This window comes from Temnothorax nylanderi, unplaced genomic scaffold (assembly GCF_030848795.1).
Source record: "Temnothorax nylanderi isolate EJ_2023f unplaced genomic scaffold, tnyl_v1.0 TNYL_tig0220_pilon, whole genome shotgun sequence".
Classification (NCBI taxonomy): Eukaryota; Metazoa; Arthropoda; class Insecta; order Hymenoptera; family Formicidae; genus Temnothorax; species Temnothorax nylanderi.
The window spans coordinates 12,776-84,864 of NW_027249282.1; the positions used below are offsets into that span (position 1 = coordinate 12,776).

At 37.7% G+C, this 72,089-nt stretch overlaps 7 protein-coding genes and 1 long non-coding RNA gene across 11 annotated transcripts in view; 7 read left to right on the plus strand and 1 right to left on the minus strand.

Moving 5' to 3' along the window:
• LOC139779310 (DNA (cytosine-5)-methyltransferase 3C-like) overlaps positions 1 to 3,618 on the minus strand; it is a 6,984-nt gene extending 3,366 nt beyond the window's left edge. The window contains exons 1-12 of one of the 4 annotated variants that reach the window (XM_071717636.1): positions 3,544 to 3,618; positions 2,903 to 3,191; positions 2,119 to 2,335; positions 1,823 to 1,911; positions 1,624 to 1,740; positions 1,449 to 1,527; positions 1,268 to 1,375; positions 1,042 to 1,200; positions 856 to 947; positions 625 to 735; positions 203 to 422; positions 1 to 116 (exon numbers count right to left, since the gene is read on the minus strand). The exon at positions 1 to 116 is cut by the window's left edge and continues 12 nt beyond it. In XM_071717636.1, coding sequence (XP_071573737.1) covers positions 1 to 116; positions 203 to 422; positions 625 to 735; positions 856 to 947; positions 1,042 to 1,200; positions 1,268 to 1,375; positions 1,449 to 1,527; positions 1,624 to 1,740; positions 1,823 to 1,911; positions 2,119 to 2,335; positions 2,903 to 3,073 — 1,479 coding nt within the window. In that variant the 5' untranslated portion in view covers positions 3,074 to 3,191; positions 3,544 to 3,618. Of the gene's footprint in view, positions 117 to 202; positions 423 to 624; positions 736 to 855; positions 948 to 1,041; positions 1,201 to 1,267; positions 1,376 to 1,448; positions 1,528 to 1,623; positions 1,741 to 1,822; positions 1,912 to 2,118; positions 2,336 to 2,466; positions 2,697 to 2,902; positions 3,192 to 3,543 lie in introns of those variants that run through there. The other 3 variants (XM_071717640.1, XM_071717638.1, XM_071717639.1) reach the window with 3 other exon arrangements.
• A 691-nt stretch (positions 3,619 to 4,309) lies between these two features.
• LOC139779318 (protein phosphatase 1H) lies at positions 4,310 to 7,616 on the plus strand. Its single transcript, XM_071717648.1, has 7 exons — positions 4,310 to 4,443; positions 4,542 to 4,913; positions 5,035 to 5,292; positions 5,385 to 5,602; positions 5,693 to 5,978; positions 6,056 to 6,315; positions 6,394 to 7,616. The coding sequence occupies exons 2-7, from the start codon at positions 4,731 to 4,733 to the stop codon at positions 6,677 to 6,679; spliced, it is 1,491 nt and encodes a 496-aa protein (XP_071573749.1). The 5' UTR covers positions 4,310 to 4,443; positions 4,542 to 4,730; the 3' UTR covers positions 6,680 to 7,616.
• A 20,971-nt stretch (positions 7,617 to 28,587) lies between these two features.
• Positions 28,588 to 28,992, plus strand: LOC139779314 (probable salivary secreted peptide). Its single transcript, XM_071717644.1, has one exon. It carries the CDS (start codon positions 28,588 to 28,590, stop codon positions 28,990 to 28,992), a length of 405 nt encoding a protein of 134 aa, XP_071573745.1.
• A 4,305-nt stretch (positions 28,993 to 33,297) lies between these two features.
• Positions 33,298 to 33,681, plus strand: LOC139779315 (probable salivary secreted peptide). The gene has a single exon (XM_071717646.1). The coding sequence runs from the start codon at positions 33,298 to 33,300 to the stop codon at positions 33,679 to 33,681; it is 384 nt and encodes a 127-aa protein (XP_071573747.1).
• Positions 33,682 to 36,422: 2,741 nt separating this feature from the next.
• Positions 36,423 to 37,275, plus strand: LOC139779317 (uncharacterized). Its single transcript, XR_011719857.1, has 3 exons — positions 36,423 to 36,642; positions 36,745 to 36,927; positions 37,022 to 37,275. It is a non-coding gene; the product is annotated as an uncharacterized lncRNA (long non-coding RNA).
• Positions 37,276 to 38,343: 1,068 nt separating this feature from the next.
• Positions 38,344 to 39,106, plus strand: LOC139779316 (probable salivary secreted peptide). The gene has a single exon (XM_071717647.1). It carries the CDS (start codon positions 38,467 to 38,469, stop codon positions 38,866 to 38,868), a length of 402 nt encoding a protein of 133 aa, XP_071573748.1. The 5' UTR covers positions 38,344 to 38,466; the 3' UTR covers positions 38,869 to 39,106.
• A 2,770-nt stretch (positions 39,107 to 41,876) lies between these two features.
• On the plus strand, positions 41,877 to 42,593 carry LOC139779320 (probable salivary secreted peptide). The gene has a single exon (XM_071717650.1). The coding sequence runs from the start codon at positions 41,951 to 41,953 to the stop codon at positions 42,353 to 42,355; it is 405 nt and encodes a 134-aa protein (XP_071573751.1). The 5' UTR covers positions 41,877 to 41,950; the 3' UTR covers positions 42,356 to 42,593.
• A 3,591-nt stretch (positions 42,594 to 46,184) lies between these two features.
• On the plus strand, positions 46,185 to 46,903 carry LOC139779321 (probable salivary secreted peptide). Its single transcript, XM_071717651.1, has one exon. The coding sequence runs from the start codon at positions 46,264 to 46,266 to the stop codon at positions 46,663 to 46,665; it is 402 nt and encodes a 133-aa protein (XP_071573752.1). The 5' UTR covers positions 46,185 to 46,263; the 3' UTR covers positions 46,666 to 46,903.
• Positions 46,904 to 72,089: the final 25,186 nt, after the last annotated feature.

The following is a 72,089-nucleotide window of genomic DNA, read 5'->3' on the forward strand; positions in this document are numbered from 1 at the left end:
ACATAAGGCTCCTGTAAAGAATGGATGTTCCTCCTTTTTACCTTTAGGAATCGTCAAACATTTCAAACATAATTTTTCTATGTCGCATTCTCCTGACATTGCGCGGCGAAAATCATCTGCGGTTGATGAAAAAATCATATATAAAAAAATTAAAGAGCTTTAATTGATGATTTATACGCACAATTTGTACAATCTAACTTACCGCTCGCTTTTATATCACGCTTCCGTTCAGCATCTACATCTGACTTGAACTTAAATTCGTTAATTTTTTTTATCATTATATCGGAATACTTATCATATACCCTGTTAGAGTCTGAAACTTGCAATTGGTTATTTGGTATGTGAATATTATTTGAAAAATATTCAAAAACATTATCTAAAGTCCAGTTATCCGTGTTGCATCCTAAACGTGAGCAATAATCCTAAAAAGTCAGATTCGTGAAGTCGTGAAGGTTTTTGGAAATTTTTTCAAGAAAATATTCATCATACGTGTAACACAACACGTCGTACATTCAAATAAATTATTTATAATATTAATGATTATATAAAAATATAATATTATTGTATAAAAATATTATATAAATATATAATATGATTAGATAAATAATTCCTTAAATATTTTACCTTAGAAGCTTGAAGTACGCCTTCAAGATACGGCTGCCTACTCGTATTTTGAATGTACTCGCGCATTTTTTCTATTCCTTTGTGAAATTTCAAAAATTCGAGATAACGTACCTAGTAATTATAAAAATACATAATGATAATTTTGTTATATAAAACAGAATATAAAACAGAAAAAGAAACGTATGCAAATGTTTTCTTTTTAATTCGAGTGTTGATATTAAACATAATCACCTCTGAAACTTGATAATCTCCATACCACATAACCCATTGACATCTAAAACTCGGTTCTTTCAAGCAACAATCGCGATAATCAATAATCATCGCTGAAAAAAATGTAAAAAATTCTTCATACTTATGAGGAAGGATTAAGCAAAGGTTAGTTAAAAAAAAAAGGCAAAAGAACAAATGCGCTTATACCGGGCCACCAACAGTGTCCAAAGATTTTCGCCCAAGCTATTACACCAGGCTGTTGGTTTTGCAGACCTAAACGCTCATCATCGATCTGTTCCCAACTTGTAGTTGTATCTTTATTTTTTTCCACATTCTGCTTTTTCGTCGGTGGTACTTCCGGTGAACCTGTAGAGGGTATTAATTTAACATTTCAAGCAGTACGCGAATATTACAGACATAAAAAAAGACATACTTCTCTGACTCAATATAAATTTTTTAGTAGCTTTTTTGTTCCTTTCCCTCAATTCATCCAATTTTGCTTGTATGTCTTCCGGATATGGATAAAATGATAGGTCGTCCACTGCCATACCAAATAATTTTTGCATTTATTTGCAACGGTTACGAAAGATAATTCGTAGGTTTTTATGACTTACATGTCTCCATATCTATGTTCCGTCGTATCCAAAAATAATAAGGCTCTGTCAGATTGTCGTTGTAACGTTGGTGAAGCATCTAAAATAATCGTAACGGCACATCGCATTTTTAGAAGTAATTCCTTATGTAATTCTTATTGTCTTTTATTTTATTCTCGTAGAAATATCAAACAACCTTTATAGTCGTGTCAATGGCGTGCACACGAACATTTTTACGTGACGGTTTGTCTATCAGTGACAATCGCTTCTTCAAACACCTCGAGAACGGTTGTATCTGTGTTTCTTCTCTGAGCTGAAATCACGTCAATTACGTCTCATTGTTTTTTTGATGAACAAGCTTCCTATATATCGCTCGGAACACCCTACTAATTTACCAACGATATTTGCGATTCTCCGATCCAGAAGACCCACAACTTGCCGGGCGCAGGAGCCATTCCTACATGTTTGGCGTCAACTATCAGTGCTGCAATATCACGTTTTCAATTTTAAAAAAACACACTTTCTTTAAGAGAAAATTAAGTACTCAAAATCAGATGAGTTATTTAATATCTAAGAGGTAATTACGAGTACAACGAAAACGATATATCTAATTAACCAGAAACATCAATCACAACGTTAATTCCCAACTTTACACAGTAAAATCCGTAATATATATCTTTAATATATTTACCTGGCCACCATTCTTCAAAGAATCCCCACACTAGCTTCCCGACATGATTTACTTTACTTTGGTTTTTGGTCTTTACCAGATGAGCCCTGGTCACTCTGCGCGGACCACTTTCCTTTTTATCACCATCATCCAAATTGTTACCCTTGACACGCGGGAATTGTTGCATTACATTTATTTTGCTATTAAGTTTTGGGTTTTTGGTACCTCTACCTTGGACCTATTAACATTACATTCAAACATATATCGTGTATTATTACATTTACATATATTAATTATAAATTTTATGCTTTTGTATAATTTATGGATGCTCTTGTATAATTTTTTTTAATACACATTGCTTGCATTTACTTTTTCTAAATTAGATAGACGGTGACTCACAGAATTAATCGAGTCTTTCAAAAATTTCCAAAGATTACTTCGACAAATAAATCATTTCAAAACTATATTGTTATACATAAAAGTCCTTTTTTTTATATGCTCACTCTCTCTATCCTTCTTATATTGAAAAAAACTTTATACAATTTTTAAGACAAATTTGACGTGTCAATCTCACAAGCAACCCAGATAGCACAGCTGATCTTTCCCAAGTAGCAAAGTGACGTCAGAAGACGTCTTATTGACGTCATAGACGTCATTAAGACGTTATTAAGACGTCATTTGACGTCACTTTGCTACTTGGGTTATGAATTCATAAAGATCAGATTCAGATCTTTTTGAATTCATAAAGATCAGCTGTGCTATCTGGGAACTCTGTTAATGAATATGTAAGTAAAAATTCGCTCACCTTGACATTATCGTCTTCATCCTTAATGCTGTAGTCCATCGATGCCGATCTCCTAATTGTTCTATTTTTATTTCTATATGTGATTATATCGTCAGATTGATTTGGGAATTCTATATCCTCGTCCGAATCGTGAAGAGAACTGTTTTTGGCCACTGTAAAAGTATCTGACATTTCGTGATACTTGTAACATGCGTTATTCAACGTCTCGTGCTCGTCATCACATTGGCCGCGTTCAGCAGCTACGACTATTGAGTTTGTCTTATCAACACTCTGCGTTGATTGGTTGGTTCTAAAAGTAAGAGCCAATCACGTTCGACTGCTACTCAGCGGCTTGGTCTACTGAACGCGCCCATTTTTCGTCTTTTGTCGAATCGTCGCTAACGATCTTCCGAGCGGCGCGCTGCGCGCCATCAACTTCGTTACCGCATTCTTCAATTGAGGATTCTAAGGCCCAGTTTCACAGTGGCCAGTTAGCTTAACTAGTAGTTAATTCTCACTCTCCGTCTCTTTCTAACCTTTGAGGTTAGAAAGAGACATAGAGTGAGAGTTAACTACTAGTTAAGCTAACTGGCCACTGTGAAACTGGGCCTAAGGGCCGATATCACAGTCTCCGATTAACGTGATCCTCCGATTAAACTCACTCTGCATCTCTTTCTAACTGTCTTTTCGTCTCTTTCTAGGGGGACAGTTAGAAAGAGATGGAGAGTGAGTTTAATCAGAGAATCACGTTAATCGGAGACTGTGATATCGGCCCTAAGTTCTAAGGTCGATCGGCGCCAGAACGAGTGAATCTCGTTGTCGTTGTCGCTGCTGTCCTCCACTGCCAATTTCCAGCTCTCCTCCATGTTTATTTTCAAGGAAGGCGTCGATCGCGGATGCGCTGTTTTTTGAAAGAAATAAAGAAATCCGGAGTTAGGATGTTCGTATGTGTCATCGAAATCAAACGTTTTCTGTGTAAATTACTTCGCTCACAGTCATTTACAACGATGAATCTATAGGTCATTTATACGCAATTATTGTAACTATCGAAGGTTAATACAGCGACATAACGATATCTATAATGACGATCGATAACAGCTATAATATGATATCGTTATCAACCGCCGCGTTCAGCAGACACAACTGTTGAGTTCGTCTTATCAACACTCTACGTTGATTGGTTGGTTCTAAAAGTAAGAGCCAATCACGTTCGACTGCTACTGAGCGGCTTGGTCTGCTGAACGCGCCCATTGGTCACGTTCAGCAGACCAAGCCGCTCAGTAGCAGTCGAACGTGATTGGCTCTTACTTTTAGAACCACAGATTATCTGTGGCGATAATAGGTCTGTTCTTTGCAGCTGAACTGGCTGTACTAGTTCAGAGTTATCTTTTTTACACCACATTGGAAGGAAAAGGATGAACTCTGAACTAGTGCAGCCAGTTCAGCTGTAAAGAACAGACCTAATATAATGCAATATAACCTGTACTGTGTTGACAGTTGTTGACAATTGTGTTTGTCAACAAGATGACATTAATCAAATATAATTGCTGAATGCGATCGCAGTAAGTACTATTGTATTAGAGAAATGAAAGTGTTCACGATAAAGACCGATATTATCTTAAACGGATTCTCTCTTAATGTAAGCATTTGTCTTTGACAGGCATTTTGACATATAAGTACCAAGTTTTTATAGATTAATCAGCTTTGACACTTATCACATATCGTTACTTCAAGAAACAAATATCTATAAATTTGGTAGTATGCTGATTGAACAAAGTATATGATACTATTTATCAAGTTTAGTATCAATCAAATCTTTGCCTAGCGCTGCATAAGTCAAGAAAGAAAAATGTTCAACCGCTTTAAGTCAGTATTAATGAGTGCTGTGGGCGCAAGCGAGCTTGGCCTGCAGTACCCTAATGATTCGGATAATGATATGACAGACTATATTAACTCTAATTACGTGGTAGAAGTGGAAAATAAACCTTACAGCCGTCCAAATTTTCTAGGATTGACAGCTGAAGAGACACAGGTATTTCTTATATGAATTATATAGCAAATTGATTTATATATTTTTCAAACACCGATAATTTGATTGTAATGGTATTTGATATTTGTCTAAATTATACATATTGAATGACTGTATTAAATAGGTGAGTGCAGATCATAGAGTAAGGCCTATAATAGTTCCGAGAGATCTTAGCCGTTTGCCGTGGTGTGCTGGCTATGCAGAATGTATAAATGCTGGCAAAAGTACATGGAATGAAGATCAAGCCTCAGCAACACGTGGAGACTTGAAATTGTCGGACATTAATGTTACACTGCCTTATGTCATGTTTTCAATGTTCGATGGACACGCAGGGTACCAAGTGGCTCTTACAGCACGATTACATCTACACAGGATAATTCTTGTATGCGCTATTTTTGACAAAATTGTCAAAGATAATTCAATATATATATGTATTATGTGAAATACTTATATTAATGATCTATTTGAAAACAGGAAAGGTTACTGGCTATACCAGGCAATATGTTATTGAATGAAGATGAAAATGAACTAATTAAGGGAAGAGATCTAGTTACAGGTGCTATAGAATTAGCATATAGACAAATGGATCAAATGGTGGAGATGCAAGCTCAAAATGGTGGTGGTGGTTGTACGGCTATTACAATATTATTTCTTAATGGAAGGCTTTATGCAGCAGGAGCTGGTGACTCTAGGTTATATTATAATTTATATACATACATATTTATATATTTGCTATATATGGAATATTATTGAATTAAATATAATTGTTCTTATACGACCAGGACTGTATTAGTTTTGGGAGAGGAACAACGTGCTCTTACTAGAGATCATACTCCAGATTCTGAATCAAATCGTGTTAGAGCTTTAGGTTTTTTAAGAAGCAACGAGTTGCTCAAAGGTCATTTCACTCCGTTGGAATTTAGAAAAAGACCGTTGCAGAAGGAACTGGGGTCTATGGTTTTGTACAGAGAACCTTTTATGACAGGTTGGGCGTATAAAACTTTAACGCATTCTGATTTAAAACTACCGCTTATTTCGGGACACGGAAAAAGGGTACATTTTCGTGCAGTTGAGCAATAATTTATAATTTCAAATTAAAGTAATCTTGTTTATAGTATTAAGTAAGTTTGTTTTATGACGTTTAGAGCAGAGTAATGGGAACGATAGGCGTGACCAGAGGGTTTGGAGATCACGGTTTGAAAGCAGCAAATACCGGTGTTAATATCAAACCGTTCCTATCATCGCAACCTGAAGTACAATCTTTGGACTTGGACAGTTGCAATCTTACCGAACGAGATTGCATTATTGTTGCCACGGACGGACTTTGGGATGTAGTAACGGACAAAACAGCGGCAGCTATACTTAGAAAAACTCTTGCACCTGATACTCCATCATTAGAATATAGGTATTATTGCGAAGTATATACACAAAAATTAACAACAATGTAACTGAAATAAGGTACAATATACATTCTTTGGTTTAGACTGACAATGGGTGCTCAAGAATTGGTGCAAGCGGCAAGAGGTCGATTAATCGGTAGAGTATGGATGGGAAAACCGGAGAATCCCAACGAGACAGATGAAAAGTCCTCGCCTATAGCATCGGTGGACGATATTAGCGTATTAGTGGTACCTTTATATCCTTATTTATGTGAGCATAAGCAGTGGCTGAAAACGACACAACAAGAACGAAAGTATGCTGCAGATTCCCTAGCAACAATGTGCTTCGATTATCCTATTTCTAATAGATCCACTGATAATCCTGCATAATAATATCGTTACGATTCTTCGATAAAGTGCTCTACGTGAAATAGTAACAATGTTACTCAATACCGCAGCTAACGAATTACATTTATCTGCATTACTACAATGACTCATCGTATATCCGCGATGATTTTTATTTTGTTATAGAATAATTAGCGATATCTAAGTGCACGGTTGCCGTATATTCTCTATGATTCTCTTCGCAAAATATTAAATTATTATATACTGCCACATGTACATTTTAACTACAAAAGGCTATGTTCTTATTATTTAAGTAAACATTCCACTGTGACATTATTTTATGTGTAACATGAAATATCTACAATATTCCAAATATTTGATACGTGTGATCGTATATAAATATCTCGTGTATAAGCACTAATTTTTTGATTGTTACAATTATGTAACTAGTATATATAGACTGTACACAATGTAGTACATATGTAGACTGTACACAATATAATATCAAAAGATATCAATATTTTTATATTGCTTTTGAGGCAAGCATATGTTACCATTCAATGTTTGAGCGTATTATGATGTTTCATCGTTATAGCTTTATGTTGAAAAGATTAACTCTATGACTACGAACATATATATGTGTGTATATGTATATGTATAATTAAGATTGAGAATGCTATATTAAGAAATGAGCAAGATTTTAAGTAAATAATTAAAACTCTTCAATTAACTTTATTGATTTATTCGATCTATCTATAACGATATTCCTTTCATTCAGAAATGTTAGGATGTTTTGCATGTTGTAGTCAAAGAGTTAAATTGGATGAAATTGTAAGTATGATATGAATGATCTATGTGTGTGTAAAAAATTTGTATATAAATAGAAAAACATTGCTATCTCTTTTGCTGTAACCACGATAATAATTAGATCATGTCTTATAACTGTAGCTATATTATATAAAATAAATATTATACGAAAATATTTCTTTTGTGTACACATTTACTTTAATTTCAGTAATCTTTCAGTAAAATTTCAATGAAGAAATTGTTTGATTAATTGCGAATTCAATTACTTGGCATTCTAACGATTGATATTTCCATTAATGCATTTTCAATCAAATGTATAGACGCGTTTCTAACATCTTGGTATTGTAAGGGACTCAAAATAAAAAATTGTATCTATATACAAGTTTTAAAATCCATTACCGATTGTGCACAATATGACGATTGTCACAATATTCGTTATTTTGTTTTAACTCCCAATAGTATTATGCTTATTTTTATATCATCTCAATATATAATTTGCAATTGTAATTTGATATAAAAAATTATCTTTATAACCGCAGCGACCACAGCATAATTTACACAATGCAGATTTCAATTAATTCATGCACTTATTGTTGTAAATGTAGCAATCGCAACATTAACTACAACAAATTAAAATTTAATAAAATTTAACTAATTTAATAACATTTCCAATATACATATTTCAATTAATTCATGCTCATTCAATATAAAATACATTGTGATACTATAAAAAACATTGTGAAAATAATACTACGATCGCACGGAATTCACTTGACAAAAACATTCGAGATATGGTATATCCTACAATAATATTATTAATTAGGACTTCTTTGACGAAACTGTCGCGCGTTCACATTCTATATATATGACATATTATATTCTGTTATATTACTCTTAGAAGTTTACTTGAAGAAACTGTCGTATTTACGTGCTCTAACGACGTAATATCCAATGGCAAATTTTCTATTAAATGTATAGGGGGCACACACTATAACCACGATGATTTCAATTTCAGATCTTACTTGATCTGATATACGCCCACTTTCCTTGCCACTTTCAATTTCTTTTGCACGAACATAAGAGCCATTTTCGCATGCTTGTAACATTGAAATTTGTACTCATCGGAGCCTGTAGTGCAATTCTGTAACTCGTTATGCCGTCGTTATGAGCTATAACGACAATTGCGCAGCTTTTTTACCATATAAAATATCTGCGCAACGATAGTCGATACCTCATAACGAGTTACAGAATCGCACTACTGGATCGGCTTCGAGCCACGGAACTGCGTCGACTGCAATCGATGAAACGGCGTTGCTTATGAAGATCTCCAACGACTGATACGTTCCGGTGATCACCCGTCACTACAACCGTCACTCCCGACGAAAACGACTCGCGTTATTCACTCTGAACGGATAAAATTCGCGATCAACTACCGAGCGACCGCGCTCCGCGTTCCGAACCGTTTGCGCGACGCGCTGCCGAAACTGTCATGGCGGTCGAAGCGACGCCGCGCCGGCGACGCGTCCATGAGCGCTTGCGCGGTGTCTCGACGGTTGCCGGCCATGTCGATGACTGAAGAGACGAGCAATACGACAAGATAGGGCCTGAGCAGAATAGCTGACTTATAATTTTAAGACAGTGTTTTATGCTTTAAATCTTTGTTTTTAGCAACGCACAATACTGTCTTGTGTCTCAAGTCTTACAATGTTGACACTTTGTACACTCGTTTAAGACTTGAGACACAAGATGACAGTATTGTGCGTTGCTAAAAACAAAGATTTAAAGCATAAAACACTGTCTTGAAATTATAAGTCAGCTATTCTGCTCAGACACATACTCTGAAACATGAAATGATTAGAATTAGCGACGAGGATTAAATACTTTCTACCTTCGTTTTATAGCAAACTATATGAGAATAATATTATCCAATTTTAGCTAGAAATGTTCCATTATAGGCGCAGTAGGTGCGCGTAATACAATCACAATTTAAACTTAATTACAATATATTATATCTAATAAAGAGTATGCGCTTTGAATCTCCCGAAAGAAGACAAGGCTTACATCTGCACATCGATCGGAATCTATATATTCACCGTAACTGGATCAGCTTCGAACCTGCATTGCGTCGATCGCGGTCGATGAAACGGCATTGCTCTCAAACGCTCGCGACTGATACGTTCCGACGATCGCCCATTACTTTACTTACTTTAACCTGCACTCCCGATAAAAACCTGCGCTCGTTATACACTCTGAACGGGTAAAATTCGCAATTAACTACGGAGCGATCACGTTCCGAATCTGTCGTTTGCGCTACCGCATCTGTCATGGCGGCGCGGCGGCGGTGCGGCGGCCGAGAAAATGCGCGCGACGTCGGGTGTTTCAATATCGAGATAATTTGAAATGCAAAAGATTAGAATTCGGGAATACAGTATCACAATTTCGAATCAATCTGCATCTATGAGCCTCGATCTCGGCCTCGATTGTACCAAAATTCACCGGCATAGGGTTAAAATTAATCTATATATACTTTGATACTTGTTAAAAGATTTGGTGAAAAGTTGTTTCATCACGAATTAAATTAAGAGACGTGTGTATTTTGTACCTTGGTTATGAGATGGCGTTATGGGTATAAAACTGCGGTTTGCGACAATGCCGATTAGTTTTCCTAAGTTCGCCAAGAGATTACGCCACCAACATGAAATTGATGTTTGCTGTGACAAAATTAGATGCTAAACTTCACCAAGAGATGACGCTGCAGGTATTAAATGAGAATTTGCAGACTTTGCAGTATGCCGATTATATATATTCTGAGCTTATCAAAAGATGACGCTACAGATGTTAAGAATATTTGCAAATGCAACAGCAATGTTCATTACATGTCACCACAATAGTGATTGTTAAGATACATCAATTAGATAACGCATAATATGATCTTCTTCGTAATTTAATTTAAGAAAATTAAAAAGAATTAGAGCTACATGAAACATGCTAGATGCATTTATTCTATTAGCATGCCTGCTTATCTTGAACATAATATTTCAGACTTCTATTTAATTTACACAAACTATTGAAGTAAAAATAACATAATCTTGAGTTACGAAATAATCAACCGCGTCAGAAATTTTTAAAAATAAATCACGAAATCAAATAAATTTTTATACGACACATCATCAAATATGACAAAATCGATACGAGCTATTATACAGTAAAGAGTAAAACTTACGAAATGTACGAATTACGAACGTATTTCTACCATGTCCTATTATAATTGTCGGAAGTCTCGTAATAGACAAATATTGCAATTCTTAACGTTCAACTTTCGCGAAATTTTTGTTAAGTTTCGAAAAAGTTAGTCACGCATTGCGACTCGAAAAGAACAATAAGAATGTTTCATTAAAAAATGATGTACAATATAGCGTACAATCATATAACCGGGCTATTTATAATCTCTTGTGCTCTTACACGCCTATATATTTTCTCGGTATCTTTCGAACAGCATTTCTAAAGCAAGCATTTCGTCAAATCCAGTACCGTGCTGTTACGTTCGCAAAGTTGCGTGTAGATAAACGATCTTGACATGCCGCACTCGCGGTAGGAAATCCTACATTTGTTTACTTTGTATATATAATTGCAGCGTATTCGACGTAACGTAGCCGAACGTTTGCTTAACTCTTTCATATTAATGAGGTCATGTTGCACCATCCCAGATAGACAGATCTATCAAGAATAGATTTTGAAACGTCTGCTGTAAATTTTGTCGATAGAATGTCAGCAGAAATATAACAGAATTTGCTAACAGAATATAATGGAAGATTAACTGCAGAAACTGAACAGACTCTGCCAGTTCCCGATGATGTATTTTATTTAAATGTTTACGAAATGACATCAGATTTCATTCGGTTTATGGTTTATGCTGACAATCTGCTGTCAGATTATATCGGCAGGCTCTGCCAGCAAAACATGAGACATACAACATAGATATGATACTGGATCCGTTGCAATATCTGAGTAAATCTACCGCCAATCTGTTGTCATCCTGCCGACTTGCTTACTGAGATTTTATATCTTGGATTTCGATTGACTAAATCCTGCCAATTTTCAGTTTTGTTAAACAAAAAAAAACAAATAATTCAATGTTTCTCACAGTCGTATGGAAGTTACGGAACGATCATGGAAATTGGGTGATTTAAGAATCGAGATGGCGATCAGCCAGCGCGAATTAATTCGTTGTTACGAGGCAATTCGCTCGATTTACAAGCCTCTCGCGAGAAATAATGCACCCGCGGATAAGCTCGGAAATATTCGGAGAGGTGTAAGCCTCGGGAGAGGGAAGAATATAAAACGCATCGATCATGCCGAAAGCGGACTCGCGCACTGAGGCCTGAGCGTTGTCGTGCTTCGGTATAAGCGGGTTTGCCCGTTTGCCCGATGTTAAATAGCGAACTTTTCGGACGAGCGTGCGGGCACGCACGTGGACACGTTTTATACGTTTATGTGTACGGGAACAAGAGTGCATTTCCTCGTCGCATGGCTGGGGCACAGTCCGAAACAGTTAACTCTCATAAATTTAATTACGAAACGGCAACGCGACCGAAATGGAAGACTCTCTTTCCGCCGGGTAAAATCGTGGATTAATCTCGGCGCGGTAATTTTCTCGAAACTACATCATTTATCGATGAAATCTATGATAACTATAAATTATCAACGCGATGTTATCGCTGAAGACCTCTATCTAAAAAGCTTCTCTATATTGATCTACATATAAGTAGATCAATAAATAATCGATCGACGATATCGATGACACGTATCTATTCTAAAACATTTGAGAGTATGAGGATAAATACTTCTTTAATCTTTCCGCAATAAAACAGAAAGATTGTTTATTAGCGTTAAAGAAATTTTTCTATAAAAGTTCAGAAAAATTAAAATTTACGAAATAAACAGTTAATTTTTAATACCTTAACTGCTCAATGTCAATTAAGTTTATCGCTTCACTGTAAGAAAAATAATTAAGAAAATGCTGGTATGTACATCACGCTTCATTAACGTGGAAGGACGAGTGAAATATGAGCAGAATACCTGGTGGCGTGATGTTTTGTTCCATTACGGATTAAACGGTCGGGCAGCTGAAAGACGTTACGCAGCAAATTCCTGTCGACCGACGGCAATGAAGTCGGAGATGAATTGTAATGTACCATACATTTCCGCCAACTAAGAGCGACAGCGTAAAAGGACGCCGAGATAGAGTGTCGCAAATCACCGTACGAAAGTGCTCTTCCACAAAAGTATAGACGAACGTTGTGAAAACTAAATCTAGCCTGACAGCTCCCCGTTGACCCTCCATCGCACAATTTTGTAAAAAAATTGCCGTGCACTGGGAACGCGGATCTCAACTCTCCCATGTAATGCATCACCTTTTTCAAACCACTCCAGTTCAAATCGACGTACGCGATTATGTTAATTTGTAGCTATAGCATTATAATATATTATAATGAGATTTAATTTAATTACACAAATTCGTGAAATACGCCCAAGAGAGTATCAGAAAATTTCTCAAATCGATATCTTATCCTACAGTAAGATACATATTTTTTCTTATATATTATATATATTATATACCTTATCGCACAAAAACAACTTTTACTTATCTGTTTTAATATTAAAAAGATGTTAATTTTTTTGTATTTATATCTTAACAAAGGGAACCTGATCAATCACACACGCACACACATACACACACATACGCACATGATAGCTTTATCATGAAGATCATGTTATCTCAGGAACGTAATATGAGCCAGACATTTGGTCGAAAAATGGGACGCACTACTTTTGAACGGCCATTCGATCGGCTATATGTTTTTCATAGTGCTGGATTATGACGGGCGATCTGTCACGGTCACCGTAACAGTAACTCCAAGGGGTTGGAAAGGGCTTAATGCCTCTCCTGGATAGCGCAAGAAAGAGTTGCGCGTGTGGAGGATGGGAAAGGAGTACCGTTACACCATATCAAAATGGCCACAACTTAGGGGTCCTGTGCTACCCCGATATATCATCGTTAGAGAACTTTGGACGGCTTCCTGGTTCCAGCATTGATGGCTTCCTCCGATACGACATGATGTATCTGTTCCTCATTGCTACGGCGTGAAAATGAGAATCGGATGCAATTTGAAAGTAAAAATATCACCTTATAAAGCGATAACAAAACATTCCCCCCATTATTTACATATTCGTCTTCTGATTCGCACTTCGATAGGAATTGTATATTAATTAAAAAGGGGTGAATTATAATCTTTCTGTTTATACAGTAGTCGATCAAGTCGATCTTTTTAGAAAGAGCCCTATGGTCTATCCAGAATAATTTTTATCGATATATATGCTGATATCACTTTGTAAATGCAATTAAGTCGCAAATTGAAAATAATTGCTACTCATAATAACGAGTTTTGAAGTTTTTTAACTTTTAATCTAAATATACATCGCTGTTATTGACATTTAATAACTTAGTCTTTTACTTATCGCATGTTAAAATTTCAAGTTTATTGTATGTTACAAATTTGCGCGAAAATTGTAACATTAAGATCAGCCAATGCTTTGCACGTCTCTCTTGAAATTCACATCGTAAACTGTACGACTCCACACTGTAAATATGTCGCTGTTGATTTAGATTGTTGCGTGCTTCTTGTAGACTCTCCTAGCTTGCATGAACCTAATGTCCGCCGGCTGGAAGCTAACGCCTGGCTGCCGAACGTAATGCAACGGATAATGCGGCAAGTTTGCTAGTGAGGAATTACGTGACCAGCCCCTAGTTTCAGCTACCAGCCGTATTGCAGCTAAGTGACGCGCCATACTTCTCAGGTATTCAGGCAACGGGACTGAGCAGCTAATGTAAGCTTACGCGGTGCTAAGAAATTTCAATTTGGTATTTAAAGCAATTTGCTGGTTACGAGGGAGCTCGCTCGTGTCTCATCTTTGACAAAACAACGTACGCTATATTGCAAACAAATATGAGAGATCAAATATGCTTCGACATTACTTTCCGTCGTACAATTTAAGTAAGTTTTTTTTACTATTATTAACTATTAATTTCAGATAAGAATTAAACATTAAAGTTTTGTAAGGTTCTTATCAGTTAGATCATAAGATTTGATATCAATCCAGCTGAAGAGCAATTTTCCAGGAAAAAATCAGTTATTATTGAAAAGAAGAACGAATCGAGCGATCAATCTCGAATTTCGTATTCGCTATCGGAGACACAGCTCGGACGAGAATATCCAATTTCATTTAATCATATTCGGGGAAACAAAAACGCCAGATTGAACTCGATCGATTAAAAGTTAGGGACTACAGAAAATAATAAGACGCGACGGAAATAAAGCAAAAACATTTCTCCTGTCTCGTCTGATTCGTGAGAGTTTTCTTGCCATCATTAGGTATTTTTTTAAACTCGGGATAATAGTGACAGACCATAAGGTTTGCAAATTATGAAACGAATCGGTTGACTGACGGGGATTTCCTCAGAAATTTGTATTAACCGCGAAACGGACAGATAGAATGATTACCTGCACATCGGTGCGCACACGTTCGTTCGCATATTCACGTGCTGACAAAGACTATACTGACAATGAGCTAAATTAAGTTTTTCTCTACGAGTCCTTTATGCAATGTCACGCAGATAATCGCAATCTCTTTGAAAACTACATTCCCGCGTGACACTGACGTTGAACTTAAAATGAACCTTCCGGAAAAGGGAAATAAACCAATTACGGATAATAATTGTAAAATACTTATAAAATTAAGTATCGACGAGTTTTTTTCCTGTTCCTAACAGGTATCTCGAGTATAATCGGGATCGCCGAAGCTGCCAACTGGAAATAATAACGGAGATGGTGCCGTCACTCAGTCCGTAATTATCGTCCGTATATTTCAGTCGCTCCCGGCGCGATATCAACTTTTCCTAAATACATTATCTAGATTTCGCATCGGCGTTAATCTGCCCCGCAGTAAGTAATTAAATTTCCGCGAATGCCATTCCGCGGGGAGTTTATCTAGAGCGGCTATAAAAAATTCTGACTTTTAGTCGCCAGCTTTTATCGGTGAGAGGGACGACGACGAGTCGGCAGATAAATCCGGCCGAGCATTTCCCATCCGCGCGCGCGTCCTTTTCGCGGGTTAATGCGCTTTCCGCTGGACGTGCAACCAGACTCGACGTGCGTGTGCCTTCAGAGGCCCATGTCGGTCGTGCCGACGACAGGAACGGTTATCCGATATCAAATTACCGTACGTCGAGCCAAGTTCCTCCGCGATTCAGGGGCTCCGAGTCCGTACGCCAATAACTTAATTCCGGCACTGACACAGCTCGTGATGGTATAATCTACCCTGGTCACCGCTGCGATTGGTCGTCTCGATGTCTCTGATTCTTATATATCGCGAAAAACCACGCGGATTGATCGTTAAGATAATTCTGTACGCAACAATATAATACTAATGAAATAATTAAAATATTACATTTAATACAGTTAAAAATTTAATTTATAATAAAATATTCTTTGGCAATACGTAAAACACAAAAAAATTATTGTATATAGTTTTTATTGTAGAAATGTAGAAGCTGATTATTGTAACTGAGATTGTATGGTACAACAGAAGTGAACAGTTTTTGAATATTCGAGAAAACCACAATATATTTCTCGATTATTTAAATTAGTTCGCAAGATTATTCAAACACCTATGATTGACTATCGTCCGCAGACATCATGCAGATTAAATCTTGCACAACCAGACCCTCAGTAATCCTCAAGCAACCTATCGCGAAAGTTTTTCGTCGATCTTCAAGCAGAGTTTCGTGGAGACAGAATTCTTGTTCGTTTATAGGGTCGAATTACCATGCATCATGTACATTTTGAAATAAAAACATCAATCTACCATTAAGAACTATGAGATATCGCTTCCTCCATCCTGGAATAATCACGTAATCTTAACTACAATAATCGGTGGACATGCAAAGTCCCGAAAAAAAATGTACCGAAATTTGAAAACTCGTATATTGTCCAGAAAAATCAAAATCACAGAAATTGAAAACTATGACAATGTGCCGAAATGTCATAATCGATTCTTTTGGCCAGCTCGCGCTTTATTGCTTTAATAAACGAAAGTACATATATATATATATATATAATTGCGAGTAATACAATTGAGTAATACCAATAGGGCAAAGTACCAAGTACAAAGTCTTTTTTTAATCATATTTCTATCATTTACGGTTGCCGAGATATAAGCGTTTTATGAAAGTCAGAAATTATTTGGCGCCCAATCTTTACGGCACGCGCGCGCTTTATCATGTTAAATAAACGGAAGGACGTAATTGTTAGTAACAAAATCGAGATATTCCAATAGCGCAGAGTATAAACTAAACAGTCCTTTTTGAATCATCCCTATATCTTCGGTGGTTGCCCAGATATTTGCGATAAACGATAGGGAAAAGACTTTCTCGCGCCAAGCCAGCGACACATGGCCTTGACCTACTTATTGAGCGGCGGGCCGCGGGCGGCGGGACACTTGTCAGCTGTACATTGACCTACTTTCTAAATTGACCTTGACCTAGATCGCCGAGTCCAGGAATGCCGGCGCGCGCCGCGGCGTGCACGGCAACGTCTATCGTAAATATTTTGGTGTTTTGGCTAACTGATTTTTAAAGGATTATTTTAAGTATAATAGCGAGTGACCTGCTTTCAAAGCAGCGTCGTCACGCTGTCACAGCTTTCTCCCTAATGTGAGATGTAGATATTATTAATGATATTGCAATCACATTAGCGCTAATTACAATATTTTATGTCGTTTTTGAATGATGTTTATATCTGCGGTGGTTGCTGATATATATAAGAATTTATTAATCGTTGGCTATATGCATTATGCAAAAGCATTTTATAACTTTTTATCGTTCAAAGCTTGTTCGAGAAAGCATGCCTCACGTTAAAGGACACATAACAATGATAAGATGAACGTATTTCTTGAGATTAGTCCCGTGTCGTTCGTCGCATTTCGGACCGTCTTCCTGCCGAGCACGACTAGCACGAGCGACGGCATTCGTAATTCGTAGTTTTCTTTTTCTCGTTGGCTAGCATTATGCAATAAAAATGAAGTTATATTAACCTTGTTATGTGCCCTTTAATGTAAGGCATGCTTTCTCGAACAGAATTAAACGATAAAAAGTTTTAGAATATTGCCAGTCACGGTCGATTTAAAAATTACTTTAATTTTTAGAATATTGTTGCATAATGCTAAGCAACGAGAAAAATGAGCTATGTCCAGGAATGCCGTTGCTGTTCGCTCGGCGAGAAAATCGGAACGTCGAAATGTGACAAACGACATTAAATAAATCTCGAGAAATACATTCTTATGTATCCTTTAATGCAAAGTATGCTCTCACGAACAACAAACGATAAAAAGTTTCGGAATATTGTTGCATAATGCTAGGCAACGAGAAAGAGGTAGCGGCGAGTGCCGTCGGGCGGCGTTCTGAAAGAAGCTCCGAAATGTGACGAACAACACTGGACTAATCTCAAGAAATACGCTTATCTTATCATTGCCATGTGTTCTTTAATGCGAAACATACTGTATCAAACATGATTAAATGATAAAAGGTTTTAGAATGTTGTTGCATATATAATGCAAGCTAGCGAGGAAAAGGAGCTACGAATGCCGTTGTAGTTCACTCGACAAGAAAGATAGAACGTCGAAAATGCGACAAACGACACTAAACAAATCTCGAGAAATATATTCATCTTATCATTGTTATATGTGTCCTTTAATGCGAAGTATATTATCTCGAACAAGATTAGACGATAAAGAGTTATAGAATGCTGTTGCATAATGCTAGCCAACGAGAAAAAGGAAACTACGAATTACGAATGCCGTCGCTCGTGCTAGTCGTACTCGGCAGGAAGACGATCCGAAATGCGACGAACGACACGGGACTAATCTCAAGAAATACGTTTATCTTATCACTGTTATGTGTCCTTTAACGTGAGGCATGCTCTCTCGAACAAGATTAAACGATAAAAAGTTATAAAATGCTTTTGCATAATGCATATAGCCAACGATTAATAAATTCTTATATATATCAGCAACCACCGCAGATATAAACATCATTCAAAAACGACATAAAATATTGTAATTAGCGCTAATGTGATTGCAATATCATTAATAATATCTACATCTCACATTAGGGAGAAAGCTGTGACAGCGTGACGACGCTGCTTTGAAAGCAGGTCACTCGCTATTATACTTAAAATAATCCTTTAAAAATCAGTTAGCCAAAACACCAAAATATTTACGATAGACGTTGCCGTGCACGCCGCGGCGCGCGCCGGCATTCCTGGACTCGGCGATCTAGGTCAAGGTCAATTTAGAAAGTAGGTCAATGTACAGCTGACAAGTGTCCCGCCGCCCGCGGCCCGCCGCTCAATAAGTAGGTCAAGGCCATGTGTCGCTGGCTTGGCGCGAGAAAGTCTTTTCCCTATCGTTTATCGCAAATATCTGGGCAACCGCCGAAGATATAGAGATGATTCAAAAAGGACTGTTTAGTTTATACTCTGCGCTATTGGAATATCTCGATTTTGTTACTAACAATTACGTCCTTCCGTTTATTTAACATGATAAAGCGCGCGCGTGCCGTAAAGATTGGGCGCCAAATAATTTCTGACTTTCATAAAACGCTTATATCTCGGCAACCGTAAATGATAGAAATATGATTAAAAAAAGACTTTGTACTTGGTACTTTGCCCTATTGGTATTACTCAATTGTATTACTCGCAATTATATATATATATATATATGTACTTTCGTTTATTAAAGCAATAAAGCGCGAGCTAGCCAAAAAAATCACGCGCCTCGCCGCATTCATCATTTTCATTAAACGTTTATATCTCGGCAATCGTAAAAGACAGAAAGATGATTCAAAAAGAACTTTTTCGATCGCGCTCTATTCTATTAGAATTGCTCACTTTTATTATTGGCAATTATTTATTTCCGTTTATTAAGACGAGAAAGCGCGCAAAATCTTAAAGATTCGGGCGCCAAACGATTTTTTATTTTCATTAAACGCTTATATCTCGGCAACCGCAAACGATAGAAAGACGATTCAACAAGCACTCGTTAGTTTGAAATCTGCCCTATTGGAATTAGTCATTATTAATACTGGCAATTTTACAGTTTCGATTTACTAAGACGAGAAAGCGCGCAAGATCTTAACGAAACGTGCGCCGAGCGACTTTTTATCTTCATTAAACACTTACTTATTCGCGTATATATTTCGGCAGTCATAAATGATATAGGTATAGAAAAATGATAGAAAAACGCTACAAAATGGTTTTAGCCTTTTTTTCTTGTTTATATAATGTTTTTTTTTAAAGCTGATTTCATAGATTTTTGTTAAGTATTTTTGTTGCGCGCCGACTCCGGAACTATGTCAAAATCCGAGTCATTTTTGGCTAAAATTATATGGAATAAATATGTTCTCGTCAAGATATAAGGTAAATTTATATTATTTGTTCACTGTCGTCAAAATCGCCAATGTACTACTTAATATTGTCAATTTATATAGTGTCGATCGTGAAACTATATGCTTTTTATCGTTACGGTTAATTTAACAGCAGTCAAAGTATATATATATTACGATTGAACGGTATAACTTTTCGGAACATTGTCTCATTTCTAAGATTTCGGGATTATGACATTTCGGCACATTGTCACGTTTCTAAGATTTCGAGATTATGCCCTTTCGGCACATTGCGCATAGTTTTCAATTTTTGTGATTTTGATTTTTCGGGACATTGCATGTCCACCCAATAATCTAGATTATCTAGAATATTAAATTATATAGATCAGTTCTCTATATGTGCGATTACGGTCCACGATTACGGTGCGATCGATTTTCACGATAATGTTCGCGAGATACGATTTAAATCATCCATTCACAGTAATGGTAAATTGTGTAATGTCTTAATAATAATAATGAACAATGGAATGTCTTGTCAGTGAATCGAATCGTTACATGGCATTATCGATTATTCTCTTCTTATTAAGCAGCGTTTCTGCATCCCTTATCGTGCGTCATAAACCATCTGTAAATTCACCGCATGACCGAACAGTCGTCACTCGACCGTCTAGTGACAGATAGTTAGGCGTTACCCAAGCTGGTTACTGATCCTTCAACAAACACAGGCGGACAAACGCTTCCTAATTGTACTGGGAATTGTTTACGCTTACCTCGAGTATCTTCTCACCTTCCTCCGTTCACGGCTATTCCGTGTTTACTATCGTCGTTTCTTGCGCATATCTGCTGTCTCTTCCGGAAGAATGAAACGACAAAGATTAGGTAGGAGCACTGATGTCCGTGGCGCTTAATTAAGCGACTGGCGACGAGCTTTCGTTAGGAGATCCCGTTTTTTTTTTTCATAGCTTTGAGCCCATTTCTTGATGTTACGCTCGCCTCATCGAGGATTACTCTCTCGCCAACACGGGAAACAATGAATCCGCGTAGCGCAATGAGTCATGTACATATATCTCGTGACATATCGGATTAATTTCTAACCGTGCTACAGCGACGGTATTTTTCGACATTTTTCGCGATAAAAAAAAGTACAGTTATTCATGCATTTCCATGTTCCATTAGGCGCATCACGTGCTACAACATCCGATTCCGGCAACGAAGTTGTTACTTTCCCGTCGTTATATTTAACAAAAAATTATGAATATAAAAATATTTCGATAAATGTCGAAAAAATGATTTTAATTCAGTTCGTTGTATATAATTCTGTTTTTACTTACAATATTATCTCTAATTCAGTAATTTTAGTTTATTATGACTACATTATTTTTACTTTCTGTAAAATTTTAGCCTAAATTTAAAAAAATATTAATTTAATTAACTCAAGATGAGATATTTTATCATACGAACGAGCGTTAGCGCAATCGATCCGAGAAAAAAAAGTTGAAAAATTTGAATCTTTGTTCTCGCATTTACGTCTCATTCTCTCCTATCAAATGCTGGATACGTGCCTGGATTTCAATGACGTTATCTTTGGGCAATTGGCGGATTGTACAAATAAAAAGAATTCCCCGGGCGGAATCGTTTTGTCAAAGAGCCAAACGCAGCCGCAGAGTGTTATACCAACGATGCAACGTGTCTGAGTAAATACACGAGCGCTGTTAAATATTTGAACATCCACCATGCGAATGTAAACGGGCTCCTCTGTTATGATATGTATCATTAACTCTCTCCGTATATGTATGTACGTACGGAAATCTGTCGCCGTAAACTAGACGTTTGTATAAAGAGCCGCGTCCACGTCGCAGATATTTTGCAATCAAGATCCCGAGTGTGATGTCAGGTGCACACGGTAATGTTCTCAAGTCTTCCGCTGAACAACACTTGCGCACCGGAAAAGACACATTGGAGATAAGCGTCGCGTTGAACACGATATTCGGACGTCGCGACGCGTCCATGCTCTAGCTCATCCTCTTGTACGCCTTGGGTGTCGTTCTCGCAACGATACATCGATTTACTGCGGTTTTACTACTGCCGCGCAGCGGCTATTCGTTTTAACGGTGTATAAAAGCAGCGGCGTATAAAGCATATAAAGAAAATATCAGCATTGACCTGCAATACGTGCGCGGGATGGCGATATAGTTCTTGCTTATACTGAAATCAAGTTGCATCGACACGAATCACTCTGGAAACGTTACCGCCTCTGGATTATGATAAATCGTACGAGAGAGAAGAAGCGATGAAGTTTGGAGAAAAGTGCCAAATTATATTAAAGAGCAATTAAATAAAGTCCATAATATATTATCAAGAATGTCAATATTAATTTATGATCTTTCATATCTCGCATATGCGACAGCGACATAACCGTTTCGTATTAATGTGACGTTAATAATTTGCGACGATCTTTATATCGTTTCGAGCACACGATTTCTGCATTTGCAGGATTAAGCCGGGAATGGAAAGGAAGCCACACTAAACTGGCACAAAACTCCTCTCGCTAGATAGATCGCAGGACAGGTGCAGCGGCGACCGATGCTGGTATTTCCGGAGAAAAAATATCGCTCGTTTAACACCCCCGGGTACAGCCCCACGAGGCCGATACGAGACGAATTATTGTGCCGCGCCAATCTACGAGGATTACTCGCGCCCACGAAGGGCCACCGGGACATCGTTCGACGACTTTACGGCGGCGCACGTGCAGTGCACCGCTCTGAAAGGGCATCGACGTCGTTGCACCTTGAGCTTTCCTGGTGGATTAGTCGGACAGTTGCCAAGGTGCTATCAAGAATTTCAACTTTAAAAGCTCTTCTCGCCGTAATTCACGCTTTTGATGCTGAAAATCGAATTTTCGAGTTTTAATTCTTTACTGTCCATTAAAAACGTTAAATCGAATTTAACAGTTTCTGTCGGATAATTTTAGCGTCAGAGTGAGAGGATATCGATGCGGGGTTAGGTAGATTTCAATTTTTAAGACAGGAAATATCATACCGCCAGCTTATTAATCGCCAATTTAATTGGGAAATTGACGTTAATGCGTAACGTTTTAAGAATTTAAAATAACGGGCTTGGAATCTTTATTTTTATTTAATGTATTTTCTTGATTTTTTTGATGTATCGGATATTAAATGCTCTTCCATACACTCTTACGAATTTATTGTATCTAAAATAAATATAATAGATATAAAGTTGTTACGTCATATTGAAATAAAATGTTTTTTTTTCTAATGCATTATTCAGACTTTGTCTGATCTTAATATTATTATAATCTAAACCTTCAGAAATTTCAAATTTTCGATTAAATTGGGAGCTTCTTAAAACTTCACAACGCCTTAAAAACGGAGAGAAAAATTGCGTCTTTCCTACTTGATTGGCACGGAATTTGAGCAGTTACCGAAGGTTTGACAAAACGTTTCACGTGCCACTCGAATGCCTCTCAAATCTTCCTCTCTGCCTCGTTTAATTCTCGTTAAAAAAGCAGAAGTTGAAGGAAAATTTCATTCCTTGGACCACGAACAAAGACAAAGAAAGAAAACCTAATGGCACATGCTCGTGAACGACGATGGACTATCAGACAGAAGCGAGTTTAGTAACTGCGAATCGACGATAGGCTCGATGTGCAGAAGTTCTGGTTTGTAATCGGCTCAACCGATTATTTAACTTTATTGCGCGCGGCGACGAACACAAATCCCGTATAGGTAGGTAGGTATACATTGTAACTGCTACTCGCAGGAGCGCGATCAGAATTCCATATAAACCAAAACTATCGCGAGCCGATGTCCGATTTCTCTTCGTAACGTATCCTCGACGAATAATGGATTTATGACGCGCTCGTGTTAGGCTTCAAATACACGCATAACGGATTAAGGTCGTTGCCATGAAACTACGCGTCTAATGCACTCGGGCTCTTTATAATCTGTCGATTCATTGATATATGTAATGGATTGTCATAAATCCATTGTGATTTTAATCGGATTTATCACTTCAAACATGTCCCGTTGCGTTTATATGTAAAATAATTAGAATCGCAACGTACGAAGACAGAAAATAAAAGTTTATTAGTTAAATAAACTTATCGATCGATATGAAGGATTATATAACAGATGAGACTCGACGCGAACGACCTAAACACTGTGATATAATTCGACGTATTTTCTTCTTTTTTGTGCGTCGATGATATTAATGACAGATCAACGTTATCCATTAATTAACGTTCAACAGAAAAAGATAATAATTTGTTGTCTCTCATTTTACTAAGAACTCTCATTTCTTATCACTGAGTAGATTAGGTTTTTGAAAAATGCGAATTCGCACTTCTTTATCTAAACTGATTCGAAGTACTTTATTATCAAGTGGTTACATACTGGTCTGATAGCGTGATGATATCAGCTTTTATCGCGCGGATTTTTCAGAAATAAATATAAAATTCAGGCCCCGAGCGAGATGCGTATATGCTAATTCGCAGGAATTAGCGAACGGCATTGAGTAATGGAGAAAACTAGTAACTGTCACTCCGTTTCATGTAACAATGGCCAATAAAGTACACGGTTGCAATGGAACTTTTCTGTTCGTCTAAATTGTCCTAACGACTGACCTTCCTCCCATTCACACTCCCTTATCTCCCTTCTGCGCCATACCAGAAGGTTTGCCCCCTGTCTGCTTTTAAATAACATTTGATATTAATATACATATTAAGACTATTGTTTTAAATAAATACATGTATAAACTTTATAGGTTACAATAAACACGATATTTATAAATATCGTTTGGCGACGAAAATATAAAATCATATTGTATTTTCGCCATTCATTAAATCTATATATATATATATATATATATATATATATATATATATATATATATATAAACAAATGTCCTGACTGACTGACTGACTCATCAACGCCCAGCCCGAACCTCTAAACCTAGGAACATGAAATTTGGAAAGTATATTCCTTCTATGACGTAAGCACCCACTAAAAAGAGATTTTTAGGAATTTGATCCCTAACGGGATGAAAAGGGGTAAAATGTGTTTTCACAAATTCCTCGACGGACAACGCCGGACAGCTTAAGCTAGTATCAAATAAAGCTAATTCATTTTCAATTTATAATTTTCAATATTTATGATAGAAAATTACGTATCTTTGAACATTTTAAATATATTTAATATTTTGAAAATATCTATCTTTAAGAATATTCTTCAAGATTTAATTCGGCAAAGATTAAAATTTATTTAATTTTAAATTCAATGTATAAGCGAATTATATATAATTAAACATGTTTTATAATCAAATTTTTTAAGAGAAACATTTCCTTAAATTAATCGTCCAAACGATACAAAATCTGTTCCAATCCGTATCTTTAATGCTAGTTAGAGAGTTTAATACTGCACCGTTAGCATCGATTCCCGATCGGCGGAGCCGTTCTGCGGCTCGTTAAGACGACCGAAGTCGGCTTTTGCCTCGGATCTCCGAAGCATATACCCAGATAATTAATGGCATCGTGCAGCGGTGATAGGCGGACTACGCGAGCGGACTGCGTCTCGCGCCTGCCACGGTCAAGACAGGTGCCACGGGGATCGGGCCGGTTCCGCGATCGCAGGGTTTGTACGTCGAATGAATAATGCGAGTGCACTTGCATCCCGGCGTCCGATCGTACCTACGTAGAAAGGAAGGTGAAGTCACCAGGGCGCACCTCGCGCACCGCCTCGGTATTAACCGCTTATATCGTTCGCCTGTGCTAGTGCACAAGTATGCATGACGCGATAGGTACGCACATGCACACGCTCTCGCGTGTCGAGGATTAAGGAAGAACGAGAGCTGCGTGCAGAGACAAAAAAAAAAGAAAAAGAAGAGAGAGAGAGAGAGAGAGAGAGAGAGAGAGAGAGAGAGAGAGAGAGAGAGAGAGAGAGCCTCTCGTGGGTATAAACTTCAATATGCCGAAACGCAGAGAGCGAGGAAAAGCTCGCATTCATTGCCCATCGGACTGCTTCCTAACATCCCCGGTCTCATTCACGAGCAGCAGAACGTGGTTTGCAGTAAATTAACATTAGACGGAGACGGGAGGTACCTGTATATATTCGCGGGACATATGTGAAACATGTATTTGCGAGCAGACATTCATTCGAAAGTCGGTTAGCGAAATCTGGATAAGAATGATCAGATAAAACACGTTATTTTCGAAATGATCTGGTTATTGATATATATATATATATATATACACACAACCATACAAAGTCAATAACTATACAAACCATCTGCAGTCGTTAATCAAGACGTTTTGAACCACTTCAATTCAGGCTGCCGCCTGTAAATCATACAAGTTTTAAAAGTTTATCGGAGTATCGCAAATTTCTTTTGACTGTGTATTTACTCCGAATAAGCAGCTCTCTCGAGATATCCGCAAAAAATTCGATGCCAATTATGCGGATTTACCAATAATTGATATTATTTTGATATAAACTCGTCTTTTTAATAACAGGAGTATAAATTAACAAAATGCAAGTATCTTTGTACACAAACATTTTTGAATATTTACTTGAAATCTAATTGATTGTTCTCGATATTCTATTTTTAAATTATTATTAATTTGAAAGCAATAAATTCCTTTATCGAATATAATAGCTATGTAAAAAATATAACAAGCAACAATATCCTTTTCACGATAGATAAATGATTTCATGCATGTTATTTGCATATATGTATGTTATACTTTTAATGAATGTCAAATAAGAGCGAATTTGAAACGATTGCAGCTGTTATGACAAATATTCTGTCACCGTGTATCCACCAATTGACTTAATGATCCAAGTGAATCTATTCTCGATGCAGGACCTAAGTGCACACACGAGATAACATATTGGATGTTCACACGGTTAACAAGCATCTGAGCAAACAGCCTCCAACACAGCCTTGACAAAGCAACTGTGACCCTTGCAACTGGGCAACTTCACTATTTGGAAAATTTATCGTGAAAGATCAAAATACTATTAACTTCTCTGTATCGTTTTTTTCTCGCATAAAATAATAAAATAATAAAACATAAAATATACATTCGGTAAAAAGAGATTATCAACATCAGCGCGAAGCGTCACAACTCATAATGCGTGTAAATAATTCATATAAATATCTATTTTTTAACTATTGTAAAAAACAAAGATCGAATAGTTATCCTGTTATTGCGATCTTTATATAGAAATCTATTTGTATTTGTATTTTTAACTTTAAAACATATTTGATAAATATATTTTAATAAACTAAGTATAGGCTCTCCTGAATAAAACAATATTTATATGTATAAAATATATTTTGTAACAACAATATATGTATATACGTGGCAATGCTTAACAATGTCTATTAAATGTATAAGGCCCAGTTTCACAAGTGTCGGTTAACTTTTAATCTTAGATTAACTCACTCTTCGTCTCCTTCTAACGTCCCCCTTAGAAAGAGACGAAGAGTGAGTTAATCTAAGGTTAAAAGTTAACCGACACTTGTGAAACTGAGCCTAAGTATTATTGATGTTTACTGTCGAAGATACATTGAATCTCGAATGCATATATGCGTACAATGTTTATATAGTTTACAGGTAGATCATTAGAATATACAATTGCCCTTCATTATAGTTTCTCTTATCCCTATCAGTATCAAGTATCTTATATGACGATTTATTATTAATAACAATTAGAAAGATATCGATCTTATTAAGAAATCTTTGTTTTGTGAATTATATCAATTCTAAAGATAGTTTGAGACAATTGAGATATGACTCTCTTGGAGGTTTCACATAATATTTGGACGATAAAAATATTGATTTAGTATATCGATAACACTTGTGTCTATACTCGATAGATCATACCTCAGAATAGAAACGTATATATACGTGAATATGTGAATAATAATGATTGAAATATCACCAACGCGTCTAATTAAAGATTTAATTAAAATAATTATCGATTACACACTGTACAGGGATTATCAGTCAATTTGCTCATGTGCTATCATATATTTCTAGTCGCTTTAAATTTAATTTATGATAATAAATTAATTTACTTTTTATTATTAAATATTAATATTTTCTTCGTCAGTAAAATAATATAAAATTACTCGTAATGAAATTGTAAAGTAATTAAGAAAAAAATATGATAATTTCGCGATAATTTCATTAGTGCGTTTTGTATGAATTTCATCAGAAACTGTGTTGCTCGTTTTTTATTCTAATAATTAAAGATAATAAGAAAGGTTTGTCTGAACGTGTTGTGACGAAGTAGTATTGATCGGAATGATTTTCGCGGAACGTATCTTTCCAGTGGGCCTATTCTGTAACTCTTAACGACAGTTTCGTTATCGTTATATTGTCATTGCGCAGCTTCTTTACCATGTATAATATCTGCGCAACGCAAATATAACGATAACGAAACTGTCGTTAAGAGTTACAGAATAGGCCCACAGAACAAGGTACACCAGAGATGTAATCATAATAAGCCGAGCGATATACGATTATTGCGTCTATTTAAGCGCCGATCACTTGTTTTACCGGCATACCTCGAGTTACCTTTCTACTAGCGATACAGAGCGATTTTCGAGTGCGAAATAAGCCAAAATGTCGGCGTACAAATACATAGCCGGTTTGGTCTTTCTGGTCACCGTTCTGTTAACCATCAACACCGTACCCGCTAATGGATCTATCGATTCATATGCTCCCGCCAACCAAGCATCACATCATCTGATTGTCGGCTACAGGATACCCGGCGACAGACGCGTCCTCAAACAGAGCATCATCAAGAATTCTAGCTGGATGAAAGTCCAGGTTATTCAGAAGACCTTCAATGTTTCGAGGGGGGAACGTATCACTATGGTTAAAGCATTGGACCAGAAGACGAATGGAAACGGTGCGTACGCTAGTATTCTACGAGGTGGACCCGGACACAACTACGTCACCATAAAGTTCCAGAGTCAGAAGGGTCACAGCATTAACTTCGTTCTTCAGCTTTATGCACGGACTTAATTAACCACAGTGGAAGCAGTTCTTACGACTGGTATGATGATTTCTGGATGCAATTAGGATGAAGAAGTAAAATAATTTTAAAAGCTACATCAACCTAGTACACTGAGAGAACAGTATATTAATAGTTAATATACATGCTTTGTCGTTAATGTAAGAATTTTTTATGTCCGTCCCTAATAAATATTTCTTCATAATTAATATATGCTATATTGCGTATCACTGAATATAACTACATTTATCAGTATAAAAATAATATTACTGCATACCGACAACAACAGTGACTACTGCATTGATTACTGCAACATTGACTTTCTTTGTCATAAATAAATGTATGTTTGCGTAAAATATTTTATCAATTTCGACAAATAAAATAATTTATTTGAGATTATTGATTATACTTATATTAATAATTAATATAAATTTGTTAATTACAAAGACATTACATTTAATATACATACAATTTCATATAAATTGATGGTATTTTTACTATACAGTTACGTATATTATTATTAAATATTACGAATTTACATTGACATTTGTATATTTCTGACAAAGATATCAAGTCTAAACTCATGGTATATTAATAATTAAAAAAGTATTTCTCTCAGTGTACGTTCTGATCTATTTATTATTGCAACAATTGTCACCATAGCTGCTAAAAGAAGACATGTCACTGAATATTCCTGTTATTCACCTTAATTGTTTGATATCTTGCATATATATCCAATAAATCAACGTAATTGATGTAATTGTGTTTTTCTTAAAAATTTTCAAGTACATATACTTATAAGCTCGCAATATAGAACATAAACTATTTATAATAAATTTTAATAACGCGTGCAGTGTATCAAACTAATAACATTCTATAAAATGTACAACTTATCATGTTCCTCTATTTATGAGTCAAATAAATACGCCCCTTTCACGCATTTAATTATATCTTTTAATTGTATTCTTTAATTTAGTATTATTAAGTATTATTATAACAACTAATTACTAATTAAATAATTAATTGCTAATTATTTTGCTAATTATATTCCTGTCGTCTTCAACTCGAATATTGCAATACGAGGTAAGAGGAATAAGTGTGACGGTACACATCAAGATCAATTGTAAAGATTGCAACACTACGTATATTGGGCAAACAAAAAGACATTCACACACATATAGGGTTATATATACTTTCATATGAATTTTATATGGATCCATATATGAGTGCATATATGATCTATAGTTATATTTGGAATTATATATATCCATATATAATCATATATGGACCCATATATAATCATATATATTTATATATAATTATATATAATTATATATAATCTTTTTTTCCCGGGAAGCGAATAAGCATTCTGTAGTGAGTGAGCATCGAACATCCTTTGGGGATGATTGTGATTGGGAAAAGCCAAAAATAATACATAAAGAGAGACAGATTAGAAAGAGGGAATTAGCGGAGACGTTTTTTATTAAGAAATTTGATGACACCATTAACTTACAAAAAGACACGGAGAATCTTAACGCTCTCTACAAACATATTATAAAAGAAACATAATTTCCTTTCCTTCTTCTCTGTTTCCCTCTCTACGCCCTAGCTTTTATTATTGACGACACTGGTTTGTTTTTATTGCTCTCTCTCTCTCTCTCTCTCTCTCTCTCTCTCTCTCTCTCTCTCTCTCTCTCCTCTCTCTCTCTCTCTCTCCTCTCTCTCTCTCTCTCTCTCTCTCTCTCTCTCTCTCTCTCTTCTCTCTCTCTCTCTCTCCTCTCTCTCTCTCCTCTCTCTCTCTTGTCCGGTTTATCAGTTTAAATTTTACCACCGCACGGCTCTGACATGTCCTTCAAAAATTGAAGCACGCAATAATAAGTATAAATCTATAAATAAGTATATAAATCAAAAGCTTACATATTTGTGCGTTAAAATTACAGAGGTAAAATACATGTTAAACGGCATCTTCGTTAAAACATATTTGATAAATATATTTTAATAAACTAAGTATTGGCTCTCCTGAATAAAACAAATAGGGAATAGTGAGAGAGGCATTCGGAGCCACGCGCGGTAATTATTGCGCAATCAATATATAGTCAATAAGATAAAATATATTAGTCAATACATATTCGTACGAATTTTATCTTATTGACTATATATTGATTGCGCGATAATTATTGCGCGTGGCTCCGATTGCCTCTCTCACTATTCTCTATTCTATTAAATATATTTTATATGTGTAAAATATATTTTGTAACAACAATATTTGTATATACGTGGAAATGCTTAACAGTGGCTATTAAATGTATAAATATTATTGATGTTTATTGTCGAAGATACATTGAATCTCGAATGCATATGTACGTACAATGTTTATATAGTTTACAGGTAGATCATATTAGAATATACAATTGCTCTTCATTATAGTTTCTCTTATCGCTATTATGAAATCAGTATCAAGTATCTTATATGACAATTTATTATTAATAACAATTATCAATAACATTTAGAAAGATATCGATCTTATTAAGAAATCTTTGTTTTGTGAATTATATCAATTCCAAAGATAGTTTGAGACAATTGAGATATGACTCTCTTGGAGGTTTCATAATATTTGGACGATAAAAATATTGATTTAGTATATCGATAACACTTGTGTCTATACTCAATAAATCATACCTCAGAATAGAAACGTACATACTTATACGTGAATATGTGAATAATAATGATTGCAATATCTCCAACGCGTCAAATTAAAGATTTAATTAAAATAATTATCGATTATACAATGTACAGGGAATACCGGTCAATTTGCGCATGTGCTATCATATATTTCTAGTCGCTTTAAATTTAATTTATGATAATAAATTAATTTACTTTTTATTATTAAATATTAATATTTTCTTCATCAGTATTACAAAGCGCAATAATGAAATTATCGCGAAATTATCATATTTTTTTCTTAATTACTTTACAATTTCATTACGAGTAAATTTATAAAATGATATAAAATTATTCGTAATGAAATTGTAAAGCAATTAAGGAGGTTCAATCGTTACTTGTGAGTCAAAAATGCGACTGAAATAAATGTCATTACAGCGATCCCGAATTATATGCAATATTAGTATAATGAATTGTGGATGCTACTTACGTGCTATATTCTTCGTCAATTATTAGTGTATAGAATATTAACAAACATATACTGGGGTATGAGAGCGTCAACGACTCGGGAATCGCTCATTCTACGCTGGGACCTGACTTTGTGACGATAAAGCCTTCAATCCACACGGTAAAGTCCGATTTTTAAAGTCTTTACACAATCCTTGATGTTTCATCTATCAAATGCTCATATAAAAAATAAGGCTCTACGATGGCTTTCGAGTATAGAAAGCTTATTGACACAAAGTGACAGGTTCTAACCTATAATGTTGGCCAAATAAGCAATTCCCGAGTCGTTGACGCTCTCATACCCCGACATATATTTATTACATACCGACATACATAAACACTTTACGCAAATAATCGCAAAACTTGAGCAATATTGACCGTATAGTTTTTTTGTAATATTATTCAGAAGTTGATCACTTTTAGCCTATACCCTTATGGAGAAAGTCTCTCCGAGGTAGATTATCACTGGTTTAGTACACACTTAGTTATCTTAGGACTTTGAAAAACTAGCATTTGATAGATGAAACATCAAGGATTGTGTAAAGACTTTAAAAATCGGACTTTACCGTGTGGATTGAAGGCTTTATCGTCACAAAGTTCAGGTCGCAGCGTAGAATAAGCGATTCCCGAGTCGTTGACGCTCTCATACCCCAGTATATGTTTGTTAATATTCTATACACTAATAATTGACGAAGAATATAGCACGTAAGTAGCATCCACAATTCATTATACTAATATTGCATATAATTCGGGATCGCTGTAATGACATTTATTTCAGTCGCATTTTTTACTCACAAGTAACGATCGAACCTCCTTAAGAAAAAAATATGAGCGATAATTTCATTAGCGCGCTTTGTATGAATTTCATCAGAAATTGTGTTGCTCGTTTTTTATTCTAATAATTAGAGATAATAAGAAAGGTTTGTCTGAACGTGTTGTGACGAAGTCGTATTGATCGGAACGTTCCTTTCGCGAAACTTTCCAGACCAAGGTGGCATAGAGATGTAATCATGATAAGCCGAGCGATAAGCGATTATTGCGTGTTAAATATAGTGTATTTAAGTGCCGATCACTCGTTATACCGGCACATCTCGAGTTACCTTTTTACTAGCAATACAGCGCGGTTTTCGAGTGCGAAATAAGCCAAAATGTCGGCGTACAAGTACATAGTCGGTTTGGCTTTTCTGGTCACCGTTCTGTTGACCATCAACACCGTACCCGCTAATGGATCTATCGATTCCAAATCAAATCATCTGATTGTCGGCTCCAGGGTGCCCGGCGACAGACTCGCCCTCCTGCAGAGAATCGAAAAAAATCGTAGCTGGGGAGAGGTTCAGGTTATTCAGAAGACCTTCAATGTCTCGAGGTGGGGACGTATCACTATGATTGAAGCACTGGACCAGACGCCGTATGGCGCGTACGTTAGTATTCTGAGCGGTGGACTTGGACACAACTACGTCACCCTGAAGTTCCAGAGTCAGAGGGGTCAAAGCATTAAGTACCTCCTTCAGCTTTTTGCACGGTCTTATTAACCATAGTGGAAGCAATTCTTACGACTAGTATGATGATTCCTAGATGCAATTAGGATGAAGAAGTAAAATAATTTGAAAAGCTACATCAACCTAGTATGTTCTGACTTATTTATTATTGCAACAACTGTCATCATTGCTGCTAAAAGAAGACATGTCACTGAATATTCTTGTTACTCACTTTAATTGTTTGATATCTTGTATATATCACCAATAAATCAACGTAATTGATGTAATTGTGTGTTTTTTTTTAAATTCTCAAGTACATATACTTATAAACTCGCAATATAGAACATAAACTATTTGTAATAAATTTTAATAACGCGTGCAGGGTATCAAACTAATAACATTCTATAAAATGTACAACTTATCGTTCATGTTCCTCTATTTATGAGTCAAATAAATACACCCTTTTCAGGCATTTAATTATATCTTCTAATTGTATTCTCTAATTTCTAACTATTATTATAACAACTAATTACTAATTAAATAATTAATTGCTAATTATTTTGCTAATTATATTCCTGTCGTCTTCAACTCGAATATTGCAATACGAGGTAAGAGGAATAAGTGTGACGGTACACAAGATCAATTGTAAAGATTGCAATGCTACGTATATTGGGCAGACAAAAAAACATTTGTGCACACGTCTCAAAGAACACCAGAGCGATATCAGAAAACAGGCGAATAAGCATTCTGTAGTGAGTGAGCATCGAACATTCTTTGGGGATGATTTTGATTGGGAAAAGCCAGAAATAATACATAAAGCGAGACAGATTAGAAAGAGGGAATTAGCGGAGACATTTATTATTAAGAAATTTGATGACACCATTAACTTACAAAAAAACACGAAGAATCTTAACGCTCTCTACGAACATATTATAAAAGAAACATAATTTCCTTTCCTTCTTCTCTGTTTCCCTCTCTACGCCCTAGCTTGACACGTCCTTCGACATAAACGACTAACGAAAATGCCGTTAAACATGTATTTTACCTCTCTGATTTTAACGCACAAATATGTAAGCTTTTGATTTATATACTTATTTATGGATTTATACTTATTGTTGCGTGCTTCAATTTTTGATGTTTAGTTTTTAGATTCGGCGTAGTTTGGGCATTATGTCTAATTGATTAATATTTGTGAGTTGTTCTATACGCTTGAAAAGGACCGAAATGTGCGGTCGAAACGTAGCGTTTTGTGATTAATAAAATTTGCCAGTTGGGTCGATCATAATACCTTTGCAAATTGTTAATTATTCACTGGCGATTCAAGTTCTCTGTTTTTGTATTTAAAATACTATTAACTTCTCTGTATCTTTTTTTCTCGCATAGAATAATAAAACATAAAATATACATTCGTTAGAAAAAGATTATCATCAGCGCGAAGCGTCACAACTCATAATGCGTGTAAATAATTCATATAAATATCTATTTTTTAACTGTTGTAAAAAATAAAAATCGAATAGTTAACAATTATTGCGATCTTTATATAGAAATCTAGTTGTATTTGTATTTTTAACTTTAAAACATATTTGATAAATATATTTTAATAAACTAAGTATAGGCTCTCCTGAATAAAACAAATAGGGAATAGTGAGAGAGGCAATCGGAGCCACGCACGGTAATTATTGCGCAATCAATATATAGTCAATAAGATAAAATATATTAGTCAATACATATTCGTACGAATTTTATCTTATTGACTATATATTGATTGCGCAATAATTACCGCGCGTGGCTCCGATTGCCTATCTCACTATTCTCTTTTAAATATATTTTATATGTGCAATAATCTATGTAACAACAATATATGTATATACGTGGCAATGCTTAACAATGGCTATTAAATGTATAAGTATTATTGATGTTTACTGTCGAAGATACATTTAATCTCGAATGCATGTATGCATTCGCATGCTGCATGTACAATTTTTATATAGTTTACAGGTAAATCATTAGAATATATATATATATATATATATATATATATATATATATGCCCTTTATTATAGTTTCTCTTATCCCTATTATGAAATCAATATCAAGTATCTTATATGACGATTTATTATTAATAACAATTATCAATAACATTTAGAAAGATATCGATCTTATTAAGAAATCTTTGTTTTGTGAATTATATCAAATCTAAACATAGTTTGAGACAATTGAGATATGACTCTCTTGGAGGTTTCATAATATTTGGACGATAAAAATATTGATTTAGTATATCGATAACACTTGTGTCTATACTCAATAAATCATACCTCAGAATATAAACGTATATATACGTGAATATGTGAATAATAATGATTGCAATATCTCCAACGCGTCTAATTAAAGATTTAATTAAAATAATTATCGATTACACACTGTACAGGGAATACCGGTCAATTTGCGCATGTGGCATCATATATTTCTAGTCGCTTTAAATTTAATTTATGATAATAAATTAATTTACTTTTTATTATTAAATATTAATATTTTCTTCATCAGTATTACAAAGCGCACTAATGAAATTATCGCGAAATTATCATATTTTTTTCTTAATTACTTTACAATTTCATTACGAGTAATTTTATATCGTTTTATAAAATATATAAAATTACTCGTAAGGAAATTGTAAAGGAATTAAGAGAAAAATATGAGCGATAATTTCATTAGTGCGCTTTGTATGAATTTTATCAGAAATTGTGTTGCTCGTTTTTTATTCTAATAATTAGAGATAATAAGAAAGGTTTGTCTGAACGTGTTGTGACGAAGTCGTATTGATCGGAATGACTCTTTCGCGAAACTTTCCAGAACAAGGTGGCACAGAGATGTAATCATGATAAGTCGAGCGATAAGCGTTTATTGCGTGTTAAATATAGTGTATTTAAGTGCCGATCACTCGTTATACCGGCACATCTCGAGTTACCTTTCTACTAGCGATACAGCGCGGTTTTCGAGTGCGAAATAAGTCAAAATGTCGGCATACAAGTACATAGCCGGTTTGGCCTTTCTGGTCACCGTTCTGTTGACCATCAATACCGTACCCGCTAATGGATCTATCGATTCCTATGCCAACAGGTCATACAGATCACATAGTCTGATTGTCGGCTCCAGGGTGCCCGGCGACAGACTCGTCCTCCTGGAGAGAATCGTCGAAGATTCTAGCTCGGGAAAGGTTCAGGTTATTGAGAAGACCTTCAATGTCTCAAGGTGGGAACGTATCACTATGATTGAAGCATTGGACCAGACGACGAATGGCGCGTACGTTAGTATTCTGAGAGGTGGACTCGAACACAACTACGTCACCATACAGTTCAAGAGTCAGAGGAATCATAGCATTAAGTTCCTCTTTCAGCTTTTTGCACGGCCCTATTAACTACAGTGGAAGCAGTTCTTATGACAGGTATGATGATTCCTGGATGCAATTAGGATAAAGAAGTAAAATAATTTTAAAAGCTACATCAACCTAGTATGTTCTGACTTATTTATTATTGCAACAACTGTTATCATTGCTGCTAAAAGAAGACACGTCACTGAATATTCCTGTTATTCACTTTAATTGTTTGATATCTTGTATATATCACCAATAAATCAACGTAATTTATGTAATTGTGTGTTTTTCTTAAAAATTCTCAAGTACATATACTTATAAACTCGCAATATAGAACATAAACTATTTATAATAAATTTTAATAACGCGTGCAGTGTATCAAACTATTAACATTCTATAATATGTACAACTTATCGTTCATGTTCCTCCATTTATGAGTCAAATAAATACGTATTTGTAACAACAATATACGTATATACGTGGAAATGCTTAACAATGGCTATTAAATGTATAAATATTATTGATGTTTACTGTCGAAGATACATTGAATCTCGAATGCATGTATGCGTACAATGTTTATATAGTTTACAGGTAGATCATTAGAATATATAAATGCCCTTCATTATAGTTTCTCTTATCCCTATTATGAAATCAGTATCAAGTATCTTATATGACGATTCATTATTAATAACAATTATCAATAACATTTAGAAAGATATTGATCTTATTAAGAAATCTTGTTCTGTGAATTATATCAATTCCAAAGATAGCCTGAGACAATTGAGATATGACTCTCTTGGAGGTTTTATAATATTTGGACGATAAAAATATTGATTTAGTATATCATCGATAACACTTGTGTCTACTCGATGAATCATACCTCAGAATAAAAAAGGATATATACGTGAATTTGTGAATAATAATGATTGCAATATCTCCAACGCGTCTAATTAAAGATTTAATTAAAATAATTATCGATTACACAGGGAATACCGGTCAATTTGCGCATGTTGCATCATATATTTCTAGTCGCTTTGAATTTAATTTATGATAATAAATTTATTTTTTATTATTAAATATTAATATTGTCTCTATCAGTAAAATGATATAAAATTACTCGTAATGAAATTGTGAAGTAATTAAGAAAAAAATATGAGTGATAATTTCATTAGTGCGCTTTGTATGAATTTCATCAGAAATTGTGTTGCTCGTTTTTTATTTTAATAATTAGAGATAATAAGAAAGGTTTGTCTGAACTTGTTGTGACGAAGTCGTATTGATCGGAATGACTCTTTCGCGGAACGTATCTTTCCAGAACAAGGTAGCACACCAGAGATGTAATCATGATAAGCCGAGCGATAAGCGATTATTGCGTGTATTTAAGCGCCGATCACTCGTTATACCGGCACACCTCGAGTTACCTTTCTACTAGCGATACAGCGCGGTTTTCGAGTGCGAAATAAGCCAAAATGTCGGCGTACAAGTACATAGCCGGTTTGGCTTTTCTGGTCACCGTTCTGTTGACCATCAACACCGTACCCGCTAATGGATCTATCGATTCCTATGCTCCCGCCAACAAGTCACATCATCTGATTGTCGGCTACAGGATGCCCGGCGACAGACTCGTCCTCAAGGAGAGAATCATCAAAAATTCTAGCTGGATGAAGGTTGTGGTTGTTGAAAAGACCTTCAATGTCTCGAGGTGGGAACGCATCACTATGGTTGAAGCATTGGACCAGAAGACGAATGGAAACGGCGCGTACGCTACTGTTCTGAGAGGTGGACCCGGACACAACAACGTCACCATGAAGTTCAAGAGTCAGAGAGGTCACAGCATTAACTTCGTCCTTCAGCTTTATTCACGGCCTTAATTAACCACACTGGAAGCAGTTCTTACGACTGGTATGATGATTCCTGGATGCAATTAGGACGAAGAAGTAAAATAATTTTAAAAGCTACATCAACCTAGTATGTTCTGACCTATTTATTAATGCAACAACTGTCACCATTACTGCTAACAGAAGACATGTCACTGAATATTCCTGTTATTCACTTTAATTGTTTGATATTTTGTATATATCACCAATAAATCAACGTAATTGATGTAAATGTGTGTTTTTCTTATACATATACTTATAAATTCGCAATATAGAACATAAACTATTTATAATAAATTTTAATAACGTATGTAGTATATATCAAACTAATAACATTCTATAAAATGTACAACTTATCGTTCATGTTCCTCTATTTATGAGTCAAATAAATACGCCCCTTTCACGCATTTAATTATATCTTCTAATTGTATTCTTTAATTTCTAACTATTATTATAACAACTAATTACTAATTAAATAATTAATTGCTAATTATTTTGCTAATTATATTCCTGTCGTCTTCAACTCGAATATTGCGATACGAGGTAAGAGGAATAAGTGTGACGGTACACAAGATCAATTGTAAAGATTGCAATGCTACGTATATTGGGCAGACAAAAAGACATTTGTGCACACGTCTCAAAGAACACCAGAGCGATATCAGAAGAGATTATCATCAGCGCAAAGCGTCACAACTCATAATGCGTGTGAATAATTTATATAAATATTTATTTTTTAACTGTTGTAAAAAACAAAGGTCGAATAGTTATTCTGTTATTGCGATTTTTATATAGAAATCTATTTGTATTTGTATTTTTAACTTTAAAACATATTTGATAAATATATTTTATATGTATAAAATATATTTTGTAACAACAATATTTGTATATATACGTGGAAATGCTTAACAATGGCTATTAAATGTATAAATATTATTGATGTTTACTGTCGAAAATATACTGAATCTCGAATGCATGTATGCGTACAATGTTTATATAGTTTACAGATAGATCATTAGAATATATAAATGCCCTTCATTATAGTTTCTCTTATCCCTATTATGAAATCAGTATCAAGTATCTTATATGACGATTCATTATTAATAACAATTATCAATAACATTTAGAAAGATATCAATCTTATTAAGAAATCTTGTTCTGTGAATTATATCAATTCCAAAGATATAGCCTGAGACAATTGAGATATGACTCTCTTGGAGGTTTTATAATATTTGGACGATAAAAATATTGATTTAGTATATCGATAACACTTGTGTCTACTCGATGAATCATACCTCAGAATAGAAACGTATATATACGTGAATATGTGAATAATAATGATTGCAATATCTCCAACGCGTCTAATTAAAAATTTAATTAAAATAATTATCGATTACACACTGTACAGGGAATACTGGTCAATAATAATAAGAAAAATAGGACCGTTACGATATACAATCAAATTAGAATCAAAAGCCATACGATCCAAGCTTAGGTCTTTGACAGCCGTATATTAGGACACTGGTCAATTTGCGCATGTGCTATCATATATTTCTAGTCGCTTTGAATTTAATTTATGATAATAAATTAATTTACTATTTATTATCACTGACGCGCGCGCTATTTATTTTTAATATTTTACTGTTACTATTATACTATTAACCACACAACTGTCAAAATATGCCATGACAGCCGCTCATGAAGTAAGCGCAACAAGAGAACCAATCGGCATCGCGGAAATGCGACAATATTTCGATAGATTCGAGTATCGATGACATGCCCTTCTTAAAAGAAGAAAATATTAATATTTTCTCCATCAAGAAAAAGGATATAAAATTACTCGTAATAAAATTGTAAAGTAATTAAGAAAAAAATATGAGCGATAATTTCGTTAGTGCGCTTTGTATGAATTTCATCAGAAATTGTGTTGCTTGTTTTTTATTCTAATAATTAGAGATAATAAGAAAGGTCCCAGGTAGCACATATTAGTTTCATATACGTTTTTTGAATACATAGTTTTATAACCGTAAAGAACCATTAAGAAACGTTTGAACAAAAATGTTTTTGAAACCATGATTTAAGAAACGTATTTTTTACGTTTCTACAGTTAACAAAAATACCTATTTGTTAAATTTTTCCTTTCAAAATTATAATTTGCTTTATCTATATATATGATAGCTTTAATAGCCTTTTTTGAAACATTTAAATTTATATTGCACTAATTATTATTGCACAAAATAAATCATTTTATCCACGCACATATATTCACTTATTTAGTTAAATTAATTTTGTCCTACCGGTCTTAATCTATTTGTCATCGAACAAATCTGAGCTTAGAAAACTTCCAACAGTTGCAAAATAAACGTTCTGCTGAACTTGGTCATTGAAAGAACATTTATACGTGTGTTCCGTTTTGAAGAACTTTCTGAACTGATGCACATCAGTAATGCAATTAAGTTAGAGTGAGACAAGTATATTTTGTTTCACTTTAACTTATTGCACGAATGTGCACCAGTTCAGGAATTTCTTCGAAAAAGAATAGACGTCATAGATGGTATATGCATAAAGCTTCTAGAACATTCTCACGCATGTCTCAAAGACGTCATAAACACGTTCAAAAGACGTGAAAAGTAGGAATTTTAAATCTCTTTATCTAAAATGTCTTTATCATTAAAACAAAACGTTTCTATAATAGTTTTTTAAACGTTATTTTATCGGAAAAGGGACGTTCCATCGAACGTTTTTCGAATGAACATTTTTACTCATGAGAAACGTTTCTAGAAATCGGTTATAAAAAGTTTCGAAAAAACGCTTATAAAACATTTCTGAAACGTGTATGTGCTACCTGGGGTTTGTTTGAAAGTGTTTGTGACGAAGTCGTATTAATCGGAATGACTCTTTCGCGGAACGTATCTTTCCAGAACAAGGTATCTTTCACACTAGAGATGTAATCATGATAAGCCGAGCGATAAGCGATTATTGCGTGTATTTAAGCGCCGATCACTCATTATACCGGCACACCTCGAGTTACCTTTCTACTAGCGATACAGCGCGGTTTTCGAGTGCGAAATAAGCCAAAATGTCGGCGTACAAGTACATAGCCGGTTTGGCCTTTCTGATCACCGTTCTGTTGACCATCAACACCGTACCCGCTAATGGATCTATCGATTCCTATGCTCCCGCCTACCAGGCATCACATCATCTGATTGTCGGCTTCAGGATGCCCGGCGACAGACTCGTCCTCAAAGAGAACATCGTCAAGAATTCTGGCTGGATGCAAGTCAAGGTTATTGAGAGGACCTTCAATGTTCCGAAGGGGGAACGTATCACTATGGTTGAAGCATTGGACCAGAAGACGAATGGAAACGGCGCGTACGCTAGTATTAAGGGAGGTGGACCCGGACACAACAACGTCACCATGAAGTTCAAGAGTCAGAGGAGTCACGGCATTAACTTCGTCCTTCAGCTTTATGCACGGCCTTAATTAACCACAGTGGAAGCAGTTCTTACGCCTGGTATGATGATTCCTGGATGCAATTAGGATGAAGAAGTAAAATAATTTTTAAAAGCTACATCAACCTAGTATGTTCTGACCTATTTATTATTGCAACAACTGTCACCATTGCTGCTAAAAGAAGATATGTCACTGAATATTCTTGTTGTTCACTTTAATTGTTTGATATTTTGTATATATCACCAATAAATCAACGTAATTGATATAATTGTGTATTTTTCTTAAAAATTCTCAAGTACATATACTTATAAACTCGCAATATAGAACATAAACTATTTATAATAAATTTTAATAACGCGCGCGCAGTGTATCAAACTAATAACATTCTATAAAATGTACAACTTATCGTTCATGTTCCTCTATTTATGAGTCAAATAAATACGCCCCTTTCACGCATTTAATTATATTTTTTATAATTGTATTCTCTAATTTCTAACTATTATTATAACAACTAATTACTAATTAAGTAATTAATTGCTAATTATTTCGTTAATTATATTCCTGTCGTCTTCAACTCGAATATTGCGATACGAGGTAAGAGGAATAAGTGTGACGGTACACAAGATCAATTGTAAAGATTGCAATGCTACGTATATTGGGCAGACAAAAAGACATTTGTGCACACGTCAAGTGTTCTCAACCAGAGCGATATCAGAAAACAGGCGAATAAGTATTTTGTAGTGAGTGAGCAAAGTGAGCATCGAACATCCTTTGGGGATGATTTTGATTGGGAAAAGCTAGAAATAATAATACATAAAGAGAGACAGGTTAGAAAGAGGGAATTAGCGGAGACGTTTTTTATTAAGAAATTTGATGACACCATTAACTTACAAAAAGACACGGAGAATCTTATTGCTCTCTACGAACATATTATAAAAAAAACATAATTTCCTTTCCTTCTTCTCTGTTTCCCTTTCTATGCCCTAGCTTTTATTATTGACGACACTGGTTTGTTTTTATTGCTCTTGTCCGATTTATCAGTTTAAATTTTACCACCGCACGGCTCTGACATGTCCTTCGACATAAACGACTTCCGAAAATGCCGTTTAACATGTATTTTACCTCTGTGATTTTAACGTACAAATATGTAAGCTTTTAATTTATATACTTATTTATGGATTTATACTTATTGTTGCACTGAGGGAAAAATATTGTAGAATCAACAAAACAATTTTGTTGATTTTTCAATTTATTGATCCAATTATTTATTTTATTGAATTAAGGGCTTACATCTGAGTAGACCGCAAGAAAAAAAAGGTAAAATTCGGGAATTTTTATCTTGGAAACTATTAATTCGATTCGATCCGGGTTTTTTTTATTTAAAAGTATCCACATTGAGGCACGTTCACAAATTTTTTTAAGGGAATTCATTCCCTCGGAGCGCTGTTCTCGTGACCGGCGTAAAATGTGTTCCTCGCGGACACGATTCACGGTTCCCAGAATATCTCGAGAACGGCTGGACCGATTTGCTTCAAATTTATACACAATGTTTTACGATAGTTTTTCTCGTTGCCATCGGCAGATTTTTTTTTACTCAACTAGTTTTTTTTATCAGACTATAAAAGGTCGAAAATTTGGATCGAAAAATGAATGTGAGTTCAAACAGTCGACGTTTAAGTAAAAAAAATTTTTTTTTTATGAAATCTGCCGATGGAAACGAGAAAAGTTATCGTAAAACATTGTGTATAAATTTGAAGCAAATCGGTCCAGCCGTTCTCGAGATATTCTGGGAATCGTGAACCGTGTCCGCGAGGAACACATTTTACGCCGGCCACGAGAACAGCGCTCCGAGGGAATGAATTCCCTTAAAAAAATTTGTGAACGTGCCTCAATGTAGATACTTTTAAATAAAATAAACCCGGATCGAATCGAATTAATAGTTTCCAAGATAAAAATTCCCGAATTTTACCTTTTTTTCTTGCGGTCTACTCAGATGTAAGCCCTTAAGCTTAAGTACACGTCTATTATTTGAACAAAATGAAATAATTGAATTCTGAAAATGGTATCATACAAAATCATTTTTTTTAAGTTAATGATCAATTTTGTTAACTCAATAAAATAATTTTGTTGAACCAAGAACATTAACGTTTTTAAAAATAGTAAATTTATTCAAAGAAATATTTACTTAATGTTATATTATGTATAATTGATAGTATAAAATATTTAGTTAAAAAGAACAAATCAATATAGTCAACAAACAAAATAGTCAAAAGAACAAAAAGAACAAAATATTTTGTACACAAATATTTTGTTAAGTCAATCAAATCATCTGCTTGGCAACATACAATCTTCCGGTTTTATTAAATCAACAAAATTTTTTTTGAAAAAAATAATTATTTCTCTCAGTGTGCGTGCTTCGATTTTTGATGTTTAGTTTTTAGATTCGGCGTAGTTTGGGCATTATGTCTGACTGATTAATATTTGTGAGTTGTTTCTTACGCTTGAAAAGGACTGAAATCTGCGGTCGAAACGAAACGTTTTGTGATCAATAGAATTTGCCAGTTGGGTCGATCATAATACCTTTGCTAATTGTTAATTATTCATCGGCGATTCAAGTTCTCTGTCTTTGTTTTTAAAATACTATTAACTTCTCTGTATCTTTTTTCCCGCATAAAATAATAAAACATAAAATATACATTCGGTAAAAAGAGATTATCGTCAGCGCGAAGCGTCACAACTCATAATGCGTGTAAATAATTCATATAAATATATATTTTTTAACTGTTGTAAAAAACAAAAGTCGAATAGTTATTCTGTTATTGCGATCTTTATATAAAAATATATTTGTATTTGTATTTTTAACTTTAAAACATATTTGATAAATATATTTTATATGTATAAAATATATTTTGTAATAACAATATATGTATATATGTAGAAATGCTTAACAATGGCTATTAAATGTATAAATATTATTGATGTTTACTGTCAAAGATACATTGAATCTCGAATGCATGTATGCGTACAATGTTTATATAGTTTACAGGTAGATCATTAGAATATATAAATGCCCTTCATTATAGTTTCTCTTATCCTTATTATAAAATCAGTATCAAGTATCTTATATGACGATTCATTATTAATAACAATTATCAATAACATTTAGAAAGATATCGATCTTATTAAGAAATCTTGTTCTGTGAATTATATCAATTCCAAAGATAGCCTGAGACAATTGAGATATGACTCTCTTGGAGGTTTTATATAATATTTGGACGATAAAAATATTGATTTAGTATATCGATAACACTTGTGTTTACTCGATGAATTATACCTCAGAATAAAAACGTATATATACCTACGTGAATTTGTGAATAATAATGATTGCAATATCTCCAACGCGTCTAATTAAAGATTTAATTAAAATAATTATCGATTACACACTGTACAGGGAATACCGGTCAATTTGCGCATGTGGCATCATATATTTCTAGTCGCTTTGATTTTAATTTATGATAATAAATTAATTTACTTTTTATTATAAAATATTAATATTTTTTCCATCAGTAAAATGATATAAAATTACTCGTAATGAAATTGTGAAGTAATTAAAAAAAAAATATGAGCGATAATTTCATTAGTGCGCTTTGTATGAATTTCGTCAGAAATTGTGTTGCTCGTTTTTTATTCTAATAATTAGAGATAATAAGAAAGGTTTGTTTGAACGTGTTGTGACGAAGTCGTATTGATCGGAATGACTCTTTCGCGGAACGTATCTTTCCAGAACAAGGTGGCACACTAGAGATGTAATCATGATAAGCCGAGCGATAAGCGATTATTGCGTGTATTTAAGCGCCGATCACTCGTTATACCGGCACACCTCGAGTTACCTTTCTACTAGCGACACAGCGCGGTTTTCGAGTGCGAAATAAGCTAAAATGTCGGCGTACAAGTACATAGCCGGTTTGGCTTTTCTGGTCACCGTTCTGTTGACCATCAACACCGTACCCACTAATGGATCTATCGATTCCTATGCTCCCGCCAACAAGTCACATCATCTGAGAGTCGGCTACAGGATGCCCGGCGACAGACTCGTCCTCAAACAGAGCATCGTCAAGAATTCTAGCTGGCAGAAAGTCCAGGTTATTGAGAAGACCTTCAATGTTTCGAGGTTCGATCGTATCACTATGGTTGAAGCATTGGATCAGAAGACGAATGGAAACGGCGCATACGCTAGTATTCTGAGAGGTGGACCTGGACACAACAACGTCACCATGAAGTTCAAGAGTCAGAGGGGTCACGGCATCAACTTCGTCCTTCAGCTTTATGCACGGCCTTAATTAACCACAGTGGAAGCAGTTCTTACGACTGGTATGATGATTCCTGGATGCAATTAGGATGAAGAAGTAAAATAATTTTAAAAGCTACATCAACCTAGTATGTTCTGACCTTTTTATTATTGCAACAACTGTCACCATTGCTGCTAAAAGAAGACATGTCACTGAATATTCCTGTTATTCATTTTAATTGTTTGATATCTTGTATATATCACCAATAAATCAACGTAATTGATGTAAATGTGTGTTTTTCTTGTAAATACTTATAATGCCTGCTATATTCGCAATATAGAACATAAACTATTTATAATAAATTTTAATAACGTATGTAGTATATATCAAACTAATAACATTCTATAAAATGTACCACTTATCGTTCATGTTCTTCTATTTATGAGTCAAATAAATACGCCTTTCACGCATTTAATTATATCTTTTAATTGTATTCTTTAATTTCTGACTATTATTATAACAACTAATTACTAATTAAGTAATTAATTGCTAATTATTTGGCTAATTATATTCCTGTCGTCTTCAACTCGAATATTGCGATACGAGGTAAGAGGAATAAGTGTGACGGTACGAGCGTTAAAGAAGGAATCTGGAAGAAGTGTCGATAGTAATGCAATTAGCGCCGAAGCGAAACGCGACAGCGATTCGGAGTAAAAACGGACCGCGAAGAATCCACTCGTGGAATGCCTTTCTTGTATGCGCTAATCAAGCGCCGCGCGCTTCCCTTTAAGATTCTCGATAATTCGCCCTTTTTTTTATTTCCACTTCTTCGGAGCTCGAGGCGGTATCCTCGTTGGGCTGGAGTTCGGGGTGGTCGTCTCTAAAGAGCCGCGCGGGGGGCAACTGGCACGGGGTACAAGGAAACGGAGAGGAACATCTTCTATTTCCGAGGCTTACGTACAAAGTACGTTTTGCGCATGCATGCACGGTGGCACGGAGGAGGAACAACCGACTGGAAAATTGTTGTCGCTTCGCGGCGCATTCTCTAGCACGGGGTATCCCGCCGGCTAGGAGAAACTTCGAATCGAGTTGAGGACCACTGGAAATTGGTGGCGGTATCTCAAGCTTGCGAACGACCATTTCGTTAACCTACTTATTCTACCTCCCCATTCCGGTCGCGTTACCCGTGAAGCCACGTTGGAGTACCTAGTTCGTCCGCAGTTTCCGCTTCTGAAAACTACGCGCGGAAGGGAGAAGCGTAATTCGCGGTTCTACATGGTGGCTCTTCATTGATTACGTTTTAATGGATCTCATCGGGGAGGGGTCCGATCGGCGCGGGGCGATTCTCGCGCTCTCGACAATCCTCTGTTTCCGATGTGTAAGCGAAGTAATCGGCTACTTCGAATACTCGAGCGTGTGGAGCACCCCGCGCCGTGCCGAGTACCGTCACACTGTCCCAGTTCTGTCACGAACGAAGACAGGATGCAAAGAGATTATATTTGTGGACTAGACAACTAGAAACATATGCAATTTTTATATGTAAAAATTCAGGTCGAAAAAACAAGATTATAAACGTATAACATTAGAGTATATTTAGTTACGGAAAAATATGTTCTTATACAGAGAAAAATCTTTTTAAAAAGATTATTAATTCATATTTCATTATAATTACTTTGAAAATTATTAATTGAATCCTGCAAAATTCATATTTTTAGTCGAGTTAAAATGTCTTGAGATAAGATAGGTGATGTCACATGTGCAAACAATAGCCAGGTGTTTAACGATTGCCATGTTATTAAAACGATGATAAGCGTGTTTAAACATACACTCTGCAGTATGCGTATTACACACATATGTGTGCATCATATGATATGTATCAGAGCAGTTATAATTTTTTCTATGCCATGCTTGATATCTAATCGCGTTAAATAATAACAGACCTACTTCTTCAACATCGATTAAAGAAAAGCATGATTTAATGCAATCGCGCTTGCACATGGTATTGCGCCATACTTATCATTCATGTCAAGACTGACACTTTTATTTATGGAATACGAAGTCCGCGAATCTAGCTATGTGGTTTAGAAAGAAAAGCTGAGACTTTAAGCTCTTTCTAGTATCCAGTCAGATTCTAAATATGAATACGTAGATCCGCATTAACGTTACACCGCGGCTATTCTGATGAAGAAACGAGGTCTAAAGTGCTATATCTGAGCACTCGAGGGTATAAAATCGGAGTGTCCTGGGAATCGCGACATGTGCGACAGTGCATAAGAAAGATAGTATTATTTCCGTTGTAATAACATAAAAATAGGAATGCTTATAAACGAGTGCTATATTTGTTCTTTGACGTACATACGAAGTACGCACGTACTTGTCGATCCACGGCTCTAGACTGTCCAAGTATACTGTCGCATTCCTTTTTGTCGCGACGTCAATCGCGACTGACTCATGGTCCTAAGTATATTTCAATATATATACGCAAGTAGAGAATACGTGTGTTATTTCTTTTTTTTTATAAATCAAAATTTTAAACTTTTTGAGGCACAAATGCAGCTACGTTGCAAAATTTGATTTAGATGAGCGTCGAAATGGTTGAAAGCCCTAGCGTTTTATTGAAATATATAGAATATAGATTTTATTGAAATACCTATAGAATATAGATTTTCTCTTTTGTTTATTCTCAACTAAAATTTTACACGAAAATCCGAAAGAATGCAGACCACTGTGGTGAACCACGTTCGACCCAAGCCAGGTCATATATCCAATAAACGAATATATCTCTAAAAGTCGCACGAACCATGTGGCTTTCTCTCTCTCTCCCTCCCTCTCTTTCTGTCTTTTTCTTCCTCCCTTGCCATGGAATTACGTTTTATTTTCCTGTCTGCGCGCGGACCATGATAAGGAGAGCTCGTGCCTCGTAAAATACGTATGCATAAAAAGCCCTGACCGCACCTGGCAGCCGTAATGCAAGGGCGTAAGGACCGCGGCGAGCAACCCATAAACCTGTCGCGCTCACGTTCGGTTATTGCTTATAAAGTTGCGAGACTGACGAGCGCACGGACGTGCGCGAAAACGCGGAGTTGGATGGACAACCCGATGACAGGGATCGGGCGAGAACGAATAAAAGCGTGTTTGCATGAGCATAGGTACAAAAGAGCCGGCCGTCAATCCGAAACCGCAGCGGCCATTATCGGGCAATTTTAAACGGAACGCCGCGCCGTAGTTACGACTCGCGAGCGCGCGCTTCAGATTCTGCAGTCGTCAAACAACGCAACAACATCCCGCACCGTTCGGCGGCACTTGGGGGATCCGTGCAAACTGAGTGTCGGTACACAGGCGACAACAAAGGGACATGGGCAAAAACGCGTTTCCGAAAGGTGTACTCCCGTGAACCCCACGGTAACTGGAAAAATAAAAATACGTAAAGTGGTGCTAATAGTTTTTGTCACGTACGCGCAAGCCCGCAATCTTCTGTTTGTTATCTGCTAATGAAATTTCCGTATTTGTCCGTGGTACATAAGAAATATTTATTCATGTTTCTTCCCGTTCGTAATAGGATCCCGCGCATTATAGTAATAGAATCTTGCATTTTAAAACCGTGAGCGATGGATTTCAGTAAAGGGAAGAGAAGGAATGTCATAAGTCGGCGGCATATGCTTCCTGAGGCAATGCATGTGTAATGCAAGTCAGTCGAATCGCAGGCATTACGCAGCAACTCTCGAACGAAATGCTTCTAATGGATTGACCAACTGACTTGCGTTTTTCGTTTGAAACCTCCTGCGAGTCATTTGAAATCCCATGTAAAAGCTGATGAGTTTAAAGCGCTGTGCGTGTCAGAGTTAAATGCATTCCGCTGACAAGCCACGCTCCTACGTGAAACGCATTGTTGTGTAGCATACAACTTGAATTATTATAAATTCCTGCTATGAGTATCGCAATTATTATTTTCATTATAAAATTTTTTTTAACGCAATGCATTCACGTAGCTTTATATTATTACGGTTACGGAGCTTAAGTACGGCGGCGCTGTGAACATCTCAAGCACGTTTCATTGACATGGATTCTGATAATTTGCGACAGTTACGTCAAGGGGAATTATATGTGACTGCGGAAGCGGAGGTACAAGAAACGAGCAATTATGGTCAAGATCTTAGATAATTATATTGGAATTACGCGTCTTGCAAACGTTCAGGTTACCATTCTACCGGCTCCGGGTCCTTTGATATCAAAGCTGCTGATTGGCCACAAATGCAAGATCAGAGTCTGAACGTCGGCGAGGTCGGCATGTGGATCAACCATGGGTGTCCTGTGCGGTCAGCTCGTTAACCGGTATGAACTACACATCGACTGAGTAATCTCCGCCTGTTTATATAGGAAGCGCGATTGACTAATACTCTTTGATGACAGATTGTCTTTGACGCAATATCTAATCGCATCTAACCCTATAAAATTTCGATGTAAATTGCTAATTCCGCAAGTGTGCCTCAAAGGAATTAATTTTACCTTATTTTCTTCGTAAGGATAATACATAAATCAACCATGAAAACATAAAATCGATACCAAATATATATCTTCTCCAGCACGTTTGAAGAGAAGCAAACAAAATTACTTACTTCTTACAAGATACGTTTGGTTCAAACATAAATGTATGTTCGCGTACGATTAGATAACTGCCAGAATTCAGTTTTAATTCATAACAACGCGGATGGGTAATTCGTTCGGCACTATTTGCCGAGTAATCGCTTAAGATGTCACTAAGTACAGCGATTTTTCTTACGTTCGTACTCGTGGCTAGAGATACGTCCGTAACAGATAAGCGGAAAGATACCGGAAAGAAGAATTAAAAGAAGATCAGCGTTCCGAGAGTACGCGAATTTTTCAACATCAAACATTCAGAAGGAGCGGGAGACGGGAAACTAGGGCAACCAGTTTAAAAGCCCAGGGTACTTTAACACCCGGGAGTACTACTCAGTCTCGTCTCTGAAAAATCTTTTTATTCCAACCGTACATTTGTATGTACTCATACATATGTACGGACGCGGCGCGGCAGTACAGTCGCACTTTATTGAGTGAATTTCATTCTCGTTTATAGTTACGACCATCGCACGAGAGATACAAGAGAAGAGGAGGTATATCGTAGTCATAGAAATCTATAGAGCATGTGTAATTTACTATCTTCGACTGTAGAAGCTAAAGTAGACGTCGAGAGATAGAGATCAATCCACAAATCCCACGTTCTTGCCATATCTTCCTCTTTAACTTCGAGCGGTCTATAACGCAAAGAAGTGCATAAATAAAATCGTCATTGACACAAAATTGTTCTTAGTTCGACTTCTTATCTTTTATCGATCGAGCTACTTTTAAACCTTATGTACGAGCCGCGCACATTCTTTTTCTAGGATACTCGACAAATTATGAAACACGATGAATTGAAATTGGGACACGAGGTACGATTACAAATTAGTACAAATTATAATATATTTAATATCGTATTACATTTTAACAAGAATTTCAAATTCCGTTTTAAGGCGTTCTTAGAATAAAGGGCTCGTATCTTGTACCCTTAACTTTGCCGTCGCAGTGATTTTCTCCTTTATTATTGCCATTACGCTTAAACGATCGTTTTTCTAGGTAATTTCCAGTTTTTCTTATAGTTCATCTTGCACGTGGTATCAACCTACGCCGTGCGACATGGTGCCATGAAAATTTTTACTTCCTACTTGGTAACGTGACATTACCGTCGACGCAGAATTGCAACGTACGTTGCGTTCAAGAAAATGGCGTGACATATCGTGCGGAGCGGCTTAGGAAAGGTAAAAGGACGCAAAATGGTAGGCGTTTGAGACATAGGTGAACTATGGGAGAAGATAATCGTCGTCAGGGGGTATGAGAGTTCCATGTCAATGAAATACTGCTGACATTTAAGACGTGATGTATTGATTTGAGGAAAAACTGACTAGAAAATTACTGATATAATCAAACAAAAATATCTACACGATAAGCTAGATAAATGTTTTAATTTTTATTTCATAATTTTCTAAAAATATAAGAAAGGATAAAATATATTATGTCAAATTATAAAACAAGTTAATTACAAGATAGTGTAACGCCTATATAAAATTCGTAAAAATATGGTAAAATTTGAATAAAATTTTAATGTACAAAGCCTAAAAACTTATTTAAAAAATTAATATGTAGAATGTGTGTTTTCACATTTCTACTTCAATTTTCCGCTGGCACTTTGTCAGGAAAGAGGAACAGAAATTATTTTTCCGAAACGATTGTTATAAGGGAAATCCAGTATTTTTGTTTCCGTCATATCAGTTGCGAGCGGAAAAAGAGGTTTGTGGTTGCCATCTTCAAAGAGGCAGCGAAGCAGATTGCGAATGACGTCCGACATAGTGAGATACGTGAGTGTGTTTGCGTATGAGAAAGGCGAAGGGTCGGCTCGTAATTTCTCGGACTGGTTAGTGGAAGAGTCCCGCATAGAGCAGCCGGATAGCTCGTGTCGCGAAGAGAGCGTGGATGTGCGGAACGGTATCGATCCGCGTATTAAATATTTAATCGCAGGAGGAAGTTCAATACACGGACGAGGACGGTTGTCTTTTGAAGACAGGTCGAACAAATGAAAGCGAACACACGACTGTGGAACGAGGTGGCACGCAATTCTACCCTGTCTCTTTGGCGTTCGTCAAGAATGGGTGGATTTTCATTATTTAAAGCGCTTGGCAAAAAGTTGCGATCGTCGACATGCTGCTTCTATCGATCGCAGTTCGCAAACTCACTTAAATCTAAGATTGTCGTGTTGATTTTTGGAAGAAAGCAAAAATATAAGCACAATACATACATTCTGGCGATATTTTAGGTTTCTGCTTTTCTTTTTTTTTTTTATTTAATTGCCAAAAATTTTTAGAAATCTTTAATACATTTTTTCAAGTAGAACTTGAGAATTCTCGAATACATCGAATCTTTGAAAAAATGGAATACTAATGTCGCAAACATCTTAAAGTGCGTATCGGAATTTCAACAAATCACAGATCGAAATAAAATAAGGCCAAGTACGTTGTTCTTTAAATTCCCTCTGGGCACACAGTAATCTCCGGTAGTAGAATTTGTGAATGCGGAAATGACGAAGTGCATCGGTTGTTTCTTTAATGAGATTTTCTGATTTATGTGTTTCACCTTAAAAATTGTAAGTCTCAAATTACCCGGTATACTTTTAAACGTATTGATTGCAAAGCGGGTCAACAAAATAATAATGACCTATAAGAGTGGCACGACGCAGTAACAATGTATTACATAAATACAATTAATTTGCCGCGATATTTTATCGCAAATATGGCGATATTATACATCGCTTTTAAATAAATTGTCGAAATATAAGATAGAATTATGCGCTCTCGCTATTAAGTACGTCCGGATGTTTAGTACCAAAATATTCGCAGCGCGTGCACTGTACGGCGCTCGGAAAATTAAACTACGAAAATGCAACAATAAAATTACTGTAGTGGTTCGCGCCGTCGCGTTAAAATGTGAGCGTAATTACATTAGCGTGGAATGGCTTCATAAACAAATTTCAATAAATGCGCTAACAAATTCACTGCTCTCGCAGGAGAAATGGGCGGTATCGATCGATTATCCCGGAGATGCACCACAAACGTGCCGCAGTGTGTGTGCATGTGTGCGAGAGAAAGGGAAAAAGAGAGAGAAATAGTGTACTATATGCTATGCGTTGAAAATGAGAGTTACGAAATCTTTTTCGTATATCGACGAGACTCTAAGCTAGACCAGCGGAAAATTGTATCGGAAGTACGTTTAAGGAGTCAACAAAGTCGATAAACAGGCGTAAGATATGATCTTCCTAGAGGATCCTAAAGTGAGCCGATTCCTGTAGCCTGCGGTGGATTTCTTTTAGCGTTACACTTTTAAAGGGAGTTTTTAGATAAGGGTACTTTAATAGCTGCAGGCGACCAAGTTACTCGCGCCAGAGATCCTTGGTGGTGCGTCTTGCACCTCCATGCAGATTTTACCGTCCAAATCACGTACTCAAAAAGTTTTTTGTTCAGTTATCGCGTTTCTTTATTTTTTTCCCTATTCCGCACGTTGTTTGGCTCACTAATCAACGAGATAAAGTCCGCGAGGAATTAAGAGAGGAATTTGCGCTTTAAGATGCTGTTATCCTACGATAACGAGCACCTACGTTGGTTTATTGCGAAGAATCCTATCTTTAAGTAACAAATGTTTAATTACATCATAAATTAATATGTGCAAATCGTAGCATCAAACGTATCTTTATCGGATTATATAATTCGTGAAAATTGAGTGAAAAAAAGAAATCACAATAATTTCTCCTGGTTTCACGCACACACTTCCTTTATATATATCTCTTATAAGAACATTGCGTTTAAAAGTAGATCGTTGACAATGAAGTATAAGAGAAGTATTTTTCACATATCGATCAGCAGTGCGTTTGTATACGAAATAGTTTTTAAATGTGTGACAGCGATTCTCAAAAACGTCGATATCGGCAGGAAATTGTTTTTGTTCCCTTCGGACGTTTGTACATGATCGAGTGGATATCGGGGAACGAAATTTTAGCGAAACTAAACGGGATTGCGCGTCGTAAGTTTCCTCGCATTACAAATTCGGACGATCTTGGATCGCGCCGTTAAGAATCAACAGACACGTTCGAATAGTCTTCTTAAGGGAGAAGAAACGAGCTATAACTGTACGTTAAATGTTCGTTAGTTACGTACTTAAGAACCGTATTTATCTTGAATCTACGAATGGCATCGCGCGAAAGTGAACGACGGTATTTCGCGTAAGTCGGGGAGATTACCGCGGATTTCCTTACGTCCGCGTCGCTTCTCCGACTCGCGGAGTCGGAGGCGTCGAAAGCGTGACTTTTAATTGCGTGCCTGGCGCATATATACGCGTACGCGCGGTAGCACCTCTCGTAGGCTTCTCCCGTCCGCCCTTTCCCCGTTTCTCGCCCTTTCACATCCGCATGCCGGTGCACTCTTAATGAGATGGCCAGGCGGCTCTCCCCCGTGTGTGTGTGTGTGTGTGTGTGTGCCGCCGTAAAAAATATTTCTCTCGCATTCATCCGGAGGAGAGATAGCGCGACAGACAGAGGGGCCTTCTCGTGCATACGTGTTTCACATTAGGCAGCCGGGCACCCCCTGCTCGCTGGAGGGTGCAGCGGGGGTTGCGTTCGCGAAGGAGGAGAAGACGGAGAGAAGGAAGAGGGTACGCTCGGCTCGCTCGCTTCTTCCTTCTCGCCGCGGAAGTCGGTGCTCGCGGGGGGTGCTTTTACCGCCTCGTAGATAGCGCCGGTAAGTATATACGTTCTTGGCGCTTGCGCACGTTGCATGCCATTTCACTCTCTCCCTCTCGCGCTATCCCCCCCCCCCTCTCTCTCTCTCTCTTTAGTTCTCTACACACGCGCGCGGTGCGCCGATTCCTCTCTCTCTCTTTCACCCTGGCGCACGCCGCCAGGTCGAGAACGAGACGACGCGAGAACGGAGTTGGCGAGCGGAGCCGAGCGGACGTGGAGAGAAAGAGAGAGGACGCGACGAGGGGAGGAAGGCGCGACGGAGAGCGAACCGAGCCGGCGCGATCGAGGGAGAGAACGCGCGATGCACAAGGGAGAAAGAGTGAGAGAGCCGGAGAGCGTTTGCGTGGGGAGCGATCGCAGCTCGTCATTCGAAGCCCGCCAACGGACGAGCGAGCAGCCACGGAACGGGACCGCGATTGAAAGAACCCACGCGATTTCCGCGATAGAAGAGAGAGGGAGATATTATATTAAAAAAAAAAAGGGGGATAGAGAGGAGAGTAACACGCGCGATCGGGATAGCAAGTGAGAGAGCGGAGGGTGGTCGTACGGAGAAGAAAAATCGCTTCGCAACTATCGCTCCGCTCGCCTGCTACGAGAGCGTGATTCCACGGGGTTGCGCAACGCTCGCTCGCTCGCTCGCTCGCTCGCCGAAGCCCGAAAGGCCCGGACGAAGCCGCTCGGTTCTCGCGTCCGGTTAATTTCGCTCGCGATCGGATTGGCCGCGGTCGCCCGCCGGTGGAAGTATCGCGCGTTTTCGACAGTAGGAAGGGAAAGAAGGCGAAAGAGTGTGCGTGTGTGTGTGCGTGAAGGAAGGAGAGAGAGAGAGAGAGAGAGAGGGAGAAATATAGTGGGGAACACGCTGACAAATGAAGTGAAAAAGAAATAGAAAACGAAAGAGATAGAGAGAGAGAGAGAGAGAGAGGAGCGACGGATTAAGGGAGTGCCCGCGTAATAAAGTGGTGGAAGGCAAAACAAAGTTGTTGACAGTGACAAAAAGTGACTGGTACACCGCGTATTTCGCTCCAGGATATCGCCGTTCCGAGAATTGGTCCCGGAAAAAAGGGCCTACGCGGCGTCGCGGCAGCGAGAGAGAAGAAAGTGGTCTTCGTGATTTGTTTATGAGTTTTGGTGTCGTGAGCTTGTGATATACGCGGGGGGTATCCGCGGTGTGCCGCGACGGCGAAAGAATTCCGGGAAAGATTGAGGAGCTACGTGAAAAAAGTCGGCCGTATTTGGTCATAAACGGACGATCTTTCGAGGCGATCGACGACAGACGTGACGTGATTGACGGTGGTGAGCGGACGCGCGTCGCCTGATCCTCGAATTCTCCGAAATCAAGGCTCCACGAATTCGCGCCGGCAACGTAAACAAGCCCGGCTCCGGCTGCGCCGCTGCTAATCCTTTCGTCTAGTTTCCTCGCGTGTGCACAAAAAAGAAAAGGACGCTCGAGCGACGCTCGCCCGTCATTGGTCATCATCGGTCCCGCGATCGCCAATAGTTTTGACCGAATTAAAAAAAGACGGTGTTTGATTCCGACGTCGACTCGAGTGGCGTCGTGGCGTCGTCTACGCCTACGATAGCGGCTAACGTCCGACTACTCCGACTAGTCTCAGTTTTCCAGCCGACCGCGCGCGGCGCGAGTCCGTGTCTCGTGTTTCGGGAGTGAGATTCGTCCGTGGTTCGGTGCCGATTCCACGGATTCCAGACTCAGTGCGTTCTCTCCTCGCGGAAACGATCGCGGGACATCGAATTCGTGCGGCGCGTCGGACTAAAGTGAATACGGTCACGGGTGTTGTCTGCCATTCTGCGTGACCTATTCTCGCGAGTGCGTTCTCCGCGTCCGGCGTTCCTTGTCGCGGAGTGACGGACGACGTGGCGTCAGTGCCGAGTGAAGCCCAAGAGCACACAGGGTGCACCGTCGTTGCTCGCTACTGCGATTGCCGTTGCGTCGAGAAGAGAGGCTGCCCGGCGGTTTCGCGTCGCCGCGATCTGCCGCGATCTCTCGGTCGGTCCGTCTCGTCCGTCTCGCGAACGTGAACGACGGTCGTACGCCGTCGTAAACCGCGACTATCTCGCGCGACACGCTTCGATTGTCTCCCGCGTCCGTGTCCGTCCGAAGGGAGTCCGGGAGTAGACGGTGCACCTGTGTCCGGTCGCGAGCCGAGACGTGCTCCGCGCGCGACAGCACTGACGCGTTGTTATCCGTGAGCAGAAGCGATTATCGGCGCATCGCGCTCCGCCGATCTTGGCGCGCGATCGCCCACGCCCGATCCTTCCCTCGATTTACTCCGGATTACGCGGTCGCGTCGCGCCGGCAGCCCCCGTGCGTTCGTTCCGTCTTGGGAAGGATAAGGTTCCCGGGCGGTGCTCACGTGACGAAAGTGCAGACGCTGCCTCCTCGGTCACTTGGAACAAGTGAGTATACATATCCATATTTCTCGCTCATTTGCTGCAACGACATAATTAACCCTAGAGAGCATTTCTTAATTTTCTCATACGTGAAAGGCCAAGCGGGGTAATAAATTAACCCAAATTTGTACCGCGTGTATAATGTTTCTATTTGTTGCTAGAAAACTGTGTAAGTAATAACAAATTCGTTGAACGGTATATTTCGTGAAATGTTTGTAACATGACATAGCCGAGCGGTGGTAAAATTTAGACTGATGAGCCTGACACTTATAAACAGACTGGTGCCGTAAACAATAAAAGGCAAGAACATAGAGAGGGAAGCAGCGGAGAGGAGAAACCAGCTATATTTCTTTTATGATATGTTCGTAGAGAACGTTAAGATTCTCCGTGTCCTTTTGCAAATTGATGGTGTCGTCAAATTTTTTAATAAAAAACATCTCCGCTATTTCTCTCTTTCTGGTCTGTCCTTCCTTATGTAATATTTCAGGTTTTCCCCAGTCAAAATCATGCCCATAGGATATTCGGTGTTCACTCACTACAGAAAGATTGCTAGCGTGTTTTCTAATATCGCTCTGGTGTTCCCTGAGACGCGTACACAGATGCCTTTTAGTCTGCCCTATATATGTGGCCCTACAATCCCTGCAGTTAATTTTGTACACTATGTCAGTTTGTTTTAGGTCGTTAATTCTGTCTTTGCCCCGTCTTATTAAGCAATCAAGTTTTTTAGGAACCGTGAATAAGGTAGTGATGTGGAGTTCATTTAAAGTACGGCAAATGCTATCACTCAACGTTTTTATATAGGGTAAAGGTATGCAGTTCTTAAAATCAAAAGTTGTGTTATTGTCAGTGGGAGTATTAAGCGTGTTGTTACGTGTTTTGAGAGTGTTTAGACGTTTGGCAATGTGTTTATTAACGATTGGTTTAGGAAAACTGTTGTTGTTCAAAATTTCTTTAATTATTTTAATATTGCCATCGTGGAATTTTTCATTAGAAAGTAAAACAGCGCGATCAACCAAGCTGGTAATAGTGTTCAATTTGTATTTTAAAGGATGGTTAGAATGAAATTTATGTAACGTCCAGAGAACGTCGGTTTCCGATACCAATTAGTTATCAATAAGTTGCCATTCCTAATTACAGTCGTATCCAGGAAGTTGAGTGACGCATTCGTTTCAATTTCATAAGTGAACCTAAGTCTAGGATGATATCCGTTGAAAACTTTTAAAATCAAGCCCACACTTGTTTTGGGGACCACCGCAAAAATGTCATCGACATATCTAATGAATATCCGGATGTTAAAATTCAAAAGGCTTAGGCAATGCGTCTCTAAGTCATCCATGACAATATCAGCGACGACCGGCGATAAAGGAGATCCCATAGGGCTGCCGAAGATTTGTTCGTAAATTTCGCCGTTAAAACTAAAACTAGTGGACGATAAAATAAGATCGATTGCGTGTAAAAACTGTGATAAATTGAGGTCAGTCTTGCTAGAAATATAGTTCCACCTTTTTTCAATTCCCTTTAATACTAAATCTTTAGGGATGTTCGTAAATAGTGCCGTGACGTCAAGTGAAATAAGTGTTTCGTCATCATTAATATTCATGTTGTTTATAAACTTCGCAAAGGACCAACTATCTTTTATGTGCGATTTCGGTTTCGGGATCGACGTGTGTAAGGTCTTTTGGAGGAGACTAGCCACGTTATAGAGCGGGCTACCCAACGCTGAGACAATAATACGTAAAGGGAGGCCGGCCTTGTGAACTTTCGGCAGTCCGTAGGCTCTCGGTAGATTTCCATTGGTGCAATTGAGTATTTTGTATGTACAGTCACTGATGATGCCATTGTCAAGCCAAGATTTGACCAATTCATGAATTTTAGATGTAATTTTATTTATCGGATCTTTTTTCAATTTTTTATAAGTGTTTTTTTATAAGTGTTTTTTTGTTTACGGCACCAGTCTGTTTATAAGTGTCAGGCTCATCAGTCTAAATTTTACCACCGCTCGGCTATGTCATGTTACAAACATTTCACGAAATATACCGTTCAACGAATTTGTTATTACTTAGATTCCGACGCACAAATATGTAAGTTTCAGTTTTGTATAATATTGATATAATTTTCACTTAATTGCGAATTAATTTTTTGTCGTTTAGCTTTTAGATTCGGTGTAGTTAGGGCATTATGCTTGACTAATAGATAATTTTGTTTGCTCTTTAATAGGGAAGACGATAGTAGTCATCAGTTTCTGGTAGTAAAAAAAAACAGTAAAAAAATTTCGAAAAACAAAACAATGGAAACGAACCTTCCTAAGTCAGGGGCGTAATTTGAATTTCGCATGGGGTAACGTATTACCCCACAAATGCTCTCTAGGGTTAAAAAAATCGTCATTTTTTTAGTCGTTTGCAAGAGAACAGCGAGAATTTAATATATTGAATGAAGAGTTTTAAATGTGTAGCCACTGTAGCCAGATTATTTATTTCTCTAGAATCGGTTATTTCATCAAACTGGCACTTAAAGATAATATTACAAAATTCGTATCATTTAAAAACATTCAAAGACTACACTGATTTTCTGCAAAACTTTGTTTTTTTAGTTATGTTATTGTTGCAGCAAACGAGCGATATGTAAAATACTTTTTGCGATTGCACCACCTAGCCTTCCAACTGACAATTATGTAATTACACTGAAAAAAATATAATTTTCAACTCGAAACTTGCGAAACAGTATCGCGAAGTCGAGTGTTCGGATGTCTTAATTAGATAACGCAGAGATTCGTTAAAATAAAGCCCGAAATTATACCGAGACGAGCGTGTGTTGTGTTTTTCTCATTTGCGTAATTCGCCGGAATATTTTAATTTTGTACACCATAATGATACGCGACTACCAACGCCTGGGCGTGCAACATTTTTTGGCTGGCCGCATTTTTGTTATTTTGCTTTCTACCATCTGCGATTGGAACGATATTTAGTGGATCCGATGGTAGCCTTGTATACACAGAGTTTGTGCGTATTCGCTAAGCTGTGAAACAGTTGTTTTGCTTTTCAAAGTTTTCCTGTATTTTCCGTGCTACTGAAATTTCTCGTTATATTTTTTCAGTTTATCGAATGTTGACATTCATATCACATGTACCCGCGAATTAAACAAAAATTATACGCATTTTGATATGCCGGCGCGCCGAGACACTCTCGCGAACGTCGTGCGAGAGCTTGTCAGGGTTTTTCTCGCATTGTCAATCGATTGTACAGAGAGAAGTGATCGAAAAAAATTTCCAGAAGACTTCCCCCCGTTTTCTGTATTTGATAGCCAATCAGCAGTTCTAACAAACTCGTCGTGCAAGTTAGATATCGCGTTCGCGAGACCGTGAACAGTCACGCGCGGAAACGCGTTACGCGTAAACATAACACGTGCACGCGTTGTTTACAGCCGGTCTCATTCATAACAAATCACGCGCTGCCATTCATTATGTTGTATTTTCGGGAATGCGTTCGGATTGAAACTTTCGGGCGAAACAGGCTTCGCAGTGCGCGGGATAATCTGGCGCCTGTTATAGAGGCGATAAATTTGCGCAGTTTGCAGTTATTGCGTAACTTAGAACACTTGGTCGTACTCCGGTAAAGTAGTAAAAACTATTGGTTTTTTTTTTAGTATTAGAGGATTCATCTTCTTACGACGTCGTTTATATTATGTCAATAATTTAAAAATATACGATGGAGTATCTGTAATTACTTAAAGTTGTGCCATCTTATTTTTATATAAATTTCATTTTATTTTTGTATTAATCTTTATATTAATTTCCGCAAATTTTATTCAGTCTACAAATTGTTAAAAATCAACTTGTTCGGTGAAGGAAAGGGGGTATTGATCTTTTTTATCAATCCGCAGATATTTTTTATGATCAAGTTTTTTGTCACATTTTTTTATGTGTCCAAAGCTTTAAAGTAATATAGATTTATTTTTTGTATATATTTGAATATTTTAAAACAATACTGGTTATTTTACCTTTTTTTCCAATTTGAGAACCATGCTAATGTGTGCTATATTCAATAGTAGCACCTATTCACCTTGAATTTTGCATTTATCAGTGGCTATATCATTGAATCAAAGAACTTAAAGATAGACTTTCCGGCCGAGCGCGTGCAATTACACGTGTGACTTAATTAAAGCCCGAGACAGCTAATTGCGAGTGTAGATTCCCGACGAAAGTATGCGTAGTCTCGCGGAGATCCGGCAAGTTATATCAGAGAATGAAACGAGCTCTCCGCGCGCGAACCACAATTAATCCGATATACCAGATTGACTTTTATTCATGAATCTTTTCCTGTCGATGTATATATACACACCGAGACGCGCGAAGGAAACGATTGTACGTCGCGCATACCTTTTTTCGCACGGCTGACGCGACGATTCATAATTAGAGACTCCGGAAACGTTTTCGAGCGATTTATCACGTTCGGCCGTCCTGTCGTTCGCGCTTTAACGGATGACTTTCGGTTTCAATTAAAACACAAATTCGCGTCGCTGCGGGGGATCCACAGTTTTGCCAAGCGACGCAGCAAATTGACGCGAAGTCGAAACCCGTCGGGCGCGCCGCGCCGGTCCGCTCCATGGCGAGTACGGTACGCCGCCGAAGGGAAAATAGGAAGGGCACGAGTAAAAGCAAAACGGTGAGAACGGAAAGGAGGTTGCGCCGAGAAAAGGAGAGGAGAGAGAGAAAGAGAGAAAGAGAGAATCGGGCGGCGAAGGAGACGAGAGGATCAACCTGCTCCGCTGCTGACAGGACAGCGGGGCCATCCAACAGCTCGGTGGCCCTTTAATGGCCCTCTCCTTCGGCGGATATATACTGTTTTATGCTTTATTCCGGCTGCCACCTCCCAGACACGTCGCGCGCCGCACGTTTCACTCTCGTTCTCTTCCGCCTCGCCTCGTAAACGCGTCCCTCGCGCGAACACGTTTCACATCGCTCTCGAGATCGCGCCGCGCCGCGCCGCGCCGCGCCGCGCCGCCCGAGCCGCGGCCCTGAAAGCAGGTGACTCCGTATGAAACAAGATTGCCTCCATGGGGGGCCCTTTGCTATGCAGCGAAGGACAAGGCACTTTGATTCGCGGCTGCGTTGCTCTTCTCCCCGGAGAAGCCTAGAACTCATTTCTTAGATCTTTTGCGCGTGTACTACAATAAAGCGAGGGTTTTGCTTTTTGCACACTTACTTAAATTATTATTAACATTCTGTTGTAAGCTTCAACGAAGGCTGTTAATATAGTATAATAAACTTTTCTATTTGAAATGTACACGAGCAAAATATGTCAAATGTACGATTCATAATTTTAAAACTCAGTTAATTTATTGACGTTTTAACGTCACAACATGCGAGAGCGATTTGTTTCCCGTAAGATTGATAGTCGATATCGCGTTGATATATCCAGCTTCCTCGGATTGCCGCATTTATTTGTCCGTACCGACACTTTTCACCCCGAGGATATGGAGCAGCAGCATGAAAAGGCATGGTATAGGTGGGCGGGAACTAAATTGAGCACGATTAAATGTAAAAAAAAAAGAAGCAAAGACCGCAGCGGTGACGGCTCGCTGCTTTACCGCGAACCGTCGCGACTTATAGATTAGGACGTGACCGCAATAAATGTGTATCCGAACACTCGCACCGCCGTTCATCGCCGTCAGGATGTTGCTACCTTGACTAGCTGGCGATCCCACTTTGCTCACGTATATACGTTTTATCGGCAATCGCAGCCTATCGCCTATTGTTCCCATCGAAATCTCACGTTCGCTTCTCTCCGTCCTCTCTTCCTCCCTTTCTTTCGTTTTTTTTCTTCGTACCGCCATTTTCACTTCCGCGTTTTGCAGCCGATAAATCCATTAAGATTCTTCCTCCGTGAGTCGAAGACGTGACTGCGCAGAATGTATCAAGTATCAAGTAACCTTACGGTCGTCATCTACCTATTATTTCTTACCGCGCGCACGTGCTTCTTTTAGTTTCTATTTCGAGTGACGCTTACATATTCATTATCCTCCCCTACATCTGCACGCATTCCCGCAACGATCGCAAAAGGATAAGTTAAGATTATATATAATTATCAGATGGATAACACAATGTATTTCATACGGAAGGTGGTTCCGCAGTTCGCGTACTTTTTTTTTCTCTGGACTCCGGATCCCTTTATTCTGGACTTATTTTCTATTCACTCTGTAATCTAGTCAATCTCTCGGGTACCTTCCCCTTATTGTTACCTTTTTACGCATGAAAGGCCGTCTTAACGATATTTCTACCGTCTTCTACCATCGATGAAGGTGTGTGCCATTCGAGCGGCTGAGATTATGTACGCGATGATGTACGGTTTTAAAATATCAGTCCGCGCGCGCGATAGAGAATCTCTAAGATAAAGATCTTGCTTTTGTCTAGCTCTCCTGTGAAACGCATTACTAAGCGAAGGTTAACATCCTTCTAAAAGGGACGAGCGTACGGTAGTGCAAATTAAGTCCAGGATTCTTCGTTACGATTGTACAAGTCTGCCAGCTTTTGCTTTTCTTTTATTACCAGCGGTAGAACCTCCTCTTACGCTCTTCCCGGATAACCGAGGAATAGGTACCTTCCTTGAATCGTTAATTAGTTTGAATTCCCGGATTCTAATTGCACGTGCAGTTTACGGCTTTATTTAAAGCAAAGCGCCTATTTCGGACCTGCAAGATCGAAAGGACCGTTAGTTTTCGATGCAAAATGAACTCTGTCACACGACTATTTATTGAAAACAGAAATGCAACTATCGATCCCGTTGGCGCCAGCTTAAAGCAGATGTATCGTACTAAAACAACAGTTAAGATAAGGCTACATTAATTTTTGAAGTATTGTCGACAATATTTATTGCTTCGAGAATATAAATAGTAATTTATTAGTTTACGAGTCGATTTATCGCACGAATGTCATGAGCTATCAGTTCGTTAATCATAATCTGTCTTGAATGTGGCACAGGTGACCGAAAGGACATACATTTTTCTCCTGGAAGCGGTACGCAAACGGCCTCAAAATTCAGCTCGACGTCATGCCGTGGTTTATCCTGTTTCTCCTGCTGCTGGCCGTGATGGAGGCCTTCCCTCGGGAGGCCACCTGTTCCCGCCTGCCGGACATCTACTGGAACTCCACCAATCCAATGTAAGTCAGCACCGTAGTACTCTTGCTTTTTCTTCTTTCGTCTCTCCGCGCCGCATCTCTTCCGTGTAATTATCTTTTATCACGCCCGGACACTGGGACTCTGGCGTCTCGCGCACCAACTCGCGACGGTTTAGAAATGCCGCGAAGCATGCTAACAAAAGTTTACGAGCGGGCTCGCGTATGTCCGACCTTCATGGGCGGATACCGGGCGCGAGTCTGTTCTTTGTTCCATCGTAAGAACCAGTGGGACGCGCGCGGTAAGGCTCTCTTTAAATATATACACACATGAGTTGCAACGGCATTGCAGCGAAGCATGAGAGCTAAAAGCTACCCGCTACCAGATAATATCGTAACATTGCTACGAAGCACTCCCACCGATGATCGTTCCGCCGCCGTGCAATTGCACAGACGGTGCTGGTAGACATAAACAATGACATAAAAGAGAACTTAATACCCGGAAATCGGCGTGGCGGCGGTACTTTTTCGGAGCATCGCGACCGCATATTGACCCCGCCGGGGGTTTCTCTGTCGCGCAATATTCCCGGTGCTATGCATTTTGGATGCGCGCAGATTTGCGCGGCAGCCAACAAATCTCGCGGTGGTTTTTCGCCCGGCGGTTTTTCTCCGACGTAACCGAAAATAGTTTTTCGCGCGTTAATCGAGAGTGCCGTGTTATCACAGAGATTATGAATATGCATAGGCGTCCCCGTGAAAATGACGCTAAAACTCCGGTGCACGATAATTAGAGAGCTTTCGAGTAAACGCGGGAGTAGGTATATAGGTACATATCGCGATTTCACGGTCCGAGTACGCGAAAATACCATGCGCGGTTACGTTTATCGCGGCCGTCGCGTTTCGTTAGTGAGGGCGTATTTTCGTTCTGAAAACGTTACCCTCAAAGAATGCAAGCTCCGTTTAATCTCATCCGAGATATTACCGTGAATGTCCTTGTTCCGAGTGGGAGACGTCCACGTTGAAACATTCCACGGATAGTAACGTCTACTTGTGCACGAAGATCGAGTTTCATGGTTTGCGGGTGCATTGCACAACCGTTCTTACCGTTCGTTCTTTGGCGACGTCCTGCCCGCCTACTCGGCTTTAATTCGGCGCGTATTAGATTCACTTAGCAAGAAATCGATACTAACAAAAGTGAGACAAACTTCGTTAAATTATTTATTATCGAAAGGCTAATTGAGTAATAAATTCGATACTTAAGTTTAATAAAAATAATGTCACACATCATTGAAAGTATTTCTTATCCATCGGAGCTAAGTTACTTCGTGCAGGTCGACAACTTTGGTACAAGTTTTTTATACTCACTGCTATAGTAGTCACTATATATATATATATCCGATCAATGTAACCTGTTTTACTGTCACCATGCTGTGGCTATTTTTATTCGTGCAGAAGTCACATGTGTATTAATATTCCATTCTATCAAATATAGTTATTTATATCTAACATAGATATAAAAATAGCTATATTATATATATTTATATCTAATACAGATATAAATAACTTTATATTAGATACGGTAGGTAGATAAAAAAAAATATTAACTATTCTACCGTGCATTAAGACTGGCTCGCAGTGAAAATGGTTCTAGCGGGCGAAATAAAATATTCTATTAAAATATTGGACATTCATCCGATACGACCGTTCTCTCGCTTGCTATATTTATTACCGTGAGAAGTTATTGTATAATTCAAATATTGATTTTACTTTTTGATTAAGTGTATCTTTATATTTGAAGAATTTTTTTTCCGTGACAAAGAGACGGAAATTAATAACGTAACTTTTATTTTACACGTTCTTTATGCTTCAAGTAATTCCTACGCTGACGGCGCTGTCTAGCGACAGTATATTATTTTGCTGGTAATATTAACTCAAAGGATAAACGCACATATTTCGTCTCACAAAGCGAATCTTAGAGACAACTAAAGAATATAAAGCGTATATCCTGTTCAGAGGACAAGCTCGAATTCAGAAGCGGTGCTCGTTCTCGTAAAGAGGCTATTTCGAGCGTAGAGTCAATTGTATCGAATAACGCGATTTTCTAACAACACAAAGTTTCGTCTAGATGAGACACTCCGGGGTTTATATTTCAACTGTTTTGTCTCGCTGTTGCTTTGATAAATAATCATTTGTTTCACAAAATCAGACTGTTACTCTGTATCTGATAGTGTGTAACCTGCTATTAAAATAGATTCTTTTCAAGTTAAAGGAACTTAAGGCTTATTTTAAAAATACATTAAGCTTTGTTTCTACAAAATATATCACCACTTACCTATTTAACAAAGTTTATTTATGCGAAAATATAATTATTATGCAGTCATTTATGAGTATCGTATATTTCTTATTTAGAATCGGAATACACACCGCGCCTGTTTACGTGTTTACGTGCGTATTTTCATTGCTATCTGTCGTCTTCTTTTTCATTCTTCGGAAGATGCGAAGGAAAGCGAGGAGATATTGAAAGGCGAATGAGAAACGTCCGACGTGTTCACGCCCCTACCGGCTTCGGGGTATACGTGCATTGCCACAGGCGATTCTCCGAGGTTGAGCATTATAAATGTACACTGGGTGAGCCAAGTCGAAGCACCAAAATCGATTTACCCGACCGCGTTTTGCGCGAGGGTCAAGTGCATCGTGCAAGCGCATTGCAATCGTGTGCATTCGTTCGCATATACGTCTATCAAATATAGGCAGTAACGCGTTGAAATTGCCGAGCGACGAAATTTTACAAGCATTAAAACCGACTCGGCATCGAGAAATGAAGATCGATCTATTCTCTTGAGTTGCCAGGTGGTTGACTAATGCGATGGAAGAGGGAAGGCGGCGGGAAAGCGGTTAACGGGCAAAAACCAATTCGTCGTCGGGATCGAATATCGAGCGTTGTCGTTGTCGAGTTTCGTCGTGTATATATCTATGCATCGATAGTCTCTTTGTTTATTGCTACACAAGATGCGATATAGTGACGTTTTCGAACCTGATAGATAAGTGCTTACGCTTTCGTCAAGCGTCTTGAGGAGAAAACGTCAAGCGTCATTAATACTGAAGCAAATAATATTAAATTTTATTTCCTGCTCGTAATGCTTCTGACTTTCTCATTTGTTGCAAAAATAATTAGTATTTGCGAATTATTTGTTATCTCGCTTATAATAAATATGTTCTTATGCCGTGATCACAGGTTTTCCAATAAATACTAACTCACTAGTACAGAAGTACAAAGAATTGTACGCGATGTGACTTCTATCGTCGCGATTGCGTCGCGTTCACGCGAATAAGAATGCACGTGCATACCGGAGATCGACAGCGTAATCACGGAATCAAGAGCGAATCGTCGAGGCAGTACCCGTTTCCGCACGACAAATTCAAATCGGTAATCGACCTCAAGAAGGTATATACCTTCCTCGGCAAACGGGAGCACTTAAGAACTCGGCGGTGTAAAAGAGAGAAACACGCCGGGGTAAAGAGAGAAAGGGAGGGAATAGTCGCCACTGGCTGCGAGCTTATAATTCAGTTTGAAATTTTTCACGAAAACCGTGCTATTCGCGGAGTCGCTCTCGGCGACTTTTTCCAACGCGATCACGAAGAGATAAAAGGAGATCGCGATGGAAGATGTCCTCGGCCAGAACACGGAGACTCTTCTCGACGTCTTCGTTCGAGGAAATTGACTCTCGACGATCGACTCTCTACTATCCGCACGCGCTATTCGTGTAGATGTGCAGAGAGAAAGACAGCAAACTGTGTGACGATACTACCGCATATAAGTATCTTATATACGTACACACGTGGGAAGGTGTACGTATCCTCATTGAAACACATCGAGTGCAGTTTTATTCGTCGTAAATCGTAGAAAGATAGACTTCATTCTTCGAGGCGTGTACCCTCCATCGGCTCCTGGCGACATGTCGTGTCGTGTCTATGGCTTTGCCGTACTCGGCCAAGAGTTCGTTGAGAGGTACATGCACCACGTGTCGTTCCTGTAACAGCAGTCGATGATTGAAAATTGCACTTTGGCTGATGCGATTTCTGCGTTATGTCGCGAAATGTTGTGCATATATTAGACTTATTTAACACATATTGAATTCGAGGTACAAATTGTTTATGCAAAATATTATTTTTTATTTTTGCCATTTATCTTAATTTGTTTGGGAACTTTTTCATTGCTTTTACTGCTTTTTTCCTATGATATCGTGTAATATACACTATATACGTGCACTATATTTTTTGTTGAAAAAGGTATAGAATTCACACAGTTATGTCAGTGTCAAAACTTGTTTGCAATCCGTTGTTACACAACAGCACTCGTCGAATTGAATCGTCTATTAAGATCACCGCCGAATTTTATGATTAAAAATACGCAAACGTAGTTGTTGTTATTTATCACTTATTGTTAGTGTAATTCTGTCACAGATAATCTTTCACTTTCTCGTTTAACGTAACAATCTTTAAGCTTAAAAAAATCTCCATTGAGTATCCATGATTTATGTATCCGCGTGTGCCGATATACCTATAATTCATACGTTTAGGTTGATTCGAGCCACGTTTCTGCGCTTTTCGACGCAAACCGCAACAGCCAGTTAATAGATGGCAAGCACCAACGTATCACAAATAAAAGACAAAATCGGTCGAATAAAATGAGGCGTGTGACACGGCGCATTAATAATCGTTGGTAGTCGAGAGAGAATGAAAATCGGATATTTGCTTAATCGTCCCTCGACACCTCGTTTCATTTCCATTCAGTTTCTGCCTATTTTTCTATCTCTTTTAAGCCACTATTTTATGGCAACGGCTTCCAGAGGTCGGAGTTTTCGACCATTTTTAAAGCAATCGATAATTTATTTAAGTACGCTATCGCGATAAAAACATGACTACCGACCGATTAAATCGATTGCGACGGCAAGAGTGGCGACGATCGCGATTGGTCAGATTCTATCGTTCGATTTTTAATTTATATACACAGGACAAATCGATCGCTTCCGCTCATGTGACTGCGTCGCGTTCGTCCGATCGAATATAGTTTTCAATTTCAAGCGTCGGACTGCGACCCTTCGACCCTGCGTTCGGCCGCGATCTCGATGAGGACGTTTGAGACGGAAAAATGTGGTGATGAGTGCTTGATCACGTACGAGCGCGGGTGAGAGCGATAGTTGAACCGTTAGCGATTCAACGGTGCGCGCTTTATGGCTCTTTCGACCGGACCGTTCGATGGTATTTTGCCGATGGACGACGCACTGGATGCGATGTATTTGCGGCAACGATATTTTAGGCTTGCCCGGATACCGTGAAATTGTTTTGTTTAAGTATTCACCGCGCTCAAATTACCATCACGCTTATCGCTTTAATAAAGTGCGGCCTGCAAATTTGCGCGGTGAAGTGTTTATCAAAACGCGTTCTAATGACCGCCGGGGATTATCGTGTTTGCATAAAACGGATAAAAATAGAATATTACAATAAATGTAAAATGAGTTTTTCAACCGAACGTAAACGAACTAGATATTAAATCTCAATAATTGATTTGTACGGATACGTGTCATTGATTAGTAATGGTACGATACAGAAATACATGGAAATATATCGAACGTGACACGAATGCATAAAAATAGCATTAAAAAAATTCTTGGAGCTCGGTTAACGTCTTTTATTTTTGTCGTTTTGGATAGGATTTCGATATCTCTAATACGCGAAAAAGAACGTTACCTAGGTGAGCTTTTTTAATGCAACAAATACTTGACAATAACGATGAATTATCGCCAGAGATATATACTTTTTTTAGATCCGTACATTTTCTCTGGATTTCGTGTTCTTATCAACCATTTCTATATCGAATCGCATCTCGATTTGAGAGAATGACACGCTAACATCAACTCGCAAGATGAAATCTGTTAAGATTGTATCTCTTTTATTTTACCATAACGCTTTTTATTATTTTATTTTTCCTTCTTCGGGGTTATTTACATACGTATGCGCCACTTTGCACGGCCGCGTCTCGCCTATTTTTCAATCTTTCTAGTTCAAGTCCCTTCGCGTTACTCTTCGCATTTCTCACATCTGTCTGTCTTTTCGTTCTTCTTACGTTGGTTGTAACACGGCCACCGATGAATCATTCGCGCCGCAAGCAAATTCCGTGCGCGGATACGGACGATTTTGATTTCGAAACAGATTAAGCGGGATTCACGGACCGTCCGTCGAGGTTGTGGCAAAAGTGGACGCGCGAGATTTACGTACTCGCCAGGTGCGTTCCTAGTTTTCCCCCTTTTTTTTTTAATTTTTTATTTTTTGTTTTCCGGTGTATACAGATGTCGGGAACAAAAAGCCACTGCGCGTGTTTGCCGAATAATTTACAGTCGTGCCACGTTGTTACATTATTTGAATATATCCTCGCATGTGGCGCATGGGGTGAATTTCTACCGGCTGCTCCGAAATTACTATCTTCATGACGTTGCGTTCTAGGTCCAAAAGACTGGTTTGAATGGCCGTCACGCTTCACTATGTCGTTCGGCCAAATGTTCGCACTGTTGGAAATTTCATGTTAATCGACGAGAAATAGCTTTCGCGTCCACT

Bases quoted from the DNA above. Each gene is read 5' to 3' on its own strand.
- LOC139779320 (XM_071717650.1), top strand. From the start codon at position 41,951: ATGTCGGCGTACAAGTACATAGCCGGTTTGGCCTTTCTGATCACCGTT.
- LOC139779315 (XM_071717646.1), top strand. From the start codon at position 33,298: ATGTCGGCGTACAAGTACATAGTCGGTTTGGCTTTTCTGGTCACCGTT.
- LOC139779314 (XM_071717644.1), top strand. From the start codon at position 28,588: ATGTCGGCGTACAAATACATAGCCGGTTTGGTCTTTCTGGTCACCGTT.
- LOC139779316 (XM_071717647.1), top strand. From the start codon at position 38,467: ATGTCGGCGTACAAGTACATAGCCGGTTTGGCTTTTCTGGTCACCGTT.
- LOC139779321 (XM_071717651.1), top strand. From the start codon at position 46,264: ATGTCGGCGTACAAGTACATAGCCGGTTTGGCTTTTCTGGTCACCGTT.
- LOC139779318 (XM_071717648.1), top strand. From the start codon at position 4,731: ATGTTCAACCGCTTTAAGTCAGTATTAATGAGTGCTGTGGGCGCAAGC. The intron at 4,914-5,034 runs GTATTTCTTATA...TGTATTAAATAG, and splicing joins TGACAGCTGAAGAGACACAG to GTGAGTGCAGATCATAGAGT. The intron at 6,316-6,393 runs GTATTATTGCGA...TCTTTGGTTTAG, and splicing joins ACTCCATCATTAGAATATAG to ACTGACAATGGGTGCTCAAG.